The sequence below is a fragment of the Eubalaena glacialis genome, chromosome 2 (assembly GCF_028564815.1).
Source record: "Eubalaena glacialis isolate mEubGla1 chromosome 2, mEubGla1.1.hap2.+ XY, whole genome shotgun sequence".
Classification (NCBI taxonomy): domain Eukaryota; kingdom Metazoa; phylum Chordata; class Mammalia; order Artiodactyla; family Balaenidae; genus Eubalaena; species Eubalaena glacialis.
Genome location: NC_083717.1, coordinates 76,062,367 through 76,134,455, shown reverse-complemented (window position 1 = coordinate 76,134,455; position 72,089 = coordinate 76,062,367). Strand labels below are relative to the sequence as shown.

Sequence of the window (72,089 nt, the reverse complement as noted above, 5' to 3'; positions counted from 1 at the left end):
ACTAGAACCCAGATCAAGAAACAGAAGATTACCAGCAACCCAGAGGGCTCCTGTGTCCCTTTCCAGTTACTACCCAAGCTGCAGCAAGGATAACCACTGTCCTGACACTGAAACTGAGCAGGACCCTGCAGGGCCCTCCTGGGTGCAAGTCCTTCTGTGTCTCCAGTTCTGGTTTGTAGAAAAAAGCTTTCCATTCCTAGGCCTTCCTGAAGTTTCAAAGAGCAGACTCAAATTAATGATTAGAGAAGTAGAAAATGCGGAAACAAAGGGCTTGAACAATAGAGTCAGAGGACTCCTAGTTCCTCCTGAAGGGATATAGATAACAGTCTGATGTGTATCTTTGAGTTGTTCTGCAGAAACTAAGACTCCCATCTGGTGGAGGGTGTTGACTACATGTGGATCACAAGATCATAGACCCCAGACTGGTAGGAACCAGAAGATTAATGATTAATATTCCTGAAACTTCACCACCAACCAATCAGAAGAATGTCCACAAGCTGATCACGCATCCTGCAACCCTCACCCCTAAAGTTGCCTTTAAAAACCAAAAGCCATTGGGAAGTTTGGGTCTTTTGAGCATTAGCTGCTAATTCTCCTTGCTTGGCGCCCTGCAAATAAATGCAGTACTTTCCTTTATCACAGCCTGGTGTTAGATTGGCTTTGCTGCGTGTCAGGTGAGTGGACCCAAGTTGTGTTCAGTAACAACACCATAGGTTCTTTGGCCTGTTTTTGAATTTTTTTATAAATACTATGTTCTCTTTTGTTTATGGCTCCTTAAACTCAACATTGAGATTCACCTATGTTGTTGTGTGTAGCCACAGCTCAATGATTTTTACTGCTGTGTAATATTCCCTATATGAATATACCATACTTTATTCTATTGCTGATGAACATTTGGGTTGTTTTCAGCTTTTATCTATATATTACGAATTGTGCTCTATGAACCTCTTGAAATGTTTTATAGGGAACATATGCATACATTTCAATTGAGTAGGTATGTAGGAGTGAAATTGCTGGGCCATAAGGTGTACATATGTTTACCTTTAGTAAATACTGTCATACAGTTTTTACATGATCTACCAATTTAACTCTCATCAGCAAGGTGTGAGAGTTGCATTTGCTTCACTTCCTTGCTAATATTATTAATCTGTCTTTGTCATTTTAATCATTCTGGTGGGTGTTGGTGGTATCAGATGGTGGTTTTAATTTGCATTTCCCTAATGACTGATGATGTTAAGTATCGGTTTGGCCAAAAAGTTCTTTTGGGTTTTTCCCGTAAGATGGCACAGAAAAACCCGAACGAAATTTTTGGCCAACCCAGTAGCTTTTCATATGCTTATTGCCATTTGGTTATCCTGGAAATTCTCTTTTGATTACCTTTATTTTGTTCAGTGAAATAAAGATGATTTTATGAGATGTGTATGGGGGAAGAGATATTGGAGGTTTAGAAAGAGGAAAATGTATTAAATGATTGTTTCAGATTGGAAACTAGAAAAGAAGACAGATTAAGGGGGAAAAAATGATGCCTGGCAGTATTAAGAACCCACTGACATTAGGGAAAGTGAGTTTGAAATCAGCCGCTCATTCACATTCAGCTGCAAGAGTACAGGCATAGAGTAGCCTTTACTCAGGTTTGTGATTTATCCTAGCAAGTATGAGAGAGAGGCAAAGGAGTTGAGGTTATGTTAAAGGGAGTGATCATAATGATGGACCATAGAATTTTATCTGAGTAACGTGGGGAGGGGAGGGGATGATGATGGGATGATATAAGGGGTGTACTGGAGTGTCATGTCCATGATGTGTTGGGATTGCTTTGAAGTGAGGGATTAATCCTACTTCAAGGAGTCTATTGAAGTGAGGGACTAGTCCTATTTCAAGGAGTCTATTAAAGATTTTTAGAAACAGTGACACTTGAACTAGGTCTTGGAGTTCACCAAATGATGAAAGTAATGAAGGGTTGTCCAGGTAAGCAAATGGGATTACCAAATGCATGAAAATACAGGGTATGTTCAGGGAAATAAATGTAGCTCCATATAGGTAAAGAGGAGGTAGCTGGGAATGAGTGCAGGTGAAGATGAGCCTAGAAGGTGGCCAGATTACAGAAAACCTAGTGTTCTGCTTCTATCTAGTAGTTTGGACTTTATCTGTAAGCAATGAGGATCTGTAGAAGATACTTTTTTTTTTTTAATTAATTAATTAATTTATTTATTTTTGGCTGTGTTGGGTCTTCGTTTCTGTGCGAGGGCTTTCTCTAGCTGCGGCAACCGGGGGCCACTCTTCATCACGGTGCGCGGGCCTTTCACTGTCGCGGCCTCTCTTGTTGCGGAGCACAGGCTCCAGACGCGCAGGCTCAGTAGTTGTGGCTCACGGGCCCAGTTGCTCCGCGGCATGTGGGATCTTCCCAAACCAGGGCTCGAACCCATGTCCCCTGCATTGGCAGGCAGATTCTCAACCACTGTGCCACCAGGGAAGCCCAGAAGATACTTTTAAAAGAAATCTTTAATACGGAAATCTTCAAGCATATACATAAATAGAATAGCATAATGAAACTCCCAAGTACCCATCATCCAGCTTCAAAAATTATCAACTCCTGCCCAACCTTGTTTTATCTACCCTTGGAGTAACTTTCCAACCCCAACTGGGCTATTTTGAAGTAAAGCCCAAATACACTTTTCCATTCACTTATTCTTTAGTATGTATATCACAATTGAGATAAGTAATAAACATTTAAAAAACTCAACCAACTATATCATAACCTAAAGTAGTAATTCCTTAATTTAATGAGATACCAAATGTTTTAAAATTTCCCCCGCTGTATCATAATTATGTTTTACAGTGGGTTATTTGAATTGACACGTTGGGTTGATATATCTCTTAAATCTCTTTTAATTATAGATTCCTCCCTCTACCTTTATTGTATTGGCAGTTTATTTGTTGAACAAACTCGGTCTTTTTCCTCAACAGTTCCGCATATTTTGGATTCTGCTGATAGGATCTCAGCAATATTATTTAATATATTCCTGTCCCCAATATTTCTTGTAAACTGGTATTTAGATTTAGAAGCTTGAAGGGATTCAGGTTTGAATTTTTGTCAAGAAAATTTCATTTTGGTATTTTGTATTTCCTATTCCATCACATCAGGAGGTACATATGTCTGTTTGGTCTGTTTTTTCTTCTTTTTTTAATGTTGGGATTGAACTGTGGGGTTTGGAAGTTGTCAGCCCGATTATACATTTCCCATAACCTTTTCACCTAATCGTTTTAGTAGCCATTGATGATCATTGTTTAGTTCTTTTATTTCATAACAAATTGCAAAATGGTGGTATCCTAATTCTACAAATCCTTTTTTATTTAAAATTTTCTATAAAGCAAAACTTTTCCTTATCAACGGTATTGCTACTCTGAAGAACAATTATTTCCCGTTACCAGTTTTCAGAACAATGAATTGGTTACCTAATGACAAACAAATTTATGTGTATTCATTTAGAACTCAAGAATTGTTAAAAAAAAACAAAAACAACACATACTTTATATGCTGTGATTCACTGCAATTATTTGATGGTGCTCAAAATGCTCCATCTTTGGCTAGTGTATTTTCCTATGGCTACAGTACCAAATTATCACAAACATAGTGGCTTAAAACAATAGAAACTTATTGTTTCACAGTTCTGGATGCCAGGAGTTCAAAATCGGTTTCACTGGGCCAAGTCAAGGTGTTGGCGTGGCCATGCTCCCTTTGGAGGCTTTAGGGGAGAATCTGTTCCTTGTCTCTTCTAGCTTCTGGTGGTTGCCAGCATTCCTTGGCTTGTAGCCACATCACTCTGATCTCTACCTCCATGGTCATATTGCTTTCTTTTCTCCTGTATGTCAAATCTCCTTCTGCATCTCTCTTATAAAAATACATGTGATTACACTTAGGACCCATCCTGATTATCCTATACTTTCCCCATCTCAAGATCCTTAGTAACATTTGCAAAATTTTTACCGTATAAGGAAACATTTATACATTCTAGGGATTAGGACCTAATATCTTTGGGGACCATTATTCAGCATATGAAAACTAGTGAGAACCCTTTAAAGATGGCTGTTTCCTTGTGACATGACTCCAGTCATTTTGGTTAACTTCCTTATTTTCCGTTACAAGAAGACTTTCAAAGCTTATTATATTTCCTATCCCTTACCTTTAATCAGCCATTCTCATAGAAGTTTTTTTTTTTTTTAAGTGTGAATAGTATTTATAAACCACAATTTGGGCATTAGGGATGCTCTTTGCTAATGGGTTGTCATTGAATCAAAAGGTCCAGGAATCAAGGGGATAAGTGAGAATGACACTTGGCAATGTTACATCTAATAACCCACTCAAAGAATTTTTGCTTCCTGTACCTGCAATTTTGGGCTCCGCTGATTGGGTCCCAAAGGAAGAATACATCCACTAGGAAACCAACAATGCTCCCACTGAACTGGAAATTGAGACTCCCATTTGAGCATTTAGGGTTCTTGTGCCACTGGACCAATGGGAAAAGAAGGGGGTTATTATATTGACTGGGGTGCTTGATCCCAATTATCAAGGGACATATGGCTGCTGCTAAACAATGTGACTCTCTGGAGTGCCTCCTTAGTGCCCCCATATTCAGTTGTAAAAGTTAAGGAAGGCTATAACAATTCACTAAGAACTTAAATACTTCAGGAATGAAGTTTAGGGTCTACCCACCAGGTAAAGAACCCCAGTCAGCTAAGGTGCTGACTGAAGGCAACTGGAAAATGATATGGGCTATGAAAAAAAAGATCAGTCTGATGGCTATTTAATTTATAAAAATGAGGACTATGCTGTCTGTCTGTTCCGTGTGTGTGTGTGTATAAACATTACACGTTAATCATTTCCCTCTCTCTTCTGTTGTTACATATAAAAGTTTCGGTGGTGACTAATTTTTATTATTTAGTCTTAACAGTACAAAATATCTGGGGAGTGGGTATGTGTGTTGAATTAACTAGGAAAGGAATTAACATCTCTAGCAGATGTTCATAGTGGTAGGAATTTGTGTCTTTCTTGTGGGGGACAGATTAAGCGTATTTTGTAGAAGAGATAGTTTGTTGTTGTATGTAAATCTCAAAACAGGCAAAAGGATGGGAATATATGCTGAATAGTCAAAGGAGGGTGCTGGATACTGTCTTTTCTTCCAGCTCCATATCAACTCTTCTGTACTTCCCTTTGCACTGCTGTGGCAGGAGATCCACAAGCTACATTTCCCAGACTCCCTGCAGCTGTATTTCTGTTTAGTTCTGCCTTTGAGAGGCACTACTGGGATACTGGAAGGTGAGAAGGGAGAAACTATCTTTCTTAGGCATTCTGGTAGTGTCACAAACAATGGCAGTGATAGCAGAAGTGACAGTAGATGCAGTGGCAGCTGTGGCTGGTTAGTGTAGGACAATTAGTTTCTGATCAGGCACATGGTTCAAGAGTAGCAGCCTCAGTGGCATAGTGACTGTGGGCTCCTAGTCATACTGTTTTCCTTTTTGCTTCCTCCAGCACTAGGGATGTTAGCTGCTTCCTCAGTTCCTATTCTTTAGACACACTTACCTTTCATCTGTTGCTCAAGCTGTTTGAACACCTTTGTAACAAACTCCTTGTATTAAATTCCTTCTGTTTGAAATACTTAATGTGGTTTCTTTTTTTTTTAAATTTATTTATTTTAATTTATTTTATTTTTGGCTGTGTTGGGTCTTCATTGCTGCGTGGGCTTTTCTCTAGTTGCAGCAAGCGGGGGTCACCCCCCGTTGCGGTGCGTGGGCTTCTCATCATGGTGGCTTCTCTTGTTGAGGAACGTGGGCTCTTGGCCTGCGGGCTCACTAGCTGTAACTCGTGGGCTCCACAGCACAGGCTCAGTAGCTGTGGCGCACGGGCCCAATTGCTTGGTGGCATGTGGGATCTTCCTGGACCAGGGCTCGAACCAGTGTCCCCTGCATTGGCAGGCGGATTCCCAACCACTGCGCCACCAGGGAAGCCCTTAATGTGGTTTCTTTTTCCGAGTGGACAATGACTGATACATTTCCTCTAAAGTAGGCACAGGCTTCCCTGGTGGCGCAGTGGTTGAGAATCCGCCTGCCAATGCAGGGGACACAGGTTCGAGCCCTGGTCCGGGAAGATCCCACGTGCTGCAGAGCAGCTAAGCCCGTGCATCACAACTACTGAGCCTGGGCTCTAGAGCCCGTGAGCCACAACTACTGAAGCCCACGCACCTAGAGCCACAACGAAGAGTAGCCCCCACTCGCCGCAACTAGAGAAAACCTGCACGCAGCAACGAAAGACTCAACGCAGCCAAAAATAATAAATAAATTTATTAAAAAAAAATAAAGTAGGCACTAGAGGGGTCCCCAAACAAGCTGAAGACTTAGTCTTTTTCAAGGCTCCTAGAGGTTAAGTTTCAAGACAGGTAGATTACATAACACTATGTACGGTGGTCTGGGAGTTCAGGGGAGGTTAAGAAACGTGTGAAGCAGAATGGTGAGGAAATCTTAGAAGCGGTGAGGCTTGAGTAGATCAAACAGATCTGTGATAGGCAGGGAGGAGACAAATTTTTCCCTCAGCATTTTTTATAAGTTTAATAACAGTTGTAAAATAGACATAAAATTTACCATCTTAATCATTTTTACGTGTACAGTTCATTCATGTCGTTGAGCAACCAATCTCCAGAACATTTTCATTTTGCAAAACCAAAACTTTACACCCATTAAACAACTCAATCCTCCAGCCCTCACAGCCTGACAACCACCATTCTTTCTTTCTCTAAAAATTTGACTGCTCCCTATGTAAGTGGAATTATATAACATTTATCTTTTTTTGACTGGCTTATTTCATTTAGCATAATGTCCTCAAGGTCCATCCATTTTAGCATGTATCAGGATTTCTTTTTAAGGCTGAATGATATTTCATTGTATATGTATATACAACTTTGTTTATCCATTCAATTGTTGATAGACACTTGGGTTGCTTCCACCTTTTGGCTATTGTGAATAATGCTGCTATGAACATGGGTGTACAAATATTTGAGTCTCTGCTTTCAATTCTTTTGGGTATAAATGCAGAAGTAGAGTTGCTGGATTATATCAAAATTCTATTTTAACTTGTTTAGGAACTGCCATACTGTTTTCCATAGCACCTGCAACATTTTACATTCACACCAACGGTGTACAAAAGTTCCAAGTTCTCTACATCCTCACCAACACATATTTTGTGTTTCTGTTTTTGATAGTGGCCATTTTAATGGATGTGAGGTGGCCCTTTTTAAGCACTTCTAAGATTTTGTTGTATTGTTTTCTAAGTACATAGTTTTTAACAAGAAACCCATGGGTTTGTTATCTTTGTCTCTGTGGTTACAAAGTGACTTTTACTTCTGATTACTTAAAAAAATTTCCTCTTTTTCACTGGTTTTTAGCAATGATATTATGAGGTATGTGGTTATCCTGTTTAGAGTTTATTAAGGCTTCTTTGCTCTGTTGATTTATCGTTTTCATCAAATTTGGAAATATTTGACTATTTCCTAAAAATTGTTCCTTTCCTTCTTGGGGGGGGAGAGGGGTTGGCACACAATATGTAGAAATCTCCACTTGATATGATCCCACACGTCACTGAGGCTCTTCATTTTCTCCAGTCTTTTTGTCTCTGTGCTGTATTTTTTTTTAAATTGGAGTATAATTGCTTTACAGTGTTGTGTTAGTTTCTGCTGTACAGTGCAGTGAATCAGTTATATGTATACCTATATTCCCTCCCTCTTGGACCTCCCTCCTACCCCCCCCATCCCACCCATCTAGGTTGTCACAGAGCACCGAGCTGAGCTTCCTGTGCTTTATAGCTTGTTCCCACTAGCTATCTATTTTACTCATGGTAGTGTATGTATGTCCATCCTAATCTCCCAATTCATCCCACCCTGCTCTCCCCCCCGTGTCCACATGTCCATTCTCTACATCTATGTCTCTATTCCTGCCCTGCAAATAGGTTCATCTGTACCATTATTTTCTCGGTTCCACATATATGCGTTAATATCCGATATTTGTTTTTCTTTCTGGCCCACTTCACTCTGTATGACAGACTCTAGGTCTACCCACATCTCTACAAATGACCCAATTTCATTCCTTTTTATGGCTGAGTAATATTCCATTGTATATACGTACCACATCTTTATCCATTCATCTGTCATTGGACATTTAGGTTCTCCATAGCAGCTGTATCAATTTACATTCCCACCAACAGTACAAAAGGGTTCCCTTTTCTCCACACCCTCTCCGGCATTTACTGTTTGTAGATTTTTTGATGATGGCCATTCTGACTCACGTGAGTTGATACCTCATTGTAGTTTTGATTTGCATTTCTCTAATAATTAGTGATGTTGAGCATCTTTTCATATGCCTCTTGGCCATCTGTATGTCTTCTTTGGAGAAATGTCTATTTAGGTCTTCTGCCCATTTTTGGATTGGGTTGTTTGCTTTTTGATATTGAGCTGCATGAGCTGCTTGTAAATTTTAAAGATTAATCCTTTGTCAGTTGCTTCATTTGCAAATATTTTCTCCCATACTGAGGGTTCTCTTTTCGTCTTGTTTATGGTTTCCTTTGCTGTGCAAAAGCTTTTAAGTTTCATTAGGTCCCATTTGTTTATTTTTGTTTTTATTTTCATTATTCTAGGAGGTGGGTCAAAAAAAGAGTTTGCTGTGGTTTATGTCAAAGAGTATTTTTCCTGTTTTCCTCTAAGAGTTTTAGAGTGTCCAGTCTTACATTTAGGTCTTTAATCCATCTGGAGTTTATTTTTGTGTATGGTGTTAGGTAGTGTTCTAATTTCATTTTTACATGTAGCTGTCCAGTTTCCCCAGCACCACTTATTGAAGAGGCTGTCTTTTCTCCATTGTATGTTCTTGCCTCCTTTGTCATAGATTAGGTGACCATATGTGCATGGGTTTATCTCTGGGCATTCTGTCCTGTAGCATTGATCTATATTTCTGTTTTTGTGCCAGTACCATACTGCCTTGGTTACTGTAGTTTTGTAGTATGGTTTGAAGTTGGGGAGCCTGATTCCCCCAGCTCCGTTTTTCTTTCTCAAGATTGCTTTGGCTATTCGGGGTCTTTTGTGTTTCCACACAAATCGTGAAATTTTTTGTTCTAATTCTGTGAAAAATGCCATATATATACATATAAATGTTTTGACAATTACTTATTAATCAGTTTGATTCCCTCAAATCCTGTTTTTCACCTTTGCTAGGGTGGTTCTAAGCTAGAGTAGCTTTTACTCCATTTTAGCCTATTATTGAGGCATGACCCTCTGGGGTCTCACTCTATTTGATGCCTTAGGTGACTACTGAGAACTGTTTACTCTGGTTCCCCACCCTATGTGAGCTTTGGGAATTGCTGTTTGTAACTAACTCCCTAGCTACTCTTTGCTTGGTTTTGTAAGGCGTCATTCTACTTATGTGCAACCAAGTACACAGCAAACACTCTAGGGGACCACTGTTTTGATTCCTTTCTAGAATGCTGCATCTTTCAATCACCTCAGCTTTCCTAAACTCTGATCTCAGTGTCTTCTCAACTCAGCAAGGTTGTCAGGCTCTGTTTGGGTTCCCCTCTCCCTGTGTCTATAGTCTGGGTATTTAAAAAAAATGTATTTATTTATTTATTTGGCTGCATCAGGTCTTAGTTGTGGCATGCAGGATCTTCGTTGCGGCATGCGGGATCTTTAGTTGTGGCATGCAAACTCTTAGTTGTGGCATGTGGGACCTAGTTCCCTGACCAGGGGTTGAACCTGGGCCCCCTGTACTGGGACCCAGTCTTAGCCACCGAACCACCAGGCAAGTTCCTATAGTCTGGGTATTGCCTCCATGCAGTGAGCTGGAAGGTTATAGACCTCAACTATTTCTTTGCCCCCTTTCTCAGAGATTACAGCCTTGTGCTGCCTGTTTTCCAATGTCTGAAAAACACTTTCATATATTTTGTCTACTTTTCTAGTTGTTTATGGAAGGAAGTTAAGTCCTGTCCTTGTTATTCTGGAATGACTAGAAGTCTCTGAAGATGGGAACTTAAAAAAAAAAAAATTGAGATTAAAATTGACATATAACATTAGTTTTAGGTGTACAAAATGGTGATTTTATATACGTGTATACTGCAAAATGATTACCATAATGTTAATATCCATCACCATACAGTTAGAAATCTTTTTTCTTATGATGAGAACTTTTAAGATCTACTCTCAGCAACTTTTAAATATACACAGTTGACCCTTGAACAATGAGGGGGTTAGGGTTGCTGATCCTCTGCAGTCGAAAATCCATGTATAACTTAGAGTTGGCCTTCTGTATATGTGGTTCTTTTGTATCTGTGGTTCCACATTTGTGGATTCAACCTACTGTGGATCGTGTTGCATTGTAGTATTTACTATTAAAAAACAAAAATCCCTGTATAAGTAAGTGGACTCACACAGTTCAAACTGGTGGTGTACAATACAGTATTGTTAACTATAGTCACTGTGCTGTACATTACACTCCCTGGACTTATTTATAACTGCTAGTTTGTATCTTATGACCACTTTCACTCATTTTGCTCACCCCATCACCATCTGCCTCTGGCAACAACCAATCTGTTCTCTGTATCCATGAGTGCAGTTTATTTTAGATTCCACATATGAGGTCATACAGTATCTTTCTTTCTCTAACTTATTTCACTTGGTATAATGCCCTCAGGATCCATCTGTTTTGTTGCAAATGACAGGATTTCCTTTTTTTAATGGCTGAATAATCTGGTTCTTGTGGGCCATAGATGACACATTTTCTTTATGCATTCATCCATCAATGGACACGTATTTTCCTGTCTTGGCTATTGTAAATAATGCTGCTTTGAACATAGATGCAGATATCTTTTCAAGATAGTGATTTCATTCCCTTCACATAAATACCCAGAAGTGGAATTGCTGGATCATAAGGTAAGTTTGTTTTTTTTTAAAATTTATTTTATTTATTTATTTATGGCTGTGTTGGGTCCTCGTTTCTGTGTGAGGGCTTTCTCTAGTTGTGGCAAGCGGGGGCCACTCTTCATCGCGGTGCGCGGGCCTCTCACCACCGCGGCCTCACTTGTTGCGGACCACAGGCTCCAGACGCGCAGGCTCAGTAACTGTGGCTCACGGGCCCAGCTGCTCTGCGGCATGTGGGATCTTCCCAGACCAGGGCTCGAACCCGTGTCCCCTGCATTGGCAGGCAGACTCTCAACCACTGCGCCACCAGGGAAGCCCCATAAGGTAAGTTTTATTCTTAATTTTCTGAGGAATCGCCATATTTTTCCATACTGGTTGCACTAATTTACATTCCTCCCAACAGTGCACGAGGGTTCCCTTTTTCTCCACATCTTCACCAATGCTTGTTGTTTTTTGACAGTAGCCATTCTAACAGGTGTGAGGTGATGTCTTACTGTGGTTTTGATTTGCATTTCCCTGGTTAATGATGAGCATATTTTCATGTACCTGTTGGCTGTATTTATGTCTTCTTTGGGAAAATGTCTATTCAGAACGGTTTTTTAGCTATTGTCTGAATTCTTTATATTTTGGATATAAATCTATCAGGTATATTATTTGCAAATATTTTCTCCTATTCTGTAGGCTGCCTGCTCATTTTATTAACGGTTTCCTTTACTGTGCAGAGAAGCTTTTTAGTTTCATGTAGTTCCACTTAATTTTACTTTTGTTGCCTTTGCTTTTGGTATCAAATACAAAAAAATCACTGCCAAGACTGATGTCAGGGAGCTTTACACATGTTTTCTTCTAGTTTTATGGCTTCAGGTCTTAGGTTCAAGTCTTTAGTCCATTTTGGTTAATTTTTTGTGTGTAGTGTAAGATAGTGGTCCAGTTTTCCCAACACCATTTATGGACAAGACTGTCCATTCCCCATTGTACATTCTTGCCTCCTTTGTCATAAATTAATTGACCATACATGTGTGGGTTTATTTCTGGGCTCTCTATTCTGTTCCACTGATCTATGTGTCTGTTTTTATGCCAATATTATCATGCTGTTTTGATTACTATAGATTTGTAATATAGTCAGAAAGCAGGAAGCGTGATGCCTTCAGCTTTGTTCTTGCTTTGGCTATTCAGGTGTTTTGTGGCTCACTTTGGTAAACAGAATGAGTAAAAGCAGAGGAAGAAAGTATCAGAGAATAAGAGAGTTGGGACACTCACGAGAGCACACTGTTCACAGTTTTCTTGCACAATGCTCTCTTGAACTAATGCTGCTAAATCCTTTGCTGTATGTTGCCAAGTTCTTATACCTCTTACAAGGTAGAATGCCTTGCCCCAAACCCCAAGCACATTCTATCTACCCATGTACTAGAAAAATAAGATTCTATTATTACTACAGCATATAAAAAATAGCTGGATGTTTTCACCAAATTAGGGGGCATTTTTAGGATGGATTGACAAAACAAATGTTGCAAATTCTTATGGAGAATTCGCACTTTCCCTTACCATGCATTGTTTTATTGATTTCAAATTTTATAACTATGCTACAAATAATTGCTTCTCCAGTTGAGTGAAAGCACACACATTCCAATATACGTACATATTTTACTATTAGTGATTCAATTATGACCCACTCAAAACTGACGATAACATACCTTATGACACTGGGATTGATGTCTACCAAGAGATAAAATACTTTTTTTCCCCTTAACATCAGCTGAAGACAGATCACTATAAACAAACCAAACAATGACCAGTCAGGCATTAAACCCAAAGAAGCTATTCTTTGTCCACTATTTGGGTGTTAAAGTAGTACTCAGTAATACATTGAGACAGGACCAACTGTACGTTACCACACAAAGCCCAGATTTTATGTTTAGTCCTACTAATAGATGAATTAATGGACTTTTTTTCTTCTTCCACATTAACAAGCAAGTAAGCTTATTATCACTGGAGCCTGTGGCCAGGTGGGAGAGCTTACACCAAAGTGGAAACCTTTGGCCGTAAGCTCTGGCCGTGTCTCTTCTGTAATTTCCAGTGAAGTCCGAGTACTGCTGTGGGAAGATTAGAACACCTATATCACTATGCAAATGTTAGCCATGTGTATGCAAGTAATTAGAACTGAGAGGAGGATATGTCAGGCTATGATTTCTGTACTCCTGCCCAGGCGAAAAGAGAGGTGTGTATGTGGTGGCTGTCCTAAGTACAAGAGTTGGTTTCAACTGGTGGAATGTGGTATAATCCCTAGGGTTTACACCTAGGTACACTATAAACCCTAGGTATTCCACACCAGTTACCTGGATGAGTATGAGTGAGTACTGAGAGTGATGTAAGTTCTTCCTGTCCTTTGTTGTGTTTTCTCATGACTCCTTTGTTAAGAGCTCACAAGGGAAGAGCTCAATATGGGTTGTACTCAGATACAAGTGGGTTTAAGTTTTGAATGATGGATAGGATTTTGATTCTGAAAGGAAAGTCATGAGAAATGAAGGAAACAGCATAACCAAGACAAAAGAGAAATCTGAGATCTGGCTTGTTTCCTTCTCAAATTTAACTGGAGCAGACTATGTGCTCATTAGTAGGGAAGGTCAGGAAGAGAACACTGGAATAGATTATGCAGAATGGGCTGCAGGGATGAAAGTTAGTTTTAATCTAAGAAATCAAGGACTACACTGATGTGCTGAGGTAATACTAGGAGTGCGAAGGCATTACTCCAATTAGTAGGTCATGGCAGTCAACCATTTCCTGTAAGAAAGAAACTCATCTAGGTCAATGTTACTTTTGTATGTTTGAAAGCACAATCTAGTGACATCATTTATAGGATTTAAAATCCCCCAAAGTATACACCTCCAGCCCTATACTTTTCTTAAGATCTCAGTGACTGTTAATAACATGAAAAAAGTTTAAACAATAATTTACTCAAGAAACAGAAATTTCTACAACCATTGTAAGTTTACTATCAACATAACCTGTCTGCTAACCAACCATTATGTTGAACCTCCAAAATAAAAAGGTATTGATCTTGACTCATTGCAATTAAGAAAAATCCTAATTATGTAACCTTTGGTAATTAAGCTTCTAAATCTGTAAAAGGGGAACACAGTTCTTCCAGGGCTGTTGTGAGGATTATCTAGAAGAATATATGTAACACAAACAGCACTGATAATGAAGTTAGTGATGTTGGCCATTATCTTACATAGATCAGACCTGAGCACTGATTACTTAAAAAATGATGAAACCTATTATATAACATGCTTCTACAGCTAAAAAAATAGGGGGACAGTGCACAATATAAAGATCTTTTTTAGTACTTTAATAGGTTTATGAAAAGCTATTTTGCTGATGATTACTGCTAACTCTATTAATTATCTCTCAGCAGAGTGAGAGTGAAAGGACAGCTTCACATTGAAAAGGGTTGAATTGGGAATGACCACAGGATGGGGCTGTAAAAGCCTACTTCTACTACATGATAAACATTCTCCCTCTGTGACATTTTAGAAATGCCACTTTCTTCATCATATATTCCTAGATTGACAAAACTTTTTCCTTCAAGTACACAAAGATATGGGCTACATTTAATAGGACTTTTTATTGAAAGTCTAATAACTGGTAAGATGTAGAATATTCTAAAAATGAAACCTGACTGATATGGACAATTTAAGAAATTTACATGTAAAGACTACATTTTGTTGTTTAATTTTTCCTAGTTGAGTTGTACTTAGATTTTTCACACCAATAATTACCCTTGGTTTTGTACTTTTAAAAAAATGATTTTTGTAAGGAAAGTTCTAGTCTGGAATTTTGGTCTTGCCCCCTGCTAATGCTTTCATCAGCTAAACTAACAAACAATTGATAAAAACTAACTTTACTGAAATGAATGCATTTTTCTAATTTCCTTTGCAAGGAACACAGTGCTCTTTCAAAATGCTTATCTAATATCTATCTCCATATTGCTAGCTTAGCAGCTCTAGCAGTTATTACTCACATTGAGTTTTAAAATGAATTTATTAAAGAATGGTCCTAGGAAGGCCACAATGTTTGATTTGTTGTTAAAAAAAAGTTCTGTTTCTTCATGCTGTATAATAAGGTAATGTAAGAAGGTACAGAATTATAAGCTTCTTTCTAGTGGAATTCTCTGATAGTATGGCACAGTGTAGTCATTTCTGCAATGCTAGAATAAATTTAAAAAAAAGTCTCTTCTATGCTTCTCTTCAAAAACTGATGAACAATAACAGGATGGCATTAAAAAGCCATTTTTTTCCTATTCATTCTGTAGTATTGGAGCCAGTATCTAGGAAACAAACAGAGGAGAGAAACAGTAAATTCAAGCAGCAACTTAAATATGTTGAGAAAATCTTTCTTTCAAAAGTAAAACAGGAACTAATGGTGGTGAAGAAGGGGAGACAAGGGTGGAAAGGAAAAGCTGACCACAGTAATATCTTGTGTACGTAAATGTCTTTTTACCTCTGCCTTAAAAGGAAAGTTAATGCTTAGTCTCCATATTTATGTTAAGAAAAATCAAGTTATACTACATTTGGTTCATATAGCTGCTATACTTTTTTTCCAAGTCCTCTACTGTCCAAAAATTTAAAACCACAAAGGAGTATAACATAGAAGAGAATTGTTTTAATTCCTGGCGAGAAAAATACCAAAATTCTAGCCACTATCAATCACTTTCTCTGCTTCTCTATTTGGAATTGAACTTTATTTCGCAGTAGTACTGCATTTATCTGGTTACTAAGGAATGGTATTAATTATTACTTAAGCTTCTACCTCTAAATGCCACAACCATTTATATTTTAATGATTGATTGATTGATTGTATTATTTTCTGCTGACAGACACGAGTGCATGGAACACAATCTAAGCTTTTCTTGAATACTCAACAATCTTTTCTTTGAAGAACAATTACTATACTGTGCTGTAAGTGGGGCAAGTTCCTCAGAAGCCACTGCACTAGGTAAGGCTGATTGATTTGTATTTTATATCCACTGAAGTTTGAAAAAAAAACAAACAGATAATCTTGTATCTTTAAGAAGTAAGAGAAGAGAAATACACTCTAAGGACTACCTGTAAGTAAAATACATATGTTTACATGGACTCTTTGATATTATTGTTTGCTCAGGGGCCTTCACTGACTTTTTGGTTCTTAGCTATGTTTCAAATGATTGATTGATTGACACTCTACTAGGCTACATCTGTGCTGTCCAATGTGGTAGCTACTGGCTAACCACATGTGGCTATTTAAAGTTAAGAAAATTAAAATTAAAGCATTAAATTTCTCAGTTGCCCTAATCCATTTCAAGTGCTTAATAGTCAGACGTGGCTATTGGAGGGTATAGACAGGAAACATTTCCATCAGCATGAAAGTTTTATGAACAGTACTGATCCATATCATTAAGTCATTTTGATAGTGGTCTAGAAATTATACATTAATGCTCAAATTCTATAGTCTACTAAAAATTTGAAAACCTAAGGGTGATAATTTAGCCTAAATTATAAGAAAGACATGAAAAAAAGTATATATTATCTGACATACAGAAATGTTATCTGTGATCCAGGAACTATAAAATTATAAACATAGATTTTTTTTTTTGTTGTTACAGCAAAGAACAAAGTATTTGGTAATTATATAAAAAAGTCATCTTAATGGTCTTAGAAAGATTATCCCTCCTTAACCTTCCGAAATGTATGAGCCACTGTAACACTGCTAGTTTCCGAGACTCTGACATCTGGAAGAGATGATTTCTTTAAAAAGGGATAAAGGTATATAATTTCAGGCAGCTATCAAAAACCAGGTTTAAGAGAATGACTTGTGTGTGAAAAATGATGATATATTTGCAAATGAGTATGTGCATACATATATATTACTGTAAAGATATGTATATAAAGACTAGAAGGTTATACATTAAAACATTAAGTGATATGTTATCTCCAGATGATGTTACAAATGACGTCTTTCTTGTGTGGTTTTCTGTCTTTATATCTTTTCAGTGATAGGGCATTTCTTTGAAACCCAAAACATAAAAACAAAAAAACCTAACCTACAAACTGAGCAACGTAGGGTACTGCTTTCTACATTTCTCTTTCTCTTGCTTTTCAAAATTCCCCTTCTTGGAAAGTGACTGACAGTATTCTCTAATTGCAGGAGTAGCTGCTTTAAACACAAATTGTTCAGATTACAAAGTAAAAGTAAGTATATTTCAAATACAATTTATATATTTAAAATTCAATTAGCAAAAAGAAAATAATCATGGAACAGAAAGCAGAGGTGTATAGTTTTTGAAACAAACATTTAAGGACCTGAAGAAGTTCCTAGGTCTGCTGTAAAAATATCTGCATGTGACAGATCAGAGGCCTAGATATTTACCATTATGACTGACTGATAAGGCTCTGATGGTTATTTGAAGTCTTTTAAATAATCATTTTTAAAATATAAAATGTATAGGTATCCAACAAAACAGAAACCATAGGATAAACTGAAATTAAACACTTCCTTAAAGAAAAAGAAAAGCTTTAGAAACACTTCAAATCTGCAACTGAAATAGGGAAGAAAAGCTTATTAATATGCTTCCCCCACCCCCGCACACAAATTCAACCTGTAGAAGTAGTCTATGTGTCATATGAAATGTTTATACCTAAAGTTAGTAAGAGGACTATGTGAGATCTGGAATCCAGAATCTAGCTGAGAAAGAAGCCTGGTCTCTATCTGGGAGTGGATCATTGGCCATTTTCTCCCTTAATTTCAGATGAAAATTTTCTAAAGACTCATGAAAACAAGATTTCAAGTAGCTTTGCTTTCACAGTAATTAGGGCAAACACTTACTTTTACCATCACAGGCTACAATTTTCACTTTATCCACTTTAATAAGTTCTGTCACCTCTCTGAATTCAACATCATTCAATACAAAAGTCCACACATTATCGCAGAATCTGTATGTATTTAGAGAGCCCTTTAAAACAAAACATTTAGACAAACCATGAAAAGTCATTTTTTTCCCCCTCACATTTTTCTCCAGACAATTTAAGAAAAACCTAGCTACAAGTACATAATTCTCAAAATAGGATGAAAATTAAGGAAAATCTTAAGCAAGCAATCTTAAGTGTTAATCATACTATCACTTAAAGAAAAAAATCCTAGATAAATTTGCTAAGGGAAGACACTGGAAAAGCCTGCAAATAAATTACTTACCTGAAGAAAAACTGAATGGAAATTTGCATCTGTATTTCTACTGCCCTCATGTGGCTAAATTATGAAAGTTCATTTGCATTTTTTATATAAATACTTTTTAAAAGCAATCTATTTTATTGTGTATGTTGATTCTCTGAATTTGTACAAAAGCAGGGAATTCCTAGAAACATTAATTTTAATCCTGTGACTTAGCTCAGATGAATTACTGTATTAGCCACTAAAATTAAAACATTATTGTCCTGTGCAACTGACATTCTTCTAATAATTAATACATATTTCTCCTAAAAAAAATTTTATCTGAACATTAAAAGGAACTTTTTGAAAAGTGTGATGAAGGTGCAAGGGTGGACACCAACAGAATATAATCAAAACCTGAGCGATATATACATGCACAAGTCTTTACATATGAAATTTAGTATTCAATGAGACATTTATATGCCTTCAGAAAAAAAAAAAATTCAGCACAAAACTGTTCCCTGCAGTGTTACTTGTAATATCAAAAATTGAGTTCTCATTAATGGCTTAAGTTAGAATCATTAGGGAAATTATAATGGCTACGAATGAATAAATTTAATAAATAATGAATAATTACTATTTGTTAGACTATACTAGGCACTAAGGATACAATGGTAAGCAATACACGTATGATCCCTGCCATCCAAGAAGCTCAGGTTAGCAGGGGAGATCATTAAAACAAGTAAATACATAGTGTAACAGTGCTATGAAAGATTGTTACTGGGTACAATGGGGGTACAGGAGATAGGACAGAGGAAGCTTGAGTCCCAAAGAATGAAAAAGAGTCAAGGGAAAGGTGGGACACCAGAAAGAAAGACAAACACTTGGAATGGGATAGTAAGTTCCTGAAACGAGAATATGACAGGAGGTCCTAAGGCGAAAGAGATCATGGAGAACCTTGGGAAAGCTTTTCCCTATTGTGAGGGCATTAGGACGTCAATGAAGGAGTTCAAGCAGAGGAGTAACATGATGAGATTTGCATTTTTGGTGATAACATGAACAGACTAGAGGGGAGTCTGACTGGAGGAAGGAGAGCAGCTAAGAAGCCGATAGCTTTTAGCTGGCTGAATCAGACAGGTCAAAGTGGCTGGGCGATAGCAGAGGCAAGGGGGTAGGGAAGTGGAGAGATTTTAAAAGGTAGATCTGTCAACGCTTGATAACCAACTGGATATGGTCGGGTGGGGAAGAGAGAAATCTTTGTTATTCCCAAGTTTCTGGCTTGTGTAACAACGCATTCATAGAAAAAACTGGTTTGGGAGGAAAGTTAAATTCGAGTTTCAGCTACATCTTACCATATCCAGTAAGCAGCTGGAGTGTAGAAGCAAGCATGGGAGCATATCAATTTTAAAGCCAAGGACTGGATGAGATCATTCAAGAATATGTGGAGCCCTAGATAACCCTTAAGGAAAACCAGCAATTAAGTGATACTAAGTGATACAAAGTAGCCTGAGAGAGGGGCCAGAGAATAGGAAAAAAAGCCAAAATAGTAAGATTTCAAGGGAAGTATGGGTTTCAAAAGAGACTAATCAATAGTATCACTAATTATGCATTAGATTCAGCAATAAATAACTTGGCAAGAGAAGTTTCAGTGGAGAGGTGGGAGTAATGCATAGAAAATCACTCAGGACATATTATTAAGTAAAAAGATGCAGAGTTGTAAATGTAAAGAAAAAACTTTTTTTAATTAGATCTGTTCCTTGACTCTAGTTTGAGCCGTTGGAAGGCTGAACAACCAAATGCCAACCTCAACGTTCACTTCTGGCTTGTGTATAATCAATGATCCTATAAGTGTGTAGGTTACTGTCATATCCAGTTGGTGGCAGATGTGTCAATAATTTGAACCAGGCAAGTCACTGCTATTTATGATTAGCATGTGAACATTCAAATATGCTGAAATTCTGTTCTTTATATTAAAAATTTCCTTCTATATGATAGATAACATGTGGCTAAACTGTATCTTTAATGCACCTCTAATAAATACATCTATTTTTTACATATATCTACTGAATAACACTTTTTTAAAGTTAATTTACCTTTAGCTAAAGAGATCCAAACTAGAAACCTACCATAATACAACTAGAAGACCACTCAGGCCTTGTGAACCCTACGACTCTGATAAGTAGTCAAACAAATTTTCTACATGGGCAAATATGTATCAACATGGATCAATTTAGAATTAAAGGATCAGGTTCTGAATGACAAACTAGGCACATTTGTATGTATGGTTGTACAAAAAGGAAACTGCGCCAGCATTATTACTGTTAAAAATTCAAGAATCCACTGATAAAATTTTATAAAGACACGTTTTACTCCAGATAATTGTTAGGCATGTGAAACTGATGTGACTTATTTATATGAATATAAAATACATGCAGATTTTACCCCTTCACTAAAATAAGGGGCCTGTCTTCTTTTGTCCTGTATACCCAATATCCAGAACAATGCCTCGTATTTAATAGGCATTGAAATGTTCGTTGAATAAATAAATTTTTCTTTTGTGTTTTTCATCACAAACTAAAACCAAAAACCCCAAACACTGACGTTCTCTTAAATGCAAATTAACATCTATATTCTTTTCATTTGTTGATTTTCATATCTTTTAATCTGAATTTACCATCGAATTGAGAAAGACAGTTTTGTTCAGTTTGGGATTACTGTTCAAAGTACAAATGATTCAAATGAGACCAAGCTACCAGAAGAGACCATTATCTGCCAACAGGTCAGGTCTTTATAAGCCATGTTATCTAAGAGTAGGTGGGAGGCAACGTGAAGTTTCTAGAAATAACTCTGAACTTCCCTGGTCAGAGTTTAAAAAACATAACTGATCCTTAGAGATTACTCTCACTTACCTTCAATCCTGCAGCTAATGTTTCAGACATTTGAAATCTCAGTAACTCTTCAGGGAAGGTAGCCAAACATACATAGGCTGATTTGTGAAACAATGGAATAAGAATCTAAAAACAACTCTGTATCTCACATTAAGTGGATGAACTTAGTATATAGACTATTTAAACATCAAGCAGGATTCAGTTGTTATCAAACAAGTTCCAAAGTTTGATTAAGCCATCTCTTTATGATTAATAAATATGTAGGTGTCCTAAAAAGCACTATTGTAACAACCATGGTGCAGCTTCTAGATTTAAGAAAATATACTTACCCTGAAATTGACTCTGTTCCTGACCCTCTGTGCCAACGCTGAATTTATAGCCTTATCAAACTGAAGTAGAACTTGAAGGGCAAGTTGGGGGGTAATCTGTTGAGACTGAGAAAAAATAAAGGTCATGAATCTTCTTAGAGAAGAACATTAAAGAAAAAATAAAACAAAAATACATGAATTATCATCTAAAATTTAACTGAGGTTAACCAGAGCCTCTAAACTAGAATCCCTTATTCTTTTTTGCCATAACTGACAACTAAGAAGCAAAGCCTGACAATATTTTCTTGCATTATCTTGACACAAACATAATTTTGAAAAGAAAACATGCAGTGATGTTACAACACCAGGACAAAACTTTGTCTACCACTCCTTCATAGTATCTGGAAAGAAGTGTTCGATAAATTGAAGGAACCAAGTTTCTTTTAAATAAAAAACTTGGGACCAATAATATGTTAAAAAAAAAAGTCTAATCTTATCAAAGCTCAAAATATATGAAAATAAATGGAAATATGTAATATGTTCTTGGATGAGAGGTTTACATAAAAAGGTTAATTTTCCTAAAATTAAAATATAAATTCAAAATTCTAATTTAAATCTCAAGACTTGTATTAACTTATCCAAAGTTATCTTAAAGCTACATAGACTATGCCATTCCCATAAGTATGAGAACAAGAATTATTATAGATCCATCTAAATAAAAATGTTGATTTTTAGTCCCTCACCTGTATAAGCTCATCGAGGCTCTCCTGAAGACTGTTTCCCAAAGTGGTATTTCTGTACAACTGATATGCCATGGCTTAGGAGGGAGAAATTCTTTTTCTTATTCAGGCTTGCATTGATATCCTAAAAATTTAATATGAAAGTATTAAAAAAATTATAAATTACGTATGTAACATAGGCACTTCATATTTTCTAATATATACTATTAGCATACTATATAATAACTGAGGAATTACAAGGAATAGTTAAAAATAGTTTTTCTATTTTTCTATTATTTCGACGTAGGCATTTATACTCCTTTGTACAAAGTATAGATATATATATTAAAATGTACATCTTTACCATTTCTTTCAAATATCTACCTTTTGACCTAGTCTAGAATTTACCATGTACCATTCTTTTCTACTTACTGTCAAGTCACTGATCCAATCTTCAGCTCACATTTGAATGCCTTCCCCTTCATTTTCCTTTTCTCTTAAAATTCAGTATTTATAGACTGCCTACCCAGAAGATAGCACTGTGATAGGTACCATGGAAAGGAAGATAAATAAAGATACACTTCTGACCCTAAAAAATTTATACTTTAGAAAAGGTAACAGACACATAAAAAAGTTAAATAGAGAATAAGAACTGTGATAGAGATTATACAGTTATTATGGAGGCTGCCTGTGGACTGAACGAGTTGGCTCATGAACGCTTCCTGATTCTTCAAGCTAGACTTTAGCCAAGCAAAGGAGGAAAGTCATCTTAGGCTGAAAAAATAAATAGAATGAGTAAAGCCACAGAAGGATGAAATAATACAGTCCGTAGACAGAACTATAAATTGTTCCATATTAGGGTATAGGTATGAATAGGAAGTGGTAGGACATGAGGCTGAAAAAGATAACATGGATGGATTTGTCAGGAGAGGTGCCAGGATTTTATAGTGCAGGTAATGGGGAGCCCCTGAAGCTTTCTAGACAGGAAAGATCAGACAAATGGGCAGCAATGTAAACAATGTACTCAAGTGCAAGATTAGAAAGTGATGAGGGATGAGGGCTCGAAGAGGGTGCCAGCAGCACATATTCAGCAAATACTGAGCTTTTACTATATGTCGTGTATTAGATACCTGACCTCATGGCACTTTCAGTTTAGAGAGACAGGTGTATTCAGGAGTAAACATCAGGTAAAACTCAGCAAAAATAATAGTTATCAGTCTTCACGTTACACACCTTGTGAGCATCTGATACACCTGTTCATTTCTGCCTTCTTGAAGTCTTTTCTTTGGCTTCTGGGACCCCACACTCAGTTTTCTCCTCCCACCTCACTGGATAGTACTGTTTCTTGTTTCCTTCTGTTGGTTGCTCCTCAGCAATCTAACTTCTAACTACTTGAGTGCCCCAAGGCTTCTCATGTCTTCTCTATATGCTTTACTCCCGTAGTTACCTCATCTAGGCTTATGGCTTTAAATACGTTCTATTTATCTGCTGATGACGTGCAAACTTACATTGCCAGTCCTGACCTTTTATATGCCCATGTTGCCATATATAAAACTGCCTACTTGACACTGGATGGAAATATGAAGTGGTAGATCAAATTAAATTTGTTACAAACCAAATTCTGGATACTCCTCCAAACCTTTTCTGCCCTCAGTTTGTCCACCTCAATTAACAGTAAATCTAGTCTTCCAGTAAGACGGCCCCAAAACCTTATAGTCAAATTCTCTCTCACCCTGCGTGCAATCTGTCAGCCAATCCTTTCAGTTCTTCCTTCTGAATATAACCAGAATCCAACAACTTTGACCATCTCCACTGCTAGCACTAAGTCACCATCAATCTGTCACTAAGATTTATGGTGATAGCCAAGTAAGGCGTTTCCATCTTTCTACCCTTGTCTATCCCACCCCTGCCCCCAGAGCAGCCACGCTGAGCCTTTTAAAACACAAATAAAATCACATCACTCATCTATTCAAAACCTCCCAAGGCAGCATTCTATCTCAGAGTAAAAACCAAGGTCCTCCTAATGGTTTACAAGGCCTGCATGATCTGGACCCCCCCACCCCCACTACCTCTCTGAACTTGACTTCTTCCACGTAACCCCTCATTCACTCTGCTTCAGCCATACTAGTCCCTTGCTCCAATATGGCAAGATGTTCTTGCTTTAGGGCCTTTGCACTGGCTGTTCTTTCTGTTTCAAATGTACTGCGCAGATACCTGCAGGGTTTACCTCTCATCTGATTCAGATCTCTGCTCAGATGTCACTTCATCAGAAATGACTTTTGTGACCAACCTATAAGAAAGAACTACCTCCCTTCCCCTTTACACTGCTTTATTTTCATTCATATCACTAATCGAAGCTGACATATATATGCTTATTCTATTTCCATCCACTAAAACAGACGTTCCCCAAAGATAGGACTTTTGCTCAGTTATATATTTACCATCTAGAACAATGCCTAGTATGAATTCAATAAGTATTTGTTAGTGAATAAATAACCTGGTGATATACCAAAATGCTAATATCAAACTGTATGGCACTTAGATGCATTTATAATAGGTTTTCTACTTTACTGAGGAAACGGAAGCAATGAAAACTTCAACTCTCAAAACTACATCTAACCACCTACCAATATCTACACCCATATACTCTGCCTGTCACTATAGTCAAACTATCCATGCTGTTACCTAAATACAATCCTTCTACCTGTGGATCAGGTCCTATCCCCCCTATTACGGACAGGATATTTTTCCAACAATTCAATTATTCCTTCTATCCCTGTCAAATTTCCCATCTCTACGGATCCTTCCCATCAGCAAACAAACAGGCGGCTACTTCTCCCATCTTAAAAAAAACAGTCTCAACTCGCTTCTCTGGCCAGCTACACTCTATTTCTCTATTCCTCTTTGCAGCAAAAACTCCTGAGTTGTCTGTACTCACTGTCTCTCATTCCTTTTCTCACATTTTCTCTTAAACTCACTCCTTATACAGTTTTGCCTCAAGCACTCAAATGAAACAGATGGTGAAAGTCACCACTGGCAATGCTAAAACTAATAATCCTCAATTCTTAGTTCTCATCAGACTTAATCATTTGACATGGCTGATTACTCCCTCCTCTTTGATAAAGGATCTTGGCTTAGCTTCTGGGACAGTACACTTTTTGGGTTGTTCTCTTAAACTCACTGGTTCATCCTTCTCAATATTGTTTGTTGCACCATTGTAAAGCAATTATACTCCAATAAAGATGTTTAAAAAAAAATATTGTTTGTTGGTTGAGGCTCTTCTCCCTTAACTCTTAATGTCACAAGACACCTCTTTGGTTCTCTGCTTTCTGTCTACACTCGTTCCTTGGTGATATCGCTTTGTGTCATGGTTTTACATACCATTGCTGATGATTCCCAAATTCATATACTAGAACAGACCTTGCCCTGAACTCACTCTGGATCCAACTGCCTACTCAACATCTCTATGTGTTGTCCTTCCCATCTCAGTTGATATAACTCCATACCTCTATGCGCTTAGGCAAAAACCTTTGAAGTTATTCCCGACCACCCCTCCCTACCCCGAGTCTGGCCATCTTACCTCCACATCCAATCCCTAGCATAATCTGTAAACTCTACCTTCAATATGGATTCAGAATCCAACCATTTCTCACCATTTCCGTTGTTATCACCCTGGTATGTGCCGCCATCACCTGTCATTGGGATTCCTGAAATAGCTTCCTAACTGGTTTCCCTGCTTCCATGCTTGCCCCCTAGATTCTAATCCCAATTCAGCAGTCAGGTGATCTTTTAAAACACAGGTTAGAACATATCTCTTCTCTGTGCAAACCTCCCATGGTTTCCATATCATTCAGTCCTTATAATAATCTGGCTACCCATTATCTCACTGACCTCATTTGCCATCTCCCCCTTGTTCTTGCTCTTCTCCAGACAAACTGCCTTCTCCTTGTTTTTCTTAGAACATGACAGACACGTTCCTGCCTATGTAAGCCTTTGTAAAGGCTGTCCTTTTTACCTGGAATGCTCTTCTCCCAGATATCCTCTTGTTTTTCTTAATTCCTTCAAGTATAGCATGTACTTAATGAGGCATAAACAGACCACCATATTTAAAACCCCAACTCCCACCTCCACTCTGGAACTGCCCAATCCCCCTCACCCTGCTATGTTTCTTTGATGGCACCATCACCTTCTAACATGTTATATAGTTTCCTTAGTTTAATGTTTATTTTCTGCATCCTTCAATAGACTGTACGACCTACCAGGGCAGGGACTTTGGTCTGTTTTTGTTCACTGAAGTAAACCAGGCATCTAGAACAAACACTACCTGAGACGTAATAGGAGACAATTAAATATTTGTTCAATAAATAAATGAAGACAAAAAAATCAGTTAGTATAATGTGTGTGGGTAGCTGAGGGGGGGGATAAAAAGGGCAAGAAGGGGTCCCAGTAAGAAGATATAAACTTGACAAAGTGAGAGTACAGAATCTTGTGTCCTGCCCATTTAACAAAAGTCTAAGAGTTACCAGGAAATAACTATAAGTTAATAATGAATTATCAGAAAGAGAAATAATCCCATTTACGATTGTATCAAAAAGAACAAGATACTTAGAAATAAATTTAGCCAAAGAGATGGAAGACCTGGACATTGAAAACTGTAAGACAATGATGAAAGAAACTGAATATGACACAAATAAACAGAAAGAAATTCCAGGCATGTGGACTGGAAGAATCAATATTATTAAAATGTCCATACTACCTAAAGCAATCTACAGATTCAACATAATTCCTATCAAAATTCCAATGGCATTTTTCACAAATAGAACAAACAGTCCTAAAATATATATGAAACCACAAAGATGCCAAAATGCCAAAGCAATCTTGAGAAAGAAGGACAAAGCTCGAGGCATCATGTTTGCTGATAGCTAATTCTATCACAAAGCTATAGTAATCAAAACAGTACATTACTGCCATAAAAACAGATGTATAGATGAATGGAATAGAATAAAGAGCCCAAAGATAAACCTACACATGTACAGTCAAGTAATTAACAACAAAGGAGGTGAGAATGTACAATTGGGAGGGCTTCCCTGATGGTGCAGTGGTTAAGAATCTGCCTGCCAATGCAGGGGAACGGGTTCGAGCCCTGGTCCAGGAAGATGCCACATGACGCGGAGCAACTAAGCCCGTGCGCCACAGCTACTGAGCCTGCACTCTAGAGACCCCGCGCCACAACTACTGAGCCCGCGTGCCGCAACTACTGAAGCCTGTGCGCCTAGAGCCTGTACTCCGCAACGAGAAGCCACTGCAATGAGAAGCCCGCGCACCGCAATGAAGAGTAGCCACTGCTCACTGCAACTAGAGAAAGCCTGCGTGCAGCAACGAAGACCCAACACAGCAAAGGAAGGAAGGAAGGAAGGAAGGAAGGAAAGACAATGGGGAAAGGACAGTCTCTTCAATAAAGGGTGCTGGGAAAACTGGGCATCCACATGCAAGAAAAAAGACACTGGACCATTATCATACACCATACACAAAACTGAACTCAAAATGGATTAAAGGCTTGAAATGTAAGACCTAATACCATAAAACACCTAAAACTCCTAGAAGAAAACATAGGTGGTAAGCTTCTTGACACAGGTCTTGGTGATGACTTTTTGAATCTGACACCAAAAGCAAAAGCAAAAGCAATAAAAGCAAAAATAAATAAGTGGGACAGGATCATACTAAAAAGCTTATGCACAGCAAAGGAAACGATAAAAAAAACAGGCTACCTACTGAATGGGGGAAAATATTTGCAAATCATGTATCTCATATGGGCCTGATATCCAAAATATATAAAGAATACATAAAACTCAATAGCAAAAAAAACAAACAATCCAATTAAAAATTGGACAGAACATTTGCAGCAACATGGATGGACCTAGAGGTGATCGTATTAAGTGAAGTCAGAGAAAGACAAAATATCATACGATATCACTTACATGTAGAATCTAAAAAATGATATAAAGAAATTTATTTACAAAACAGAAATCAACTCACAGACAGAAAACAAACTTATGGTTACCAAAGGAATTGGGGAGGGGAGGGGGAAGGGGATGAATTAGGAGTTTGGGATTAACATATACACAATACTACATATAAAATAGGTAAGCAACAAGGACCTACTGTGTAGCACAGGAAATTATACTCAATATCTTGTAATAACCTGTAAGGGAAAAGAACTTGAAAAAACATATATATTTACATATATGTATACCTGAATCACTTTGTTGTACACTTGAGATTAACACAATGTTGTAAATTAACTGTACTTCTATAAAAAAATTGGGCAAAAGATGTGAACACTTTTCCAAAGAACATATACAGATGCCAAACAGGTACATGAAAAGCTGCTCAACATCACTAATTATCAGGGAAATGCAAATCAAAACCACAGTGAAATATCACCTCACACCTGTTAAAATAACTATTATCAAAATGACAATTAATAGCAAGTGTTGGTGAAGATGTGGATTAAAGGGAACCCTTGTGCATTGTTGGTAGGCATGCAAACTGTGGTGCAGCCACTAGGGAAAAGTATGGACGTTTCTCAAAAAAGTAAAAGAGAACTCCCATATGATCCAACAATTCCACTTTGGAGTACTTATCGGAAGAAAAAGAAGACACTAACTGGAAAAGATATATGCACCCACATGTTCACTGTAGCACTATTCACAATAGCCAAGATATGAAAACAACTTAAGTGTCCATTGAAGGACGAATGGATAAAGAAATTGTGGGATGGGAAACAAGATGGCAGAGTAGAAGGACGCGGGTTCACCTCCTCTCACAAAAACACCGAAATCACAACTAACTGCTGAACAACTATTGACAAAAAAAGACTGGAACCTACCAAAAAAGATATTCTATATCCAAAGACAAAGAAGAAGCCACATTGAGATGGCAGGAGGGGCACAATTGCAATAAAATCAAATCCCATACCCACTGGGTGGGCGATCAACAAACTGGAAAATAATGATTACCACAGAGGTTATCTCATAGGAGTGAAAGTTCTGAGCCCCACATCAGGATCCCCAGCCTGGGGGTCTGGCAATGGGAGGAGGAGCCCCCAGAGCATCTGGCTCTGAGCGCCAGTGGCGTTTGATTGCAGGAATTCCACAGGACTGGGGCAGACAGAAACTCCACTCTTAGCACACACAAGGTCTTGTGCACACCAGGACCCAGGGGAAAAAGCAGTGAGCTCACAGGATCCTGGGCCAGACCTACCTGCTGGTATTGGAGAGTCTCCTGTAGAGGTGGGGAGCAGCTGTGGCTCACTGCAGGGACAAAAACACAGGTGGCGATAGTTCTGGGGAGTACTCATTGGTGTGGGCCCTCCTAGAGGCCACCATTTTCTCACCAACACTTGGCCCCACCCAACACCCTCTAGGCTCCAGTGCAGGGACACCTCAGGCCAAAGAACTGACAGGGTGGGAACACAGCCCCACCCATCAGCAGACAGGCTGCCAAAAGTCTTCCTGAGCCCACAGCTGCCTGCTAAACACACCTCTTGACACAGCCCTGCCCACCAGAGGGACAAGACCCAGCTGCACCCATCAGTGGGCAGGAACCAGTCCCTCCCACCAGGAAACCTGCAAAAGCCTCTTAGACCAGCCTCATCCACAAGGGGGCAGAAGCAGAAGCAAGAAGAACTACAACTCGGCAGCCTGTGGAACAGAAACCACAACACAGAAAGTTAGACAAAATGAGATATCGGAGAAATATGTCCCACACGAAAAAACAAAATAAAGCCCCAGAAGAACAACTAAATGAAACGGAGATAGGCAATCTACCCCAAAAAAAACTCAGAGTAACGATGGTAAAGACGATCCAAGATCTCGGAAAAAGAATGGAAGCACAGACCTAAAAAGTGCAAGAAATGTTTAAGAGCAAGCTAGAAGATCTAAAGAAGAAACAAACAGAAATGAACAATAAAATACCTGAAATGAAAAATATACTAGAAGGAATAAATAGCAGAATAAATGAAGCAGAAGAACGGATAAGGGAGCTGGAAGACAGAATGGCGGAAATCACTGCCACAGAACAGAGAAAAGAAAAAAGAATGAAAAAAAATAGGACAGTTTAAGAGACCTCTGGGACTTTGTTAGATGCACCAACATTCACATTATATGAGTCCCAGAAGAACAAGAGAGACAGAAAGCACCTGAGAAAATATTTGAAGAGATTAATAGCTGAAAACTTCCCTAACATGGGAAAGGAAAAAGTCACCCAAGTCCAGGAAGCACAGAGTCTCATAAAGGATTAAACCCAAGGAGGAACACGCCAAGACACATAGTAATGAAACTGACAAAAATTAAACACAAAGAAAAAATATTAAAAGCAACAAGGGAAAAGCAACAAATAACATACAAGAGAATTCCCATAAGGTTATCAGCTAATTTTTCAGCAGAAACTACAGACTAGAAGGGAGTGGCAAAATATATTTAAAGTGATGAAAGGTAAGTACCTACAACCAAGAATACTCTAACCAGCAAGGCTCTCATTCAGATTCGACGACAAAATCAAAAGCTTTACACAGGCAAAAGCTAAGAGAATTCAGCACCACCAGACCAGCTTTGCAACAAATGCTACAGAAAGTTCTCTAGGTAGACAAAAAAGACCACAATGAGAAACAGGGAAATTACAAATGGAAAAGCTCACTGTTAAAGGCAAACATACAGTAAAGGTAGGAAATCATCCACACACAAATATGATATCGAAATCAGCAATTGTGAGGAGAGCACAAATACAGGATATGGGAAATACATTTGAAATTAAAAGACCAGCAACAGAAAACAATCTTGTTTATATATAGACTGCTATATCAAAACCTCATGGTAATCACAAACTGAAAATCTACAATAGATACACACACAAAAAAGGATCCAAACACAACACTAAAGTTAGTCATCAAATCACAAGAGAAGAGAACAAAAGAGGAATGGGAGAAAAAAGACCTAAAAAAAAAAAAACCAAAACAATTAAGAAAAAGGCAATAAGAACATAGATAAAGATAATTACCTTAAATGTAAATGGAATAAATGCTCCAACCAAAAGACAAAGACTGGATGAATGAATACAAAAACAAGACCCCGTATGTACACTGTCTGCAAGAGATCCACTTCAGACCTAGGGACACATACAGACAGAAAGTGAAGGGATGGAAAAAGATACTCCATGGAAATGGAAATTAAAAGAAAGCTGGAGTAGCAGTACTCATATCAGATAAAATAGACTTTAAAATAAAGAATGTTACAAGAGACAAGGAAGGACACTACATAATGATCAAGGGATCAATCCAAGACATAACAATTGTAAATATATATGCACCCAACACAGGAGCTCCTCAATATATGAGGCAAATGCTAACAGCCATAAAAGGGGAAATCAATTGTAACACAATAATAGTGGGGGACTTTAACACCCCACTTTCATCAATGAACAGCTCATCCAGACAGAAAATCAATAAGGAAACACAGGCCTTAAATGACACATTAGATCAGGTGGACTTAATTGACATTTATAGAGCATTCCATCCAAAAGCAGCAGAATACACATTCTTTTCAAGTGCACATGGTACACTGTCCAGGATTGATCACATCTTGGGCCACAAAGTGAGCCTCGGTAAATTTAGGAAAACTAAAATCATATCAAGCATCTTTTCTGACTACAACGCTATGAGATTAGAAATCAACTATAAGAAAAAAACTGTAAAAAACACAAACCCATGGAGGCTAAACAATATGCTACTAAACAACCAATGGATCACTGAAGAAATCAAAGAGGAAATCAAAAAATACCTAGAGACAACTGAAAATGAAAGCACAACGATCCAAAACCTATGGCATGCAGCAAAAGCAGTTCTAAGAGGGGAGTTTATAGCAATACAATTTTACCTCAGGAAATAAGAAACATCTCAAACACCTAACCTTACACCTAAAGCAACTAGAGAAAGAAGAACAAACAAAACTGCAAGTCAGTAGAAGGAAAGAAATCATAAAGATGAGAGCATAAGTAAATGAAATACAGATGAAGAAAACGACAGAAAAGATCAATGAAACTAAAAGCTGGTTCTTTGAAAAGATGAAGTTGATAAACCTCTAGCCAGACTCATCAAGAAAAAAAGGAGAGGGCTCAAATCAATAAAATTAGAAATGGACAAAGTGAGAGAGTAGCATGGACATATATACACTACCAAACATAAAATAGATAGCTAGTGGGAAGCAACCGCATAGCACAGGGAGATCAGCTCATGCTTTGTGACCACCTAGAGGGGTGGGATAGGGAGGGTGGGAGGGAGGGAGACGCAAGAGAGAAGAGATATGGGAACATATGTGTATGTATAACTGATTCACTTTGTTATAAAGCAGAAACGAACTCACCATTGTAAAGCAATTATACTCCAATAAAGATGTTAAAAAAAAAAAGAAATGAAAAACGAGAAGTTACAATGGAAACCACAGAAATACAAAGGACTGTAAGAGACTACTACAAGCAACGATATGCCAATAAACTGGACAACCTGGAAGAAATGGACAAATTCTTGGAAAGGTACAACTTTCCAAGACTGAACCAGGAAGAATTAGAAAATATAAACAGACCAATCACAAGTAGTGAAATTGAAACTGTAATTAAAAACTTCCAACAGGAGGTCTGGGCAAGATGGTGGAAGAGTAAGACGTGGAGATCACCTTCCTTCCCACAGATACATTAGAAATACATCTACACGTGGAACTGCTCCTACAGAACACCCACTGAACGCTGGCAGAAGACGTCAAATCTCCCAAAAGGCAAGAAACTCCCCATGTACTTGGGTAGGGTAAAAGAAAAAAGAAACAACAGAGACAAAAGAATAGGGACGGGACCTGCACCACTGGGAGGGAGCTCTGAAGGAGGAAAGGTTTCCACACACTAGGAAGCCCCTTCGCGGGCGGAGACTGCGGGTGGCAGAGGGGGGAAGCTTCGGAGCCACGGAGGAGAGCGCAGCCACAGGGGTGCGGAGGGCAAAGCGGAGAGATTCCCGCACAGAGAATTGGTGCCGAGCAGCACTCACCAGCCCGAGAGGCTTGTCTGCTCACCCGCCGGGGCGGGCGGGGGCTGGGAGCTGAGGCGCGGGCTTCGGTCGGATCCCAGGGAGAGGACTGGGGTTGGCGGCGTGAACACAGCCTCAAGGGGCTAGTGCACCACAGCTAGCCGGGAGGGAGTCTGGGAAAAAGTCTGCAGCTGCCAAAGAGGCAAGAGACTTTTTCTTGCCTCTTTGTTTCACGGTGCACAAGGAGAGGGGATTCAGAGCGCCGCCTAAACGAGCTCCAGAGACGGGCGCGAGCCGCGGCTATCAGCGCGGACCCCAGAGACGGGCATGAGACGCTAAGGCTGCTGCCGCCGCCACCAAGAAGCCTGTGTGCGAGCACAGGTCACTATCCACACCGCCCCTCCTGGGAGCCTGTGCAGCCTGCCACTGCCAGGGTCCCGTGATCCAGGGACAACTTCCCCGGGAGAACGCACGGTGTGCCTCAGGCTGCTGCAACGTCACGCCGGCCTCTGCCACCGCAGGCTCGCCCCGCATCCGTACCCCTCCCTCCCCGCGGCCTGAGTGAGCCAGAGCCCCCGAAGCAGCTGCTCCTTTAACCCCGTCCTGTGTGAGCGAAGAACAGACGCCCTCAGGCGACCTACACGCAGAGGCGGGTCCAAATCCAAAGCTGAACCCCGGGAGCTGTACGAACAAAGAAAAGAAAGGGAAATCTCGCCCAGCAGCCTCAGGAGCAGCGGATTAAAGCTCCACAAACAACTTGATATGCCTGCATCTGTTGAATACCTGAATAGACAAAGAATCATCCCAAATTCAGGAGGTGGACTTTGGGAGTAGGATATATTAATTTTTCCCCTTTTCCTTTTTTTGTGAGTGTATATGTATATGCTTCTGGGTGAGATTTTGTCTGTATAGCTTTGCTTTCACCATTTGTCCTAGGGTTCGGTCCGTCCTTTTTTTTTTTTTTTTTTAACTTAAAAAAAATTTTTTAATAAATTTTTTCTTAATAATTGTTCCTTATTTTTTATTTTACAAATACAGTATGCTAACACATATATATGGAATCTAAGGGAAAAAAAAAAAGGTCATGAACAACCTAGTGGCAAGATGGGAATAAAGACACAGACCTACTAGAGAATGGACTTGAGGATATGGGGAGGGGGAGGGGTGAGATGTGACAGGGTGAGAGAGTGGCATGGACATATATACACTACCAAGTGTAAAATAGATAGCTAGTGGGAAGCAGCCGCATAGCACAGGGAGATCAGCTCGGTGCTTTGTGACCACCTAGAGGGGTGGGATAGGGAGGGTGGGAGGGAGGGAAATGCAAGAGGGAAGAGATATGGGAACATATGTGTATGTATAACTGATTCACTTTGTTATAAAGCAGAAACTAACACACCATTGTAAAGCAATTATACTCCAATAAAGATGTTTAAAAAAACATTAAAAAATTTTTTTTCTTAATAATCTTTTTCTTAATTTTTATTTTAAAAAATTAAATTTTTTTCTTAATTTTTTTTTATTTTTTATTATAATAGCTTTATTTTATTTTATCCTCTTTTTTTCTATTTTTTCTCCCTTTTATTCTGAGCTGTGTGGATGAAAGGCTCTTGGTGCTCCAGCCAGGCATCAGGGCTGTGCCTCTGTGGTGGGAGAGCCAACTTCAGGACACTGGTCCACAAGAGACCTCCCAGCTCCACGTAACACCAAACGGCAAAAATCTCTCAGAGATCTCCATTTCAACATCAAGACCCAGCTTCATTCAACGACCAGCAAGCTACAGTGCTGGACACCCTATGCCAAACAACTAGCAAGACAGGAACACAGCCCCATCCATTAGCAGAGAGGCTGCCTAAAATCATAATAAGGCCACAGACACCCCAAAACACACCATCAGACGTGGACGTGCCCACCAGAAAGACAAGATCCAGCCTCATCCACCAGAACACAGGCACTAGTCCCCTCCACCAGGAAGCCTACACAACCCACTGAACCAACCGTAGCCACTGGGGACAGATACCAAAAACAACGGGAACTACGAACCTGCAGCCTGTGAAAAGGAGACCCCAAACACAGTAAGATAAGCAAAATGAGAAGACAGAAAAACACACAGCAAATGAAGGAGCAGGGTCAAAACACACCAGACCTAACAAATGAAGAGGAAATAGGCAGTCTACCTGAAAAAGAATTCAGAATAATGATAGTAAGGATGATCCAGAATCTTGGAAATAGAATACAAAAAATGCAAGAAACATTTAACAAGGACGTAGAAGAACTAAAGAGGAACGAAGCAATGATGAAAAACACAATAAATGAAATTAAAAATACTCTAGAAGGGATCAATAGCAGAATAACTGAGGCAGAAGAACGGGTAAGTGACCTGGAAGATAAAATAGTGGAAATAACTACTGCAGAGCAGAATAAAGAAAAAAGAATGAAAAGAACTGAGGACAGTCTCAGAGACCTCTGGGACAACATTAAACGCACCAACACTCGAATTATAGGGGTCCCAGAAGAAGAAGAGAAAAAGAAAGGGACTGAGAAAATATTTGAAGAGATTATAGTTGAGAACTTCCCTACTATGGGAAAGGAAATAGTTAATCAAGTCCTGGAAGCACAGAGAGTCCCATACAGGATAAATCCAAGGAGAAACACACCAAGACACATATTAATCAAACTATCAAAAATTAAATATAAAGAAAACATATTAAAAGCAGCAAGGGAAAAACAACAAATAACACACAAGGGAATCCCCATAAGGTTAACAGCTGACCTTTCAGCAGAAACTCTGCAAGCCAGAAGGGAGTGGCAGGATATACTTAAAGTGATGAAGGAGAAAAACCTACAACCAAGATTACTCTACCCAGCAAGGATCTCATTCAGATTTGATGGAGAAATTAAAACCTTTACAGACAAGCAAAAACTGAGAGAGTTCAGCACCACCAAACCAGCTTTACAACAAATGCTAAAGGAACTTCTCTAGGCAAGAAACACAGGAGAAGGAAAACACCTAAAATAACAAACCCAAAACATTTAAGAAAATGGGAATAGGAACATACATATCGATAATTACCTTAAATGTAAATGGATTAAATGCTCCCACCAAAAGACACAGACTAGCTGAATGGATACAAAAACAAGACCCGTATATATGCTGTCTACAAGAGACCCACTTCAGACCTAGGGACACATACAGACTGAAAGTGAGGGGATGGAAAAAGATATTCCATGCAAATGGAAATCAAAAGAAAGCTGGAGTAGCAATTCTCATATCAGACAAAATAGACTTTTAAAATAAAGACTATTACAAGAGACAAAGAAAGACACTATATAATGATCAAGGGATCGATCCAAGAAGAAGGTATAACAATTGTAAATATTTATGCACCCAACATAGGAGCACCTCAATACATAAGGCAAATACTAACAGCCATAAAAAGGGAAATCGACAGTAACACAATCATAGTAGGAGACTTTAACACCCCACTTTCACCAATGGACAGATCATCCAAAATGAAAATAAATAAGGAAACACAAGCTTTAAATGATACATTAAACAAGATGGACTTAATTGATATTTATAGGACATTCCACCCAAAAACAACAGAATACACATTTTTCTCAAGTGCTCATGGAACATTCTCCAGGATAGATCATATCTTGGGTCACAAATCAAGCCTTGGTAAATTTAAGAAAACTGAAATCGTATCAAGTATCTTTTCTGACCACAACGCTATGAGACTAGATATTAATTACAGGAAAAGATCTGTAAAAAATACAAACACATGGAGGTTACACAATACACTACTTAATAAGGAAGTGATTACTGAAGAAATGAAAGGGGAAATCAAAAAATACCTAGAAACAAATGACAATGGAGACACGACGACCCAAAACCTATGGGATGCAGCAAAAGCAGTTCTAAGAGGGAAGTTTATAGCAATACAAGCCTACATCAAGAAACAGGAAACATCTCGAATAAACAACCTAACCTTGCACCTAAAGCAATTAGAGAAAGAAGAACAAAAAAACCCCAAAGCTAGCAGAAGGAAAGAAATCATAAAGATCAGATCAGAAATAAATGAAAAAGAAATGAAGGAAACAATAGCAAAAATCAATGAAACTAAAAGCTGGTTCTTTGAGAAGATAAACAAAATTGATAAACCATTAGCCAGACTCATCAAGAGAAAAAGGGAGAAGACTCAAATCAATAGAATTAGAAATGAAAAAGGAGAAGTAACCACTGACACTGCAGAAATACAAACGATCATGAGAGATTACTACAAGCAACTCTATGCCAATAAAATGGACAACCTGGAAGAAATGGACAGATTCTTAGAAATGCACAACCTGCTGAGACTGAACCAGGAAGAAATAGAAAATATGAACAGACCAATCACAAGCACTGAAACTGAACCTGTGATTAAAAATCTTCCAACACACAAAACCCAGGACCAGATGGCTTCACAGGCGAATTCTATCAAACATTTAGAGAAGAGCTAACACCTATCCTTCTCAAACTCTTCCAAAATATTGCAGAGGGAGGACCACTCCCCAACTCATTCTACGAGGCCACCATCACCCTGATACCAAAACCAGACAAAGATGTCACAAAGAAAGAAAACTACAGGCCAATATCACTGATGAACATAGATGCCAAAATCCTCAACAAAATTCTAGCAAACAGAATCCAACAGCACATTAAAAGGATCATACACCATGATCAAGTGGGGTTTATTCCAGGAATGCAAGGATTCTTCAATATACGCAAATCAATCAACGTGATACATCATATTAACAAATTGAAGGAGAAAAACCATATGATCATCTCAATAGATGCAGAGAAAGCTTTCGACAAAATTCAACACCCATTTATGATAAAAGCCCTGCAGAAAGTAGGCATAGAGGGAACTTTCCTCAACATAGTAAAGGCCATATATGACAAACCCACAGCCAACACTGTCCTCAATGGTGAAAAACTGAAACCATTTCCACGAAGATCAGGAACAAGACAAGGTTGCCCACTCTCACCACTATTATTCAACATAGTTTTGAAAGTCCTAGCCGCGGCAATCAGAGAAGAAAAAGAAATAAAAGGAATCCAAATCGGAAAAGAAGAAGTAAAGCTGTCACTGTTTGCAGGTGACATGATACTATACATAGAGAATCCTAAAGATGCTACCAGAAAACTACTAGAACTAATCAATGAATTTGGTAAAGTAGCAGGACACAAAATTAATGCACAGAAATCTCTTGCATTCCTACACACTAATGATGAACAATCTGAAAGTGAAATTAAGAAAACACTCCCGTTTACCATTGCAACAAAAAGAATAAAACATCTAGGAATAAACCTACCTAAGGAGACAAAAGACCTGTATGCAGAAAATTATAAGACACTGATGAAAGAAATTAAAGATGATACAAATAGATGGAGAGATATACCATATTCTTGGATTGGAAGAATCAACATTGTGAAAATGACTCTACTACCCAAAGCAATCTACAGATTCAATGCAATCCTTATCAAACTACCACTGGCATTTTTCACAGAACTAGAACAAAAAATTTCACAATTTGTATGGAAACACAAAAGACCCCGAATAGCCAAAGCAATCTTGAGAACGAAAAATGGAGCTGGAGGAATCAGGTTCCCTGACTTCAGACTATATTACAAAGCTACAGTAATCAAGACAGTTTGGTACTGGCACAAAAACAGAAACATAGATCAATGGAACAGGATAGAAAGCCCAGAGATAAACCCACGCACATATGGTCACCTTATCTTCGATAAAGGAGGCAAGCATATACAGTGGAGAAAAGACAGCCTCTTCAATAAGTGGTGCTGCGAAAACTGGACAGGTACATGTAACAGTATGAAATTAGAACACTCCCTAACACCATACACAAAAATAAACTCAAAATGGATTAAAGACCTAAATGTAAGGCCAGACACTATCAAACTCTTAGAGGAAAACATAGGCAGAACACTCTATGACATAAATGACAGCAAGATCCTTTTTGACCCAGCTCCTAGAGAAATGGAAATAAAAACACAAATAAACAAATGGGACCTAATGAAACTAAAGAGCTTTTGCACAGCAAAGGAAACCATAAACAAGACCAAAAGACAACCCTCAGAATGGGAGAAAATATTTGCAAATGAAGCAACTGACAAAGGATTAATCTCCAAAATTTAAAAGCAGCTCATGCAGCTCAATATCAAAAAAACAAACAACCCAATCCATAAATGGGCAGAAGACCTAAACAGACATTTCTCCAAAGAAGATATACAGATTGCCAACAAACACATGAAAGAATGCTCAACATCATTAATCATTAGAGAAATGCAAATCAAAACTACAATGAGATATCATCTCACACTTGTCAGAATGGCCGTCATCAAAAAATCTACAAACAATAAATGCTGGAGAGGGTGTGGAGAAAAGGGAACCCTCTTGCACTGTTGGTGGGAATGTAAATTGATACAGCCACTATGGAGAACAGTAAGGAGGTTCCTTAAAAAACTAAAAATAGAACTACCATACGACCCAGCAATCCCACTACTGGGCATATACCCTGAGAAAACCATAATTCAAAAAGAGTCATGTACCACAATGTTCATTGCAGCTCTATTTACAATAGCCAGGACATGGAAGCAACCTAAGTGTCCATCATTGGATGAATGGATAAAGAAGATGTGGCTCATATATACAATGGAATATTACTCAGCCATAAAAAGAAACGAAATGGAGGTATCTGTAGTGAGGTGGATGGAGTTAGAGTCTGTCATACAGAGTGAAGTAAGTCAGAAAGAGAAAAGCAAACACAGTATGCTAACACATATATATGGAATCTAAGGGGGAAAAAAAAAAAGGTCATGAAGAACCTAGTGGCAAGACGGGAATAAAGACACAGACCTACTAGAGAATGGACTTGAGGATATGGGGAGGGGGAGGGGTAAGATGTGACAGGGTGAGACAGTGGCATGGACATATATACACTACCAAATGTAAAACAGATAGCTAGTGGGAAGCAGCCACATAGCACAGGGAGATCAGCTCAGTGCTTTGTGACCACCTAGAGGGGTGGGATAGGGAGGGTGGGAGGGAGGGAGACGCAAGAGGGAAGAGATATGGGGACATATGTATATGTATAACTGATTCACTTTGTTATAAAGCAGAAACTAACACCACTGTAAAGCAATTATACTCCAATAAAGATGTTAAAAAAACAAAACAAAACGAAAACTTCCAACAAACAAAAGTCCAAGACCAGATGGCTTCAGAGGCAAATTCTATCAACCACTTAGAGAAGAGTTAACACCTATCCTTCTGAAACTATTCCCCCAAATTGCAGAGGAACACTCCCAAACACATTCTATGAGGCCACCATCACCCTGATACCAAAACCAGATAAAGATACCACAAAAAAAGAAAATTACAGGCCAATATGACAGATGAACATAGATGCAAAGTTCCTCAAGAAAACACTAGCGAACCAAATCCAACAACATATTAAAAGGATCATACATCATGATCAAGTGGGATTTATCCCAGGGATGCAAGGATTCTTCAATAGCCACAAATCAATCCGTGTGATACACCACACCAACAAATTGAAGAATAAAAACCATATGATCATCTCAACAGATGCAGAAAACGCTTTTAACAAAATTCAACACCCATTTATGATAAGAACTCTCCAGAAAGTGGGCATAGAGGGAACCTACCTCAACATAATAAAGGCCATATATAACAAATCTACAGTTAACATCATACTCAATGGTGAAAAGCTGAAAGCATTTCCTCTAAGATAGGAACAAGACAAGGATGTCCACTCTCACCACTTTTATTCAACGTAGTTTTGGAAGTCCGAGCCATGGCAATCAGAGAAGAAAAAGAAATAAAAGGAATCCAAATTGGAAAAGAAAAAAAAAAAACTGTCACTGTTTGCAGATGACATGATACTATACATAGAAAATCCTAAAGATGCTACCAGAAAACTGCTAGAGCTCATCTATGAATCTGGTAACGTTGTAGCACACAAAATTAATACACAGAAATCTAATGCATTTCTACACACTAACAACGAAAGATCACAAGGAGAAATTAAAGAAACACTCCCATCTACCATTGCATCAAAAAGAATAAAATACCTAGGAATAAATCTACCGAAGGAGGCAAAAGACCTGTACTCTGAAATCTACAAAACGCTGATGAAAGAACTTGAAGACGACACAAACATATGGAGGGATATAACATGTTCTTGGATTGGAAGAATCAACATTGTCAAAATGACTATACTAACTGGGGCAATCTACAGATTCAATGCAATCCCTATCAAATTATCAATGGCATTTTTCACAGAATTAGAACAAAAAATTTCACAATTTGTATGGAAACACAAAAGACCCCGAATAGCCAAAGCAATCTTGAGAAAGAAAAATGGAGCTACGGGAATCGGGCTCCCTGACTTCAAAGTGTGCTGCAAAGCTGTAGTAATCAAAACAGTATAGTACTGGCACAAAACCAGAAATATACATCAATGGAACAGGATACAAAGTCCAGAGATAAACCCACGCACCTATGGTCAACTAGTCTATGACAAAGGAGGCAAGAATATACAATGGAGAAAAGACTGTCTCTTCAATAAGTGGTGCTGGGAAAACTGGACAGCTACATGTAAAAGAATGAAATTAGAACATTCTCTAACACCATACACAAAAATAAACTTGACATGGATTAAAGACCTAAATGTAAGACCGGATATTATAAAACTCTTAGAGGAAAACATAGGCAGAACACTCTCTGACACAAATCACAGCAATATCTTTTTTGACCCACCTCTTAGAGTAATGAAAATAAAGACAAAAATGAACAGGTGGGACCTAATTAAACTTAAAAGCTTTTGCAGAGCAAAGGAAACCATAAACAAAACGAAAATAACCCAGAGAATGGGAGAAAATATTTGCAAACGAGGCGACCTACAAAGGATTAATCTCCAAAATATACAAACAGCTCATGCAGCTCAATATACAAAACAAAGAAAACAATCAAACAATGGGCAGAAGATCAAAATGGACGTTTCTCCAAAGAGGACATACAGATTGCCAAGAAGCACATGAAAAGATGCTCAAGATCACTGGTTATTGGAGAAATGCAGATCAAAGCTGCAATGAGGTATCACCTCACACTGGTCAGAATGGGCATAATCAAAAAAATCTACAAACAATAAATGCTGGAGAGGGTGTGGAGAAAAGGGAACCCTCCTACACAGATGGTGGGCATGTAAACTAGTGCACCCATTATCGAGAACAGTGTGGAGGTTCCTTAAAAAACTGAATATAGAGCTACCACATGATCCAGCAGTCCCACTCCTGGGCATATAATTGGAGAAAACTGTAATTCGAAAAGATACATGCACCCCAGTGTTCATTACAGCATTATTTACAATAGCCAAGACACAGAAGCAACCTAAATGTCCATTGACAGAGGAGTGGATAAAAAAGATGTGGCATATATACAATGGAATATTACTCAGCCATAAAAACAGAATGAAATAATGCCATTTGCAGCAACATGGATGGACCTAGAGATTGTCATACTGAGTGAAGTAAGTCAGACAAAGACAAATATCACATGATATCACTTATACGTGGAATCTACAAAAATGGTACAAATGAACTTATTTACAAAACAGAAACAGAGTCACAGATGTAGAAAACAAATTTATGGTTACCAGGGGGAAAAGCGGGGGGATAAATTGGGAGATTGGGATTGACATATACATACTACTATATATAAAACAGATAACTAATAAGGACCTACTGTAAAGTACGGGGAACCCTACTCAATACTCTGTAATGACCTATATGGGAAAAGAATCTTAAAAAAAAAAAAGAAGTGGATATATGTATAACTGATTCACTTTGCTGTACACCTAAAACTAACATATCATTGTAAATCAACTATATCCTCCCCCCCAAAAAAACCCACAAGAAGATACATGCACTTTTCTTTCACTACAGCATTACTTACAATAGCCAAGATACAGAAACAATCAAAGTATCCATCCATGGATGAATGGATAAAAACGATGCGGTATATAGAATGGAATATTATTCAGACATTTAGAAAAATGAAATCCTGCCATTTGGGACAATGTGAATGGGCTTTGAGGTCATTACACCAAGTGAAATAAGTCAGAGAAAAAAACACCACATGATCTCACTTACATGTGCAAACTAAAAAACAAAAGAGAAGAAAATTAAGCTCATAGAAGATTGGGGGTTGGGGAAAAGGATGGGTGAAACTACAAACTTGCATTATAAAATAAGTAAGTCATGGGGATATAACGTACAGGATGGTGACCAGAGTTACTAATATTGTATTGCATATTTGAAAGTTGCTAAGAGAGTAGATCTTAAAAGTCCTCATCATATGAAAAAAAATTTTTTTGCAACTATGTTTGGTGACGGATGTTAACTAGACTTATTGTGGTGATCCTTTCACAATGTGTACAAATATTGAATCATTATGCTGTACACCTGAAAGTAATGTAGTTAAGTTATATGTCAATTATACCTCAATAAAAAATAATTTTAGAAATAGCTATGTTATTTAAATGTTTGTTAAAATTACTTGCTTTAATAATCTTAAATTTCTAAAAATTCCTTGTGAAATGTTTAATTCTTTCAGATGTGGTATGAGCCACGTAAATTTAGTACTACTCCATTTTGCAGTTTAGAAAATTAAAGTAGAAGGCTCCACATTCGGAAGTAACCTGATAGTCCTAGTCTTTCTTGAGCAAACCATCCAGTTTAAATTCATTCCGGTACCGAGTTCACATGAGGTTGGAAAGCAGACTTCAAGCACCGAAGACACACAAGAATGAGACACTTAAGAAACGCCCCCCCCCCAAGCCCGCCCCGATACTGTGGGGAAAAATCACAATGTAAGCTTTAAGACTTTCACCTGGCTAAAAATACGGTGCTGGGCTGAGGACCCCTGCCCCGCAACCCCCTACACTCCGGACTGTTCACATGGCGCCCCGAGTACAACAAGCCTCCCGGCCGCCTCCCTTTCCTTCCCTTCCCACCCCGGGAAGCGCCGCGGGGCCATCCCGGCAGCGAAATCGGTAACGGGCCGAACCCAGGTCGAAAAGGCCCTCGCAGAAGACCCAAAGGACGCAATGCCTGCTCTGAATGGTGGCAGGGAGCGCGGGCCGGCTCACCCAGTACCTGTGGAAAAGGCGCTTCCCGCCTCGGAGCCGACAGAAGTGGGTCGGCCAGGAACCCAGCAGGACGAACCTACTTCCCCAGAGTACCTCTCCGGCCGCCGCAGAGAAAGCGGCGCTGTGTCGACGACCCGGAAGCACTCGCAGAACCTGGAAATGACGCAGGCCCGGAAGCCCCGCCCATTCCTGCTCCCGCCAGCCACTCAAGTCTTGTGAGAGGGGAGGGATGTGGAGAGAGGAGGAGCGTGGGGCCGCAGTTTTCAAGCCTCAGACCGCTGAACAGGTTTAGCTCCCAAGTAATTCACCAGGTTCACTAAATCGTTAATAATTACAATTTTACAGACTCTTCTCCACTGTTAGACGCACAATTAGAAAATGTAAGGCAGTCACATTTTATGTCTCAAGTGTGTTCAGCGTAATACTGTTGAAGACCCAGTAATACTAAATTGAAGACAAATTCTGAAAAGTTTATAGCCAAGTATTTAACGAAACAGGGCAGCAATTCATTTAACCCTGCAAGCGTTTAGTTTGTGAATCACAGAATTTCAATTCGGTAGAATCTGTATTTAAAAATTACGCTTAATGCAAGACAAATACTTCAGTTTGTATTTGCGTTTACGTAATCCCAAACGGTATCCTAACTGTGGATTAAAGGCAGCAGTAATGTGCACAGCTGTTTGCCGTTAAGCAGTTGAACAGTGATTAAGGAGTAAATGCAAAACAACTGCAACCAACTTGAACCTCTGCGCAGGTCCATAGAGCAAACAGGTTATTTTTTATGCCATGTTTTCAGCCACTTATTGAACTGATTTCATTGGTGGATTCCCCATAACTAAAATAATTCTAAACTATGAAATACAAAGTGTGCTTATAGTTAAGTCAATGTTTAAAATTGAAGCAGGATGAACTCTTCACCCCCTCGAATAGGAAGCAGCACCCAAACTACAGAAACAAAAGGTCTAAAACTATTTGAAAAGCTTACAAGATAAACTTTGTAAAAATTCAGTAGTGAAACGGGAGACAGAAAAATGTGATAAATGAGTCAAAAACAAAACTTTCCAATTAATTTATTTAAATTCATTAACGTTGCAAAAATACGATGTGCAACAAATCAGGACACAAGTTATTGTATTCCTAACAAGTCAGAGAAAAAGAAAATATTACATCTTCTTAGTAAATCAAGACCAACCTTAGTATTTCTTACAGGGACCACATCAACATCTTGCACGCACAGTCTTCAGAACTGAATTTCTCTCACTGTAAAAGGAGAGCACTAGGCTATGCAACATTATCTGAACAGTGGTAAAATGATCACAGTACATTAATTGTGTCTAAATGACAGCATGTGAATTTATGGTAAGAAAAATGTATTAATCTTTGAAATATATATCAAAGTGCATTAGTGTCTAACGAACTCTGAATTGTGTTCCATGTGCCCCAAGGGCTGTGCAAGTCAGTGCCCTGAACACCACAAATATTTACTAGCTAGTTTATGTAAATAAACTGTTTAAGGGGCATAACTTCAGAAAATTCAAATACAAAAAGTGCAGTAGAGTAGCTAATTAACATTATTTTCCAAGTTCCTCCTTAGCTACACTGAATGTGAAAACGCATAAAAATTTCAAAATGCAAATGTTTTAACCTCTTGTAGAATGTCTTATAAAATAGAATTAGACAGATATTATAATAATTCTTTAGTAACATGAAAGCATTAAACTTTGATTTTCTTCTGGTGTTTGATGTGTTGTATCAAGTGCTTCATGTAAACTTTTCATAAAAGTAGTTCTCAAAACATAAGAAATTAAGTAGATCTATCATATATAGCTGCAACAAAGTAACAGTTCTGTTCAAATTTTAGTGTCACTCCTTGCTGGTCAACACATTATTTTCAATTACCATTGAGAATTTTAAAGGATTACATTACTGGGACTCACCACTGATATGATTCTAATTCATTCAGAATCTTGGGATAGGAAGAGGGGGATGAAAGGCTCTCCAGGTAATTCTTCCTCACTATTAGAACATTGATAATCTCCCACTTCTCTTACCAGCTGACCTTCTCATGCAAGTCTAAGTCCTTAACTCTTTCTCCCAGCAACTCAAATTACACAATCCCTGTTCCTACAAGATAAACTCTTAACAGTTGGTCTAACTTTAAGTACATTAATTCCTCTAGCTATCCCACCCTTCTGACATTTGTGATCCACTTCTCAAATAGCTATACAGGATGAGAAAAAATAGGCATGAAAACAAAACAGAATGTGGTAGCCGTATCTACCTATTTTCAGTCTATCTCCTCCTCCTCCTGTCGGAGCAATGTTAGCAATTTTCCACAGGTAACATGGGGAAAAGGATGAAGCTACTGTCACCTTATATACAACTTTACTGATCTCATTAGGAAACTGGATATCCTAATGCTAATTTTTAAATATCAATTGAAGAAATCTAAAAAGCCCCTTCTCCTTTAATTCAAACACTTTCAAATTCCCTGAGCAATCACATAAAAACAGCCAGAGTAACACAGTCATTTAAAAGAAGACTCTATCAAAAAAGCAGATTCCTTACCTTTTTAAATTCTGGAATTGCAGTTGAAGAAAGTCTAGCTACCTATATGTACCTGTCCATCAGCAAATTTCAGTATTCAGTATAGTTACTAAAGAGTGATATCCATTTTGGAACAATACATTAAATGTTTACCAGCTATGAATGTCAAAAGTAACGTACGTAACCCTACACTTTAATCTGAGCATTGTAATTGCTGACCCTCCCTGTTTAAACTTGCTTTTGTATGAAGAGACAAAGCAGAGGAAAATATGAATTTTCATTGTAGGTATTACCAGCCTTTGCCCCCTTCACTCCACAGTCTCCTTATTCACATATTCTGTATGTAGCCTGCAGGTTTTCCTGATTGATACAAGAAATGGTACCAACCACTGCCATATACAGCACTTCCCTTAACAAGGACACATTCAGTGGAATCTTAGCTAACTCATTATCCCTTTATAGTTTTCTTTCTCTTACTTCCTTGTTTTGTTATCTTCCTTTCCAGGTCCTGCTAAGGCCCTACTTGGAATCATATTTCTTTATACTCCCCCCACCCCCAGTTAAAGACTATTAAGCTTAAACTGTGGGATCAATATAGTGTCTTCCCTTGGTGCTAATAAGGAATATGACCAAGCAGAACACAATCAGATTACTTTATAAGAGAAACTTTTGACTAAAAAGAGGCACTCAGAACCCAAACACAACAAAAAATAGTGGCGTAAGCATCAAATTAAACAAGTTAGAACCATGATCCCAGCAGAAAGATAAAATAACACAATTATATGTACTTTCACCTCAATCTGTAATGGAAAATTAAAACTGAATGATATGGGGAAAATGTCACATAGCTAGTAATTACAAATAACAAGTTTAATAAATGCTTTTCCTCTGACCTACTTGTTATGATCTTAAGTCTCATAGCTATGAAACATTACGGGGCATGTCCCTATACCAGATTTCATCAAGGTATAGGTTAGAACATGTATGCTTTTATATCTAGTGATTCACAGCACATCCCGTTGGTTATATCCCAAATGTTATCACTGTTCCCTCTAAATTTTAATGTTCTGATAGAATATAGGCTACCTCTACTTTAAAAAAGTATGTAGGAAAATGCACCACTTTTGCAACGAGTTGTATCTATAATCAGGGACAATGCTTACAAATGCAAAAGTCAATAAACAGTAACGTGTTGAAACTGAAGAACTGGGTACTTAATGTGGAGGAAAGCCACCTATTTAAAAAGCTCAGCCAGGTTTGACTGAGACCCAAATTTATAGATGAAAGACTACTTTTACTGATGAAAGGTCACTTAAAGCACTCTACAAATATAGACTCTAATCACAATTAAATTCAATATGATCTTTTATTCGTAAATTCAGAAGGAATGCCTAAACTGTTACTGTTAGTTTGCTTTTTGAACACAAAGTATTTCTAAGATCTGAGCAAGCAATAATGGTTTTAGCTTTATTGACTATAATGACATTAGTTCAGGATCTGCCTACAGCAGCTGGATCCAAGTGCAGTCAGGAGGCTGCTGAGGAAAGTCTCATCCTGGGAATCCTCCAGCATCTGCCATAATTGGACTTGGGTTACTGTGTCAAGTTTATAACTGAGGAGGACAAAAAGTAAAGGAAATTCTCTTTTGTAATAGAAAACTTTACACTAAAAACAGCAATGATAAAAGCCAGTCTAGGATAGAATAAATCCTAGAGGTTTAGCTCCTGCACCTCAATTTTACTACTCTTTTGTAAATTACCTTATAAGAAGGGCTGGAGTGTGGTGTGACCCTTAAATTAGGCAGGTACTAAGTTTACCAAATGTATAAGTCACACAAGTATATGACACAGTATTAGACCAACCTGTTGTTTTTGGATGATTTTGTGGGTAATTAAGTTCTATCTGGGGCATAAATACAATTTCAATGTAGAGCCAAGGTACTTACCAAATTAAACAAGGAGTTTATATGCTTACCCCAAACGCGAAACACCGTAATATGATGATGCTCTAAGACTTAACAAAATAACTTAATTTACAGTACTGTCAACATAATTCAACAGAAAATGGGAAAACACACCTTATCTGACTGGGTCAAACACCTGATATGAAAGTATTTTGGTAAAGTGCCCACATTGAAAGTAGTTAAAAAAGCAGTCCCTATTTTCTAAAGAAAAGTAGTGACAGTGAATAACTCATCACATTCTCTGAATATTACACTGCACTCACACAAATTCAGGAGAGTGATACCCTGGACACACAGCTTATTTCACATTAGTGAACAAACCTAAAATTTTTATGAAGTTCTGACTTTTGGCCAGAAGATAAAATGTCTGATATATACATATATACAAACCCCAATTCCTAACCTCTTAAATTCCCTAATTCTAAAAATGGCTTTTTGACTTGTCTTTACGTTTAAAGAAAAAGTGTGCAATACACTTGTATTTGTGTCTGAATTAAGAAATAAATGTTAAGTGAGAAAAAAACTCAGAATGGTACTAATCTATTTAGATTATGTACATGACCTTTGGATATTCATGAGACCCAGTTTAACTGTCCCTCACCTTATGAGCATATTTTCTAAGTGACCCAGGAAGTGTATTTAACCATTTACAAAAACAAAAATTTTAACATGCATTTTACAAAATCACGGTCTTATTTACCTGCATATTCTTCCATAAGAAAGGTATACATTAAAAAATATTGCTCAAAAACATAAAAATATATATTATCTCTTTCCTTTTCCATTTAGGCATATAAATATTTTACTGAAGAAAATGCATCATTTAATAAACAAATGCAAAAACTGCTTTATATAAAGTGTGGTTCTCTGCTATTTAGCAATATAAAATATAAAATGATTACAATATAATTAGCTAGTAAAGAGCTAAATTCGAGAGATCTGCAAACCAGTACAGCAGTGAACAGTCCCTTATACAAAAGTCCATTAAAAAAAAGTCAAGTCAGTTTTGTAACAGGTTACATAAAAATCAGGACCAATAAATGCATTATAAATGCAAAAAAGCACTGCTTCATCAGCACATTCTTCAGTCGTGTTTGGACTAGATGCCAAACTTACTGTTCACTTTTCGGTTCATCTTGTTTTCCATTAAGCTCTTGATCAACTCTGTTTAATGAAAACCAATATAGATAATAAGGTATCAGCAAATGAACAATTCTCTTTCTAAAAATAATGGCTAATTTTACCATAGATTATTGTTCTGTTAAAAACAAAGCTTTGCAAAGAAGCAGACATAGTAAAAAGGTTACCAAACATTTTCCCAACCAGGAAAGATAATTTTTAAAGGCAAGAGGACACTGGCAAGAATGTGACTATTGTTTTTTTTAAAAGATTATAAGATACTTTATATACAAATGCACATAAACTTTATTAAAAGTTCAAATTACAACAGGCATATTAAAATGTTGAACTGTAGCATGGCTGAGGCAGGGAGCAAAGTGATCTGAGTGGCAGGAAAAATAATTCCCTCAAAAATGATTTTGTTAACTGAAATATTTAAATGCCACTAATGCCATCAACTGATCAACTTTTAAGTTCAGTGGTAAAAGTACATATTTATGGATGCCATAATTATTCTCCGAAATTTATTGGTACACTTAAAATGTGAATACTTTTTTTTATCTTGATAGTAAGAAGCCACAGAATTTAATAATCAGAAGTATCTAGATGTAGATTAAAAATACGACTGGATCAGGAGTGGGATCCATAGAGATCACATCAAAATTTAGGAAAGTGGGGATTAGAAGAATTATGTAATTACCACACAAAAATTATAGACAACCCTTCACAGATAACGTACAACAATCTCTTACTATTATATTTGTATATTTATATTTGTAGTAGTTTGAATCACTGATGGAGGAGAGTTTAAAACAACTTGGTATGATATACGAAGATACTTTTCATACTTGTTTCCATTACTACAATCACCTGAACATTAGTGAGTCAGACCTAAAAGCCTTGGCCTGTGGTAAAGCCAGATTAACAACATTTTAAAATATTTTTTATATTGGTAACAAAAATTTGAAAGGTACATATTCTTGATAAGGCATGCAAAACACATCAATCTTTTCAACATCTGAAATATCGGTATGAACTAATTGCATAATCACTTTATTTTTAAACTCTGTTCAAATATTTTAACAATCAACATCTACCTGGCTACACTTGCACTGAGTTATTTGAACCAAACATCTAAAACATTTAAAACTGCTATATTTCAGCACACTCAGTTTTGAATCCTTATCACCAGTACTCATAGAAATTTCACCTTGGGTAATAAGCTCCCCCATGCAGTTTCTGTTAACTTGGTTTTAAAAACATGCCCTTCTATTTTGAAAACTTGAGTGTTACCTTTTTCAAGCTGACAAGGATTTATTATTTTTCAAGGCTAAAGAAACTTGGTACAAAAACTTAGAAGTGCCTAAAAGATATATGTAATGATTCTATTTAAGATTAAATGAAAGTAAAAAAAAAAAATCAAGATAAAATAATATTGGTAGGTTTCAAACAATACATTTAAATAAAAAGTACAATTCTACTTTTTTTCTGATGCCTAAGTTACTTAACTAAGAATTTTGTAAAAAGGCACAACATAGCAGATTTCATCAACAAAGGCAATTCATTTTGAAATCCATGAAGCAGCTGGCTTCAAAATATTCTACAATTACAGACTACATTTTAAACTTCAGCCACTTGTCTGGCAAATTCACACCAATGTCTTGAGAGGAACGAGAAATTAGCAAGATCTAAAATCACTGTCCTTATCTCTATCTTAAAATGTTTAGCTGCAAAGTGTCACATAGAAATGTAAAGCTATGACTCTATCACATGGTCAACTGAATTCTTGTTTATCAACAGAGCCAAAATGTGTTCAAAGTTAAGAATATTCCAGCTCCAGTTCCTTACAATGGTCCAAATGATAACTACATACAAATCTCTCACCTTAACTCTTATGAGACTGTATCAATCTGTTTTGCTAATTTAATTGTTAATATTTTAAAAATCCATTAACAAGTTAGACCTAAATCCTATACTTTTCTAAATTACTATATAAAATGGTAACTATTTTACACACTTGCCTTTCATCTTCTATGCCAAGGTATTAACAGATGACAGTTTGTTATGCTCAAAGCAGAAGTATTCAAAATTAAATTAAAGATGGAGAGCAGAGTGTTTAACTATTAAATGGTACATTGAACTTTTAGGTATTTTATCACATGTAGAATTTGACTAGTTAGCAGGCCATTTAAGCATACAAGAAAATCAATGTTGGTTAGCCAAAGAATATGTGCATTGTAAATATAATCATCAACCCCAGGGGGGAAAACTGATACATTAAAAAAGTGCATAAATATTTCAAAAGCACAAGTTAGAGATTTAAAGTATGGTGAAACTGGTAAGGTATTATAAATAATTGGTTTTCCAAATAGTATTCTTAGGAATTTACTGTCAGTATTTATACCAAAAGCAGGGAGGAGGAGGTGTGGTCTTTATTTTGTAACTGGCATTATTATGGTGTTAAAACAGAGTGAATCCAAGCCATACTCAGCATCAGGAACTTTGGATTCGCTCTATATTTGAATCCTGGGGTATATTTATATTTACAAATGCTATTATCTTTGTCTACGAGCTAACCAACCAATAAGGAAGAGTTAGTCTGTGCAATGCAAATGGACTAGTCTAGATGCAACCCAGTCAAGGTGTGCATATACCTTTTCTGTTTCTTTTTTAACTTTTCTTCTTCATACCTTGGTAGGGAAGAGTTATTTTAGTAAACATACATGTTATGAAGATGAACAAAAACTCAAAAAAAGGCACTAAAAATAAACTCAAAAGTTTGCAGGCAAAACCAAAAATATTTAACATACTATACAGGAAGTCAGAACTGACTTAAGAAATGTGGTTTTGACACATTCAACAGACTAAAACCTCACATTAATAGAACAAAGAAACATTTTTCTATATTATAGCACTGTGATACTCAAGTATTTATGTTAACAGTCTTCTATCAATTCCTTTTAAAAGTTAGATAAGTGAATTTGGTAAACAGAACAAACTCCAGCCACTGGAAAGTATTAAGGTTAGACTGATATAAATATTTTACTTCCCTAATAATATTATTTGATGCCATGACGAGCTTACTCAAATTTGGAGACCAGCATGTTCAAGCCTGGAGAACGTTCTTTAGTACTAACCAATCAAGAAACCATCTCTTAAGACTGTAACTATCTTTAAAAATATACATGAACCAAACCAGAAACAATTCCTCCTACTCAACTGATAGCCTGAAGAAAATGGTGACTTATGGGGAAAGTGCTGGAAAGTGTCTTCTTCCCTCTTTTCTTTGTTATAAAAACAAGAGCAGTTATAAAATAATTATAATATATGAAGTGAGAAAGAATGGGTACTGAAATATTTACCTCTTGCACATCAAAATATCAAGATCCAATACAATTAAAGAAATGAAACAAAACATACTGTTTTATGCATTCTGGTATTCCAACATATTCCATGGGGACAAGTTCCGCTAGTTCTGCCAAATTAAAGACGTATCTAATTTTTTGGCTGAATTTTGAGCTATGGAAGGAAATAAAGATAATTACCTTAATATTTCTGACCAACAGAACTGACAAGAAATTCATACAAGGAGTCTGTGGGGTTTTTTTTAAGAGTCAATGGTTCTCAGAAAATTACCTAATAAATGGTCTTGTAACAGCCAGAAGTGTTCTGATAAACCAAGAGGGATGTACAATGATTAGAGACTTTAGGTTTTTCCGTAACCTGGAGTTTAAAAAAAAAAGAAAAATGTAAAAGTTCTACAAATTCTAATGCTAGAAGAAAAGCTAAGACATCAGTAAGTATGTGCAAGTCTATACAAAAAATTGAAGAAATCCTCATTCAAGAGTTGTCATTTGGATATGATATTCCTAAAGACAACAAAAAGATAACAAACAAAACAAAAGAAAATGCACTCTTGAATTCCAATGGTCCTTCCCACTGCCACGAAATGAACTCTACTTCATTTGCCTAAATTTATGTCCACAGTGTAGCCTGTTATTAAATGTCTCCTAGTATACATTCACTTGTCCTCAAGACTATCAACCAGGGGTAGAAGCCAATACTGAATATAAAAGTAAGCTCTTTTCATTTTTCAGGATGGAGGGGAAACTGTTATTAATTTCTTCAACACCATGAAAGGCACTGGGCAGGCAGAAAGGTGAGAGGAGAGATCACCACAGGAACAGGCAAAATGAATCAGATCTAATGTATTCTTATGGAGTCTAAAATTTTGATTAAAAGTTAAAAGCATTATCCTAGGCAACTTAAAATGATGAAATAAAAACTGCTGTTTCTATCATCATATTTCACACTTACAGTGATGACTAAGTATTTAAAAAAAAAAAAATCACAAGAACCAGCCAATGTCATGTTCAGGTATGAAGAGAAACCTGTTACTGGATCTGAGTTGATTAACCTAGTTTGAATTAGCTGTGGTCAAATCAAACCAAATAGAGGATCAAAATTCCTTCCATTAGCATGGATGACTACCTCCCAGGAGGATACATTTCTAGAACTCATTCCAAAGAAAGATTACAGCTAAATAAGCATCTTAAGTAACAAAATATACTAAGCACTATAAATGAGGCAAAATCCAGAATGTAATAAAATGGGAAATGTACTAAATTCTCCATCCTTTCCCAAAATGTAAATTATAGGAAAATGTTTGATGTGGTACAAAGGAGAAATAAAGAGCTATTTTATAAGTTTGAAAATAGAAACTCGTTACGAAATTAATAAATGTAATTTCTGAAGAAATACATGGTGACTTTAAGTGGCAACAGAAAATAAAATTTAATCTAATAAGGACATAATAAACATTATTCAGACTAGCTTTCCACTTGCATTTACAATACCTTCTATCAATTTGTTGATAGCATTTCCTGAGCCATCCCAGACTGGGCATTTTTCTTCGAGTTGTTGCACCATTTAAATAAACGATCATGTAGTTTTCTGCTACTAACAGCTCCAAAGTGCCAATAACGTACCTGTAAAAATAAAGTCTTAGAAACAATGCTATGCAGAACCAAACCAGATTATCCAAATAACGCAATTCCCTTCCCTCCCCTGCAGTGAGAGCAAAATTTTAAAACAGCATTAGTTGGTATTATGGTTATTTAAAGAAAAAAAGTTCTTTTCTTTTAGAAATACATCTTGAAATGTTTATAAATGATATGATGTCTGGGATTTGCTTCAAAATTATGCCATGGGGGAAGTATTTGTGGGAATAAAGTATAAACTGATAATTGTGGAACTGGGTGATTGTTACACAAAGATTTAATATACTTCTGCCTTTGTATATGTTTGAAATTTTCCCCAATAAAGCACTTAATGTATCCTCAAGTGTAAAATGAAGTTGGAACACATAATCTGTAATATCTCTTCCAGTTTTAAAATGACAATTCTTCTGTTGAGTTGGAAAATGGATAGTTTTTATAATGCCAAGGGATAGACTTAAGGAATCAGAACTAGGATTACTTATATTGGGTTGGCCAAAAAGTTCCCTCAGGTTTTTCTGTAAGATCTTATGGAAAAACCCGAATGAACTTTTTGGCCAACCCAATAATTTCTACCCAGCTAAATAAAGTTCCCTTCCTTAAACTGGAGATCTAATGTACTCAATTCTGTCCAAACATTTTTGTGATGATCTACTTACTTAAAGAGATTGTCCATCAGGTACCTATAGTTAGGTTGACCACTTTCAGGCATAAAACAGACAGCAAACACAACAATGGCATTTAATCCATCCCCATAATATCCTGAAAAAGAAACCAGCATGATTACACTCTGAAGATTTTTCAGGGGATATCATTTATGGTTGATAAATTATAGTGGTGTATGTTCCACACATTTCTGAATCAAAAAGTATGTTTTTTTTTTTGTTCTGACCCTGTATAGTCTTTAAATCCTCTCTTCTCAAAAAGAGAACAATAAAATTTAAAGAGGAAAGAGTAGGCATAAAAACCAGAAACCCACTTAAATTAGCATACTCAGAAAGCTGCCTTATTTTAGCAAGTAGATAGATAATAATCCAACCAGATACAATACATCTGCAATAAAACATTCTTATGCAACTTCTGCTTAAAGTAGTTGCTCTTTAAAAAATAGTTTTACATTCAATGATGTCTAGCATTTTGCAGCTTTTAGAGTATTAAATAGTAAGAAAAGATTATGTCTGACATAAGTCTAAGTGAAGAAAAACAGCACTAAAATATATGTTTTAATTACAATCTCTAAAATATAAATGTTTTAATTCTCATACAGATATTAAGCTGTAACCAGCAACAAATACTTCTGCTTTAACTTTCATTCCTATTGTTTACAAACATGCACTAAAAAGGAACATTTCAAGTACATTAGAATATTCACTACCTTTTTTAATCCCTTAGTCACAAAACACCTTGTGGTACCTCAATAGGATAAAATGGCCCTAATTATTTTCTCCTAAAAAAATAAAGTGCTATTTCTCAAAAATATTAGGTTTAAACCATGAGGCAGGTCTCACAACTTGCTTCCAATGAACTAGATGAATTAATACAAGTCTGTGGACTTCGTGATCCATATTATCCTGTTTTCTTCACTGAGTAAGACTAAATTAGGCAGAATAATATAACTGCAAATATTCAAGAGATTTGCTTTCAGATGAATGAAGACTACAGAAATAAGCAGAATGCATTTGGCAGAGAGTAAATTAAGCAGAAATGACTATGTGAAAAAACCAATCTGCTTGATCTATGTGGTCCCCTGTCCTGAATTAGGAGGATTTCAGGTGGTATGACATGCTCTATAGAGTTGTATTTTGACTATCACTAACATTCTGGTGCTATTTACACAGTGACTATGTAAACTTCTACATACAAGACAGTCAGACTGATAGATGTTATAATTGCACTTCATAACTCTTCCTATTTGACTTGTAAATTTCTTAAGGAACAAAGCCTTATTTTTATATATTCCATAAATATGAAAAGTGGGTGTTCCAAAAAAATGTGGAATGAACTAATTCTCTACTTTGTGGTAAAGCTAAATGATTTGTTCAGGGTTTTAAGGCAAATTAAGATTCGTACTTTAAAGGGCCAGGTTGTATTTATAAGCACAAAAGAGTATAACAACGTTCACAGGGGACTTCCCTGGTGGTGCAGTGGTTAAGAATCCGCCTGCCAATGCAGCGGACACGGGTTTGATCCCTGGTCCTGGAAGATCCCACATGCCACGGAGCAACTAAGCCCGTGCGCCACAACTACTGAGCCTGCGCTCTAGAGCCCACGAGCCGCAACTACTGAAGCCCCCGTGCCTAGAGCCCGTGCTCCACAACAAGAGAAGCCACCACAGCGAAAAGCCTGTGCACTGTAACGAAGAGTAGCCCCCACTCGCCGCAACTAGAGAAAGCCTGCGTGCAGCAACGAAAGAAACCCGCGTGCAGCCCAACACGGCTCCCCCCGCCAAAAACAAATGAATGGCAAAGAAAAAAAAAAAAAGAACGTTCACAGCAGTTTTAATCATAATAGCTCAAACTGGAAAAAAACTCACATGGCCATCAAAATAGTGATGGATAAGCAAACCGGCAGTAACAAGGAATGAACTATGGATACATGCAACAACATGGATAAATGTCAAAATCATTATGCTGAGTGAAAGTAGACAAGAGTGTAAACTATGATTCCAGTTACATGAAATTCTTTAACAAGCAAAACTAATCATGGGGTAGGCATTAGAATAGTGGTTATAGGAGAGAGGGTATTCATTGAGAGGGAGAACCAGAGAATTTTCTGGGGCAATGAAAATGTTCTGTCTGTCTGGGGGTGTAGATTATAAGTATATATGGTGATATGGGCATTCGTCAAAATTCAGTGAACTGTACACTTAAGATTAGAGCATTTCTTGTGAAATAAGTCAGACAGAAGAATGACAAATACTGTATGTCACTTGCATCTGAAATCTAAAATAGCTGAACTCACAGAAACCGAGACTAAAATGGTGGTTACCAGGGCCTGGGGGTAAAGGGGAGATGTTGGTCAAAGTACAAACTTCGAGTTAGAAGATGAATAATTTCTGGGGACTAATGTACCACATAGTGACTATAGTTAACAATACTGTATTATGTACTTGAAAGTTGCTAAAAGAGTAGACTAGACCTTAAATGTTCCCACCACAAAAAAGAAATGGTAATTATGTGATGTGATACAGGTGTTAGCAAATGCTATGGTAGCAATCACTCACAGAATATAATGTATCAGGGACTTTCCTGATGGTCCACCGGTTAAGAATCCGCCTTCCAGGGACCTCCCTGGTGGTCCAGTGGTAAAGAATCCGCCTTATAATCCAGGGGACTCGGGTTTGATCCCTGGTCAGTGAACTAGGATCCCACATGCTGCGGGGCAACCTGCGTGCCTCAACTAGAGAGTCTGCGTGCCGCAAACTACAGAGCCCATGCGCTCTGGAACCTGCGCGTCACAACTACAGAGCCCGGGCGCCCTGGAGCCTGTGCACCACAACTAGAGAAGAGAAAACCCGCACGCCACTGCTAGAGAGAAGCCCACGCACTGCAAAGAATGATCCCGCGTGCCACAACTAAGACCCAATGCAGCCAAAAATAAATAAAATAAATAATAAATAAATCTTTTTTTAAAAAAAAAGAAAGAAAGAAAGAAAAAGAAAAAAAAGAATCCACCTTCCAATGCAGGGGACACATTTTCGATCCCTGGTTGGGGAATTAAGATCCCACATGACGTGGGGCAACCAAGCCTGCGCGCTCTGAAGCCCACATGCCACAACTACTGAGCCCGAGGGCCACAACTAAAGAGAAGCCTGCATTGCAAAGAAAGAGCCCACGTGCTGCAAGTAAGACCCGAGGCAGCCAAATAAATAAATAAATATTAAAATTAAAAAATATATAATGTATCAAATCAACATATTTTACACCTTAAACTTATACACTATGTCAGTTTTATCTCAATGAAGGTGGGAAAAAAAGGAATATGCAAATGCTACAAAAAAAGGATTAGAGTAGTTCACTGTATATAAATTATAAACGGATAAAAAAGGGAGAAAGTCCCAGTTTAGGGGTGTCTAGGGATAAGGGTGGAGGGAGACAGTTCTCACTGTACACTCTTACACCTTTTGAACTCACTGTATGCACGTGTTAACAATTTTTAAATGTTGGCTTTAGCCTTTTACTTCAAACCTGTTACGTTTCTAAAAGGACATGATGTTTATTATGCTTTCAAAATTATGTAATATCTCAAAGGAGAGATTCTCTTAAGCATTCAGATTTCTGATACTGTAGTAAAAAATCTAAAAAATCTTTGGTAACCGTTACCTCCATGGCTGATAACTTTTTTATAGGGTTCAATTGCTTTCATATCAACCCTGTGGTCCTGTTCTCCAATTCTGAACATACGCCAGCGTCGTCCATCTTCTTTTTCCTCTGCTGCTGTATATTCAGTAATTGAGCCTTTCCTAATAACTTCAGTAGTCTTGGGTTTCGGAAGATCATCTGTCAAAATAAAAGGTTTTTGAATCACAGATTGTTATTTATAAAATAAAAATCAAATTACATGTTAACCACTTTACTATCTAATTAGATTGTTCAGAGAATTTTTTTATTATACCTTCTGTGGAATTTTATTTATTTATTTTTTAACTTTTTATTTTATATTGGAGTATAGTTGATTAACAATGTTGTGATAGTTTCAGGTGTACAGCAAAGTGATTCAGTTATACATATACATGTATCTATTTTTTTCAAATTCTTTTTCCATTTAGGTTGTTCCATAATATTGAGCAGAGTTCCCTGTATGTGGAATTTTAAATATTTCTTCCGTAATAGAGGAAAAGGCTTATTCTTGATATAAGGCCATTTTGTTTTTGGAAATCATGGTTCTTTAACTTTTTTTGAATTGCTTAATTCAGAAAGGACCTAATCGCAGTACAACGTACATCCACAAATTCAGAAACAATAATTCATACAGCCATCAAAATCTTAGTACACTGGCCCTACAATGCCTTTCCAGATTCTATTTACAACACTGTCCTTGACAGACAGTTACCACTATAGGTTACTTAGAGCAACTCTCTGGGAGCCAATGTTTTTTGTTGTTGAGCACATGAATTATTCCCCAAACATTATAATACCAGATAGAAAGTGGTTAACGAGTCAATGATTATTTATCATTTGATCAGTCTTATAAAGCAGAAAATTATTGATAATATTCTGCAGTGTACATGCAAAAGTCTATTTTAAATTGACATTAGTCAAAGCACAAGCACCAATGATTAGGTATAATTTACATTTTAAGATTGCACTTTAGCTGATTTTTAATGAAGCAATGATTTTTGAAATTTTAGTATCATAGTCCTTACCAAAAGATGGGGGAAGGGGAAACCTACTGTATGTTAGTTGTTTGTTTCCAAGACAAAGCTGTTAACGGAAAATATCCTTCCAGGAAATGACTACAGCAGCATTAAAGAAAGAAGAGACAAAACACATAGGCAGAAAACTATTTCAGTATCTTTATAAAATATTGCTTATTACCGGATTGCATATTGAACCAGTGAAACAGGGAAGAAAAAAGGAACAAAAGATAACAGCACATTAAGGACCTTACTCTACTGCAGATAACATACCTAGTGACAAACACTGCTTTGAAATAAAAATCACTTTAAAGATGAACTAAACATATGTAAATTATTAACAACTATAAAGATACTGTAGACAGCAATTATCTAATTAAAGAAAGCATGCAAAGCAAAACACATGCCAATTCCTTTCAATTCCAAATAACTAATGATAAAGAATGTAAGGGTGGAGGCTAGGAGAATACATTAATTCAAGGTAGCTGTTTACAAAGTGCAGCACTATCAGTCAAACCTATTTAAAAAAAAAATCACCCTCAAAAAAAACCACTCCCTTCAGAACTCCCTCTCTGCAAATTCTTAACTACTTCTAGCACATTCCCTAAAGCATACGTTTCTTCAAAGCTTTTCTTCTTAGTTATCTACTGAATAAAAGAACATGCCATAATTATCAAGCAATATTGGGAGCAACATGGAAAAACATAAGTTTACAGCATTGGGCAATTAAGAAAAAAATAGAGCCACATGTGTAATCTACTATAAACAGTTTTGAAAGCCATCATATTCAGTGTTTAGCTGAATTTCATATCTTTGCAATAAATACATGAACTTTAGAAAGTATAACATTTCAACAAAATCCCTTAGCCATTGATTTTTTCAACAAAATCCCTTAGCTGGTTTCATGATCAAGTTTTAAGTTTTTCCAATTATCCTAATATGAAAATGCCACTATGTATGTATATAAACACGAACATTCATTAATAAAGGTCAGGTAAAAATAATGAAACACTTACCTTCCCACTCAAATTCATTACTGTCCTCCGATGGTGTATCTAAGTCATCTAAGTCAATCTCCCCACTTTCATCCAAATCATCTGACAACACAGAGCCATCACTAGGATCCAGGGTTAGGCTAATGTCAGGAGCCATTAGTTTCTTTCTCACTTTATTGCCATTAACTTCTAGTGAGCCTGGAATGGGTGGAAAAAAAAAAAAAAAAGTGAAAGATATATTTAGAAAAAATGCTTAGATGTATAAACTGAATAAGAGAAAAACTTTAATCACTTTATTCTTGAGAAAATAACATTAATTAAACACAATTCCAAAGCACTTATTTATAAACTTTGGATTTTGATCACTATTGCTTCTGTATCACAGCAAGATGACACATCCCAGCAAGGATATGCCTTTTTAAATAACAGAAGCAGACCTTATAGTCACCTTTTACTATTAAAAACGATCTCCTCTCACCCCTTTATGGTTGAAATTTCTAAAACCCAAAGGTATGTTTCTGAAAAGTATTCCAAAGCAATCCAAAAACGCTTTCCTAAACGTTAAAATTACCCTTTGGCACCCTATGATGGAACAAAAACTGAGTATATTTTTTATCTTGACAAAGAAATGTGTTCAAAAATAGCACAGTTAAAGTCTATCACTAAGTGTCAAGTTCTTACCAGGCTGACTCTCTGGTCCAGTTACAGCTAATATATCTGCTTCAATACTATCATCTTCCGGTAAAGGTCTAGAACACACAGACACAATTTTTAACCCAGAAATTAAAAAAAATTTTTTTTGAAGTTCAAAGATCTATTAAAATAGCTTATAGAAACAATTATGTGGAAAACTGAATAAACCAATGTTTCTTAAGGTTTAGTAATTTACAAACCAGTTAAAGAAAATTTTCAGACTGTCTGAATTGACTTACATATTTACATAAGCAACACATAAAAGTAGATATATACTCCTTATGTAACTGTTCTTAAATACAACTACACAACAAATTAAAAAATCATTAATCTACAAAACAAATATATTTCAAATGCATGAATTTAATGTGATGCATGATACAATGTATAATGAAGCTGAACTCACAATGGGAATATGGTAATGATGATTACATATTTTGAGCTCTGCATTTCTTTATTACTATGATCATGCTATGCTATGCAATGACTCAGTACTCTCACCAGCTGTCCATATTCCAACTGCTAAGGAACCTTCTTATGCACTGGGATGGTCTTCTGACCAAGACGGCACGGAAGGATCACTTAAATATAAAGTCTGCCTTTGCTCTTTTTCTCTTAACCCAACTGGTGCCAATACAATTGTAAACACAAATGCAAATGTGTCAAGGTAGCTCGCCAGATAATCTAGAAAGCCCTTCCTTGTTTACTTAACAAGCTTTTTTTTAAAATAAAAGCATACAACTTAACAATTCCTATAGACTTCTAAAGACCATCTTCCCCTAGAAACCCCTCAGACTCTATTACTAGTATTAAATGAATACTTTGCAACACTGGGTTTCTTTAAGAAGCCCAATATTCATTTAGTAAGTCAGCAGTCCCCAACCTTTTCGGCACCAGGGACCGGTTCTGTGGAAGACAATTCTTCCACAGACAGAGGGGGCGGTGGGGGGGGATGGTTCAGGCGGGAATGCGAGCGATGGAGCGGCATTGAAGCGGCAGATGAAGCTTCACTCACTCGCCCTCTGCTCACCTCCTGCTGTGCGGCCGGGTTCCTAACAGGCCACAGACCGGTAGTGGTCCGTGGCCTGGGGGTTGGGGACCCCTGTAGTAAGTGACATCTCAATAAAGAAACTGCGAAGTTTTGTTTTAAATTTGTTTTCATTTAAAAGCATTGCTCACATTGGAAAATCTTCATCTTGCCATTCTTCCTTAAGTTCAACACCTTCCATCCTCAGCCTGGACTCAATGTCAACTACAAGCTCCTGATAATCCAGAGAGCCAAGGTCCTGTAAAAAAGGAAAAAAAAATTTATAGGCTTATTTTTCACTTTATCTGCTGAAAAGATGCAATAAGCTTATACCTTAGTTCATACTTCCACACTGATCATGAAATAAATTTAGTGGGTTGCAACTACAAGTTTTTTCCCCCAAGAATCAGAACAGAAAACACAGTGTATATATTCTAGTAATTACTGTTTGTAATAAGGGTATTGTGCAGTGAAGTACTTGCTTCCATTTGCATATATGCATGTGTGCCCCAGGACACGATTTAAAATTTATTAGGTACTGCGAATTATGTAAAAGCAATTTGCGGGATGGGGGGCACAAATAATAAAAGTAAATAAATATATGCTCTATTCTAGACCCATAATTAAATCTTCTGTCCTTTGGAGAGAGGTTAATCCTGGAAATTGAACACTAGGTAAACAGCATTTACACTCGCTTGATTCAGCAGAGTCCAAGTGGTGTGCTGTCTCTTATATTACTTCTCTATAGTTCCAATGCCATAATTCCTGAGCCACTTAAAGAAGGCTATTCAGTACCTGTCCAGTAAATGAATTATGCTACGTTCTGATTTGCTTCATATCTATAACAAGCTTTTCTCACGTAGTTTAGCATGAGTTTTCACACACTGAATTTAGTGAATATTTCTATTCACGCAACTCCATGTTTTAACTTAGTTTCAGTTTTTCCAAGGAAGCATGTGGGTGCCACTATCCTCAGTTCACAAAATGAAGGATCTAGAGTTTGGTATAGTTGATGGAATAAGAAATACAGGTTTAAGTATATTATTTAAGAACTCATTAAGATCAACTGGTTAACAGTACAACAAAAATCGTGACAACTTTAGGGGGCAAGAGGTATAAACGGAATATTTAGTTCACTTACATTAGAGTAAGTCAATAGATGTCTAAAGTTATCTTTTAAAAAAGAAGTAAAACATAGATGTCTTAAGAGATAGAAAGTATTACTAGTTATCACTAGCAGTTTTAAAACAAAGTTAAAAGTGGTTGACACCAGTGGAAGAAGAAAGAAGGTGGGATGGGGAGAATGATGCTATTCATGGTAAATCCTTCTAAATTATTTAACTTCTAAAACCATGTATGTATAACTTGTGGTCATATTTTATGGTTGCCTTATCTGCTGTGTCATTACAACATTCAAAAGATACACAAAGTTGTACCAGAAAACCATTATGTTCTAGAACAACAACAAAATTACATTGGAAATTTTCTAAAGTGTTAGATTTCACATAATAAACTAAATTCATATCTCTGCCAAGACTGGGAGGCTCTTTTCCCAGTTTGAATTCTTACTTATGCTCAAGAGATTTCAAACATTCTCAAAAGATCTAAATTTTTGAGGAACCACTTGCAAATAGAAAAAAGCAAATGCTGTCTTTTCTTCACCAACATGTTTGCTGGGAAAAGTCAGTTAATTTATACATAGGAGTAAGGCATTTTTAATTCTCTGGGAAAACATGAGCCAGGCAATTTTGAGAAATGAATGGAAAACACACTTAAAATATAATAATCTTGACTTATTTAGCAGTTTCTCTGTTTCTGATACATAACCTATAAAGTAATCTGACACACCTCCAAGGACCACTTCATAGACTGTTCTCTGACAGCAACTCTTACTCTCTGTAGAGAGGAAAACAAACAAAAAAAGGATACCTACTTTAACAAATAATTTTCTATTTAGAACACAGAATTATTAGAAAAGACCCCCAAATTATGACCAATAAAACCCAAATACTTAATACTTATTACTCTAGAATTCATGTTCAAGTGAGACCGCAGCATTCTATTACTAAAGGTTGAAAACTGACAGTCTATTCCAACTTTTATAACTGTTTTTCTTTTTTGGCTGCGTTGGGTCTTCATTCCTGCGCACGGGCTTTCTCCAGTTGCGGCGAGCGGGGGCTACTCTTCGTTGAGGTGCACGGGCTTCAGGAGTTGTGGCTCACGGGCTCTAGAGCACAGGCTCAGTACTTGTGGCGCACGGGCTTGGTTACTCCACGGCACGTGGGATCTTCCCAGACCAGGGATCGAACCCATGTCCCCTGCACTGGCAGGCGGATTCTTAACCACTGTGCCACCAGGGAAGTCCCTCAACTTTTAAATTCATTACACTTCTCAGTGTTTTTTCAAATCTTTGATACTCACTATCAAGTGAATTAATGTTTTTTCCTAGATTTAATAATCAGAGCTTTCATTATTTAGTTTCACATTTTTACTGGGTGTTGGAAAAATATTAGGATGTTCTGAGTATTTTTTTCAAATACCCCACATACTCAGAAAAACATTTAATATTTCAAAAATATAAGCAGTGACTGGAAGTTGCTACCACTATACTCCCAACATCTAGCACAGTGTCTGGCACGTAACGGGTCTTTAAACATTAGTTAAATTTAAAAATAAGCATTTAATTGTAAGGTTTAACACTGAATAGTAAGCATTTGTTTTGCTCAACCTCTTAAGCTTTTTTTTCTAATTAAACTACATAAATAGGCTTCCTGTTAAGTTTTACCCCTCAAAAAGAGTAGTGAAAATATTCGGGGCAACCTACATACAAGCAGTGTCTATGTCTGTCGGTAAAATTATTCCTTGTTTGTAAGAGAAAATACATACCTTGTGAAATTCTAAAAGATAAACCATGTCTTTTAGCTGCTTTATCACTTGAACAAGTCAACCACGTGAAAGTACTTCTCTAAACACCGACAGCCAGAGTCTGTCAGCTCATTTAGCTGATTCATTCCGCTTTTACTTTAATATCATTGAGTCATGTGATGTTAATACACCCCAGCATATGGACATGGATATTTAGTTTGGGGATAATTAATTAAGCTAGTTAAACGAAACCTAGGAGGAGAGAGAAATACAGATTCACTCTTAACCATTTCATCACAAATTTTAGGGGAAAAGTATACTAGGTAAAGTTTAAACGACAGAGAGAGGACTGTTCTTAGAAGCACATTATCAGCAGCTGTAAGAACAGGAAACAAGAAAGGAGCAATATAAAAGCACAACTACTCTGAAGGAAATCAGGATACTGCTGATTCCCAAGTTAATCGCGGCTGTTTCCCGTTTTTTGTTCATAGAGTTGGTAAATCAGAATGGGGAAGTAATACTTTAAGATGCCAACTGTTAAAATAACCAAATGCAACAGAAATACCCTGATTTCTCAATAAACGTGTGGTAGTGGTGGTACATCATTATTTATGCCAGTTAGCAGTGAAGTTCACAGAGACAAATTCAAAAACAGTAGCTGACCTCAGTGAGGTGTGGTGGTGAATTCAACCAAGATGAAAATGGGGATTTCCCCATGCAGCCTAACAATATAAGCAAAAATTAAATATTAAGATCATATTTAGAACTGCCTGAATTATAACTTACAATTTTACATGACAACTTTACTATTATGTAGTTTAACCTAGATGCTGGAATAGGTGCTAATAACCAACATGTATGCTGAAATCAATCTGGCAAAAGGAAATGCTTAGGCAAGCCTTTCACATCCCCATTTAAAGGAAAGGGCTTCATTCTAAATATTTATGTTCACTTTTTCCTATGAAGCTGGCAATACTGGTAGCACTACAGGAAAATACTTTAGGCCAGCCTATGTGTTTAGGAAGGTCACCAAAACACCTGTAAAAATCCTATATGCTTGTCATTGTTTCCTTGAGAGCAGAGTCATGCAGGTTTTTAGGAATGAAATGACACAAAGATATCATATCGCCTCACACCTTAGAACGGCTATTATCAAAAAGACCAGAAATAACAAACGTTAGCGAGGATGTGGAGAAAAGGGAATCCTTGATGGGAATGTAAACTGGTGCAGCCACTATGGAAAACAGTAAGGAGGTTCCTCAAAAAATTAGAAACAGAACTCCCATATGATCCAGCAATTCCACTTCTCGGTATTTATAGGAAGAAAATGAAAACGCTAACTGGAAAAGATATCTGTACCCTCACATTCACAGCAGCATTATTTACAATAACCAAGATATGCAAGCAACCTAAGTGTCCATCGATGAATAAACACACACACACACACACACACACACACACACGCAAAGGAATATTATTCAGCTATTTAAAAAAAACTTTGCCATTTGCAACAACACGGATGGACCCTGAGGGCATTATGCTAAGTAACGTAAGTCAGACAGAGAAAGACGAAGATCATATGATCTCACTTATGTGTAGAATCTTTAAAAAAACCCAAAAAGACAGAAAAACCAAAACTCCCGAAACCAAGCTCATAGATACAGAGAACATACTTGTGGTTGCCAGAGGTCATGGGGTGGGAGGTGGGTGAAATGGATGAAGGGGGTCAAAATGTACAAACTTCCAGCTATAAAATAAGTCAGTCCTGGAAATGTAATGTACAGCATAGTGACTACAGTTAATAAAACTGTATTAGATATATGCAAGTTGCTAAGAGAGTAAATATTAAAAGTCCTCATCACAAGAAAAAAAAATTTTGTAACTAAGTGTGGATGTTAAGTAGACTTATTGTGGTGATCATTTTGCAATATATTCAAGTATAGAATCATGATGTTGTACACCTGAAACTAAAAAAAAGTCATGTCATTATATATCTCAATTAAATGTGACACCCTATCAGAAATGTTAACACAAAATTCAAGAGAAATTACAATAGTGCTGTTTCTCAAAATTGTGACGATAAAGCACAGGATAATTATGCCAACTATACAAGGTACATTATATTATCAGTATGCAGAATGTACTGGAAATGCTCTGAGACCTTTAAGAAGATTAAAGTCTAATAACTGATCTGTAACACTTTGCTGTGGAGTTACAAATACTGGATGTAACATAAAATTATAACTTTGGAATATTATTATCATCACATTATACTAGCACTCTGCTTTATAGAATGTAAGCTTCACATGGCATCTTTTGATCCACTATCAGCCAAGGTTAAATGATCGGATCTGGCTATACATATACTTCCTTTCTTAGGTGCCTTTCTCCACCACTGCTCCTTCTACGAGCATTACACCAGAAGAAGGAAGAGAACTACTTTCCCAAAGAGTGCTTTTCCCCTTTACTAACCACTTGTTCATTCATCATCTCATGCGTCCCACCCAAAAATTTTGTGTCGTATAAAACATTGATGTTATTATCCCCATTTTATCTTATATATGAGGCAAATAACACTACATTCTGGTTTCCAGATTAGACCTAGACTGTTTCTAATACAGCACACTGTCTCCAGTTCACTGGCAACTTTCTACAGAATAAGCCTGCAATGCCAGATTTGGCTACACTTAGCTTCAAAGGTCCTATAATGCCTAAAGACTACAATAGCACTGACTTATGATGATCCAGTTCAAGCCCCATGTTTGCAGAAGTGGACCTGTCATACTTCCTGTCTAAACCCAATAACATTAGGCTGCAATAGAGGAGATCATGAAAACCAAAAATAGAGTGTGGAGAAAATGTAAAATGATAAGAACTAAGGAGAAGATATGCAAAATCATAAGAAAATAAGTCTGTAGGGTAACTAGACACGGTAACTTCAGTTATAATTTTGAGGAAACAACACCCATTTACAAATTGCAGAAATTCTTATATAATTTTAGAGAAAGAATACGTTTAATTTTAAAAATTAAGTAATTAAGCATTAGGAGAAATAGCCTGATTTTTTTTTTAAGTGCGAAAAAACCCCCAAAAAACAAAAACCCACCAAAACACAATCACACTTCATTAAACTAACTATATGGAAGGCGCTACGACTACCTGGATGACAAAAGCCGTGCTCTCAAAGAGCTGCCCAGAACAGGGAAGACCGAGGGGAAGTTTCAAAGCAACGTAACAGACCCAAATACATTTCTGATTTAATAGGAGTTGCTCTAGTAGATCTCCAGTGGTATCAAGAAACTCAAACCACTTTTGCCAGGTACGGAAGTAAAAGGCAGTGTCTGAATCCACGCAGGAACTGGGCTTTTCACATATCAAGGTCCATTAAAGCCCTGGTTACAAATACCACTTCCGTGTCTATTCCCCGCGGGCGTGGAGCACATTAGACATCCAAGTTTCTTTGTTCTGCACCAGGACCAACGCTGGTGACAAATAAGGGACCAACGTGGCCCAGTCACTGCCCCCAGAGCGGGGAATGTGCAGGGGGGGCAGAGAAGAGGGCACCACCCCTACAAACGGAAAAGAGGTGGGAGAAGGGGGGACGCAAGGGTGGCAAAAAGCAAACAGAAGCCTGGCCAAGGGCGGGGGCCTAAGCGAGGCGGGGATCCGGGAAGCGCCTCCGGGCAGTTTCCGCGGCGCCTCCTACAGCGGATACCGCTCTGGGCTTCCTCTGTCGGGCGGCCCGAGATAAGCGCGCCTCGGACGTCCCCCCCTTCCACCCCAGGACTGTTCCCAGCTCAGACCCGCCGTGCCCAGCCTTCCCGAGTCGCACTGACCCCGGAGGAACCCTTGGCCTCCTCGTCTTCTTCGCCCCTCCAGGCCGGCGACGTAGGGCTGACGGCCAGGTCGCAGAAGGTGGCGCCGAGCGGAGCCCGCTCCCCTCCGACGGTGAGACCCGGGCCCAGTCCCTCAGCCACAGCGGCAGCGGCAGCAGCCGACCCGGATGCAGAGAGGGACTCCGGCGGAAGTGACAACATCCCGATCTTCTCCAGACGCCGCAGCTGTCGGAAGCCGAGGCGGAGCCGTGGCGTCTTCGGGAAGCCTCAGGGTCCCTCCTCCCGACCACACCCTCAGCCGTGGGGTGGGAGGGAGGGAGGAGCTAATGCCTGCGCAGGCGCCCGCGACTTGGCCCGCGGGGCTGTCAAGCGTTTCTGTCCGGCCGGCGACCTGTTACACACCCCTGCGGCCCTTGAGAGAGGCTACAGGCGCTTCCTCGCCCGGCACAGGACCGCCGCCCTCGAGTCTCAAGGAACCATTTTTATATTCTTTATGTTCTCTTTACTGATCTTTATGATAGTGCTATATAATAAAATGGATGCAAAAAGAGGAGGAAACATATCTGATGTCTCACTGGGGAAGTTAACCTCAGAAGAATCCTTAGAGTTTGGTAAAATTGTCCCGGGCGAACAGCTTTATAACAGTGCTTCTCAAATTGTTACCAGAAAATTGGGTTCACCTCTTACAGGGAGTTGAGCCAAAAGACAACCAAGGTAAAGATCAGGAGAAGGAAGGATTTATTACTGGCACCAAGTAAGGAGGAAGCTGGGGAATCTTTCCCAAAGCAGTGTCTGCCAAGCAGAGAACTTGGGGAAGTTTTAAGCTAAGGGTTCATGCACATTCATGAAGGGGCTTGAGCAGAGGAGACTGCGGCATAGAACTGGGGTAAAGGTTGACGGAGTCCAAGCTTTAGTTGACTGAAGTCACTTGAGGCTGAGAAAAGGTCAACATCATCACCTCTTAGGTTCCAGTTGATCTGGTGGTTGAGTGCTTCAGGCTAATCTTCACCATTGAAACGGAGCTGGGAGTCTTCACAACTTATTATCTTTGCTATTGTTTCTTCTCTTGCCGGGTAAGAGTCATTTGTTCTTTTGTTCCTTTAAGATCCTTATTACTGACACCTATTCAATGGCAAGCATTGTGGCCAGGCTTGGATCACAAAATGGCTTAGGCCTAAAATGGCTTCTCTTATGTCAAAAAATCTGGATCTAGTTCTTTTTCTCCAGGGACCCACTACCCTATCTGCTTACAAAAGTATATGTAGAGAACGATCAACTTATTATTTTTAAAAATTTCCAATTAGCTGTGGACCATGCTTTGGTAAGATAAGAATACTAGAAACATTTCATCATTAGAGTCAACAGCCGTAAGATTACCTGCAAAATCGCCGTAAAGTTTCCTAAACACTTATTCTCAGTTTCTGTACTACCTGTCTCGCCGTGGACCAGTAACAAACAGTTCTCTGAAGGGCTCAGGTCGACGGGCCATATTTTGAGTAGCAACACTGCTCTATAGCTTCAAGGAACTAAGATTAGTTTGGAGAATGTAACGATCCCTCTTAAAGCCCAAACACTAAATCCCTGCAAAGGCCCAGCAGTCAACTCTTTGGGTAAGGCATTATGGAACGGTGGGGTTTGAGGGAACTGAAAAGCTCAAAATTTTAAGTCATTGACCCAAAATGCAGCTCCCGGGTTTACATTGCTTTGGCAACATTTACTGCTGGCAGGGGGTTAAATTCTCTGTGTCTCATCTATAAAATGGGGAAAAAGTAATACCTACTTCGTAGGATCTTTGTGAGATAAAGTCCTATGTATATTAGAACAGTGCATGGCATATTGGAATTATATATGTGTTAGGTATTATTACTTTCCTCCTATCAATTTTGTTCAGTACCTGGGAGAGTGAACAAACAAAACTGATCAACTAATAAACAGAGTTTTTAAAAAAATAAATTTATTTATTTATTTTTGGCTGCATTGGGTCTTCGTTGTGCGTGGGCTTTCTCTAGTTGCCGCGAGCGGGGGCTACTCTTCGTTGAGGTGCGCGGGCTTCTCATTGCGGTGGCTTCTCTTGTTTCGGAGCACGGGCTCTAGGCTCGCGAGCTTCAGTATTTGTGGCACGCGGGCTCTAGAGCACAGGCTCAGTAGTTGTGGTGCACGGGCTTAGGTGCTCCGTGGCACGTAGGATCTTCCTGGACGTGGCACGTAGGATCTTCCTGGATCAGGGCTTGAACCCGTGTCCCCTGCACTGGCAAGCGGATTCTTAACCACTGAGCCACCAGGGAAGCCCTAATAAACAGAGCTTTAAACAACTTCTTGGGACACGCCCCTAGACAACAATTTCATCT

At 37.8% G+C, this 72,089-nt stretch overlaps 2 protein-coding genes across 3 annotated transcripts; both read right to left on the bottom strand.

Moving 5' to 3' along the window:
- Positions 1-12,628: 12,628 nt before the first annotated feature.
- Positions 12,629-44,475, bottom strand: GTF2A2 (general transcription factor IIA subunit 2). Its single transcript, XM_061182058.1, has 5 exons — positions 44,351-44,475; positions 22,065-22,185; positions 21,343-21,447; positions 17,805-17,931; positions 12,629-15,270 (listed from the first exon to the last, which is right to left on the bottom strand). The coding sequence occupies exons 2-5, from the start codon at positions 22,134-22,136 to the stop codon at positions 15,245-15,247; spliced, it is 330 nt and encodes a 109-aa protein (XP_061038041.1). The 5' UTR covers positions 22,137-22,185; positions 44,351-44,475; the 3' UTR covers positions 12,629-15,244.
- Positions 44,476-49,640: 5,165 nt separating this feature from the next.
- BNIP2 (BCL2 interacting protein 2) lies at positions 49,641-70,016 on the bottom strand. 2 transcript variants are annotated; one of them, XM_061180248.1, is made up of 11 exons: positions 69,742-70,016; positions 63,193-63,299; positions 62,002-62,069; positions 61,342-61,518; positions 59,292-59,468; positions 55,629-55,731; positions 54,829-54,960; positions 53,609-53,695; positions 53,393-53,491; positions 52,627-52,662; positions 49,641-50,017 (listed from the first exon to the last, which is right to left on the bottom strand). In XM_061180248.1, exons 1-11 carry the CDS (start codon positions 69,940-69,942, stop codon positions 49,966-49,968), a joined length of 1,239 nt encoding a protein of 412 aa, XP_061036231.1. In that variant the 5' UTR covers positions 69,943-70,016; the 3' UTR covers positions 49,641-49,965. The 2 variants fall into 2 exon arrangements, with proteins under 2 accessions (XP_061036231.1, XP_061036232.1); XM_061180249.1 differs by lacking the exon at positions 52,627-52,662 and having other exon boundaries at positions 49,642-50,017.
- Between the last annotated feature and the right edge of the window lie 2,073 nt (positions 70,017-72,089).

Bases quoted from the DNA above. Each gene is read 5' to 3' on its own strand.
- BNIP2 (XM_061180248.1), bottom strand. From the start codon at position 69,942: ATGTTGTCACTTCCGCCGGAGTCCCTCTCTGCATCCGGGTCGGCTGCT. The intron at 62,070-63,192 runs GTGAGCAATGCT...TGTGTGTTCTAG, and splicing joins CAAGATGAAGATTTTCCAAT to ACCTTTACCGGAAGATGATA. The intron at 53,696-54,828 runs GTATTGTAAATG...TTTAAACTCCAG, and splicing joins TATCAACAAATTGATAGAAG to GTTACGGAAAAACCTAAAGT.
- GTF2A2 (XM_061182058.1), bottom strand. From the start codon at position 22,136: ATGGCATATCAGTTGTACAGAAATACCACTTTGGGAAACAGTCTTCAG. The intron at 21,448-22,064 runs GTGAGGGACTAA...ATTTTTTCTCAG, and splicing joins GCCTCGATGAGCTTATACAG to TCTCAACAGATTACCCCCCA. The intron at 15,271-17,804 runs GTAAGTGTTTGC...TTTGTTTCCTAG, and splicing joins TGTAGCCTGTGATGGTAAAA to ATACTGGCTCCAATACTACA.